This window comes from Silene latifolia, chromosome 10 (assembly GCF_048544455.1).
Source record: "Silene latifolia isolate original U9 population chromosome 10, ASM4854445v1, whole genome shotgun sequence".
Lineage (NCBI taxonomy): Eukaryota > Viridiplantae > Streptophyta > Magnoliopsida > Caryophyllales > Caryophyllaceae > Silene > Silene latifolia.
The window spans coordinates 10,260,069-10,323,218 of record NC_133535.1 but is presented as its reverse complement, the minus strand read 5'-3'; the positions used below and the strand labels follow the sequence as shown (position 1 = coordinate 10,323,218).

The 63,150-nt window shown below is 40.9% G+C and overlaps 2 protein-coding genes and 7 non-coding genes across 10 annotated transcripts; all 9 read left to right on the top strand.

Annotated features, from left to right (window-relative positions):
• Positions 1-31,903: 31,903 nt before the first annotated feature.
• On the top strand, positions 31,904-35,138 carry LOC141605055 (desiccation protectant protein Lea14 homolog). The gene is made up of 2 exons (XM_074423684.1): positions 31,904-32,187; positions 34,585-35,138. The coding sequence occupies exons 1-2, from the start codon at positions 31,982-31,984 to the stop codon at positions 34,871-34,873; spliced, it is 495 nt and encodes a 164-aa protein (XP_074279785.1). The 5' UTR covers positions 31,904-31,981; the 3' UTR covers positions 34,874-35,138.
• Positions 35,139-36,828: 1,690 nt separating this feature from the next.
• LOC141605054 (reticulon-like protein B6) lies at positions 36,829-39,192 on the top strand. 2 transcript variants are annotated; one of them, XM_074423683.1, is made up of 6 exons: positions 36,829-37,267; positions 37,978-38,158; positions 38,401-38,542; positions 38,684-38,753; positions 38,855-39,064; positions 39,133-39,192. In XM_074423683.1, exons 1-5 carry the CDS (start codon positions 36,994-36,996, stop codon positions 39,022-39,024), a joined length of 837 nt encoding a protein of 278 aa, XP_074279784.1. In that variant the 5' UTR covers positions 36,829-36,993; the 3' UTR covers positions 39,025-39,064; positions 39,133-39,192. The 2 variants fall into 2 exon arrangements, with proteins under 2 accessions (XP_074279784.1, XP_074279783.1); XM_074423682.1 differs by having other exon boundaries at positions 38,855-39,155.
• Positions 39,193-56,529: 17,337 nt separating this feature from the next.
• LOC141609907 (small nucleolar RNA R12) lies at positions 56,530-56,600 on the top strand. The gene has a single exon (XR_012527810.1). It is a non-coding gene; the product is annotated as a small nucleolar RNA R12 (small nucleolar RNA).
• An 84-nt stretch (positions 56,601-56,684) lies between these two features.
• On the top strand, positions 56,685-56,775 carry LOC141610137 (small nucleolar RNA SNORD24). The gene has a single exon (XR_012528035.1). It is a non-coding gene; the product is annotated as a small nucleolar RNA SNORD24 (small nucleolar RNA).
• Positions 56,776-56,911: 136 nt separating this feature from the next.
• On the top strand, positions 56,912-57,057 carry LOC141609960 (small nucleolar RNA snoR145). Its single transcript, XR_012527859.1, has one exon. It is a non-coding gene; the product is annotated as a small nucleolar RNA snoR145 (small nucleolar RNA).
• A 26-nt stretch (positions 57,058-57,083) lies between these two features.
• Positions 57,084-57,172, top strand: LOC141609896 (small nucleolar RNA Z223). Its single transcript, XR_012527800.1, has one exon. It is a non-coding gene; the product is annotated as a small nucleolar RNA Z223 (small nucleolar RNA).
• Positions 57,173-57,494: 322 nt separating this feature from the next.
• LOC141609904 (small nucleolar RNA Z278) lies at positions 57,495-57,608 on the top strand. The gene has a single exon (XR_012527807.1). It is a non-coding gene; the product is annotated as a small nucleolar RNA Z278 (small nucleolar RNA).
• Positions 57,609-57,693: 85 nt separating this feature from the next.
• On the top strand, positions 57,694-57,801 carry LOC141609937 (small nucleolar RNA snoR97). The gene has a single exon (XR_012527839.1). It is a non-coding gene; the product is annotated as a small nucleolar RNA snoR97 (small nucleolar RNA).
• An 80-nt stretch (positions 57,802-57,881) lies between these two features.
• On the top strand, positions 57,882-57,988 carry LOC141609938 (small nucleolar RNA snoR97). Its single transcript, XR_012527840.1, has one exon. It is a non-coding gene; the product is annotated as a small nucleolar RNA snoR97 (small nucleolar RNA).
• The last annotated feature ends 5,162 nt before the right edge of the window (positions 57,989-63,150 follow it).

Here is a 63,150-nt window from a genome sequence, read left to right as displayed (position 1 = left end):
CACAGTTTGGCGACTCCGCTGGGGATATACACTTACGTGTAGCTAGGGTGAAACTTGAACAAGGTTAGGGAATAAGTTTGTACAAGACAATTGTCGGTTCTCATGACTCGGTCTTCCTAGATCGTTTATTCGGCCTTCCTAGGCCCAACCCAACCCTTTTGACCAATCGTCCCGTCTAAACGGTCCTAATTCTTATTTGGGCCTAAGGATGGATAGCGATTGACGTCACCCATACCATGATGCTTACTCTTGTTTGTATCAAGGGCCTTCACTACTTGAGGAAATGGACTAGGAATCGGCCTTACTCTTGTTTGGCACGAGCCTCTCCACAGACTTCGAGTTTGATGGTTCGGTATGGCAACCCACCCTTTAAACCAAAACCCTTCTAAATGCACTCAGCATCCCGTTATAATGCTTGTATAAATATGTAAACCTTACGTGATCACCATTTCAAAACAAATCATGACGAATTTTCAAAAATCAAAACCCAATTTCAATCAAAAATTTCGAAATAGGGCCTTTAATTAGCACAAAATCCGGTCAAAACTCTGTCCGTTTGTCAAGTCAAAATTCGGGCCACAAGCCCATTTCAAAACCTCACTTCGAGTCCACTCCTACAACTACACTACAGTTGACTAGGATGCACATTTTCAAAGACCTTGTCTTTCTTCAAAACTCACTCAACACAAGTGGCACACACCCACTTCACGAGTCAAATCTTTTCCTCTTTTAGCTAGTGTGATAGAATGGTCGATCGTGTTTTGATTCGTCGCCGATCTCTTATCCAGTTTCCAAGATGCCTGGGTCAAGTGATGAAACGAACCTCCAGCAAATTCAAGAAAGTAATGATCGAATCCTGGCCGCGATAACCCAAATGCAAATCACTCAAGAACAAACCTATGACCGCCTTGAGCTTATCGAAGGCCGTATCTTCGATGTAGAGGGAAAGCTACCTCCCCCTAAAGGTGGAGAGCTACAATTTTCCGATGACGAGTCTAAAGATGAGAGTCCTGTCCTAGGAACAACTGCAGCTGAGAAAAGACTCCAATACCTAGAGGAGCAATTGATGTACCTTAAGGGGGATGACATTTACAGGGAGAACAATCGTAAGTATGAGGCCGTCAATTCCAAATTGCCCACTAACTTTAGCATGACGGATATCCCTAAGTTTAAAGGACACGAGAACCCTTTGAACCACATCCGCGCCTTCAAGGACTACATGTCTATCAAAGGCATCAAACCCGAGATGTTCTTAAGGATCTTTCCTTCATCTCTTGACACCATCCCGAAGCAATGGTTCTACACTTTAGATCACAAGAAGGTCGCTACTTGGGAAGACGCCGCAATCGAATTCTCTAAACAATATGCGGATAACGCCGAGATCCAAGTCAACATGCGTACTCTAGAGGTTCTTACCCAAAATGACAAAGAAGGATTCACCGACTTCCTAAGTAGGTGGAGGAAGACTAGTACTCAACTAGTTGAACGCCCGGATGAGGCTACTCTTGTGGAAAAGTTTGTGGATAATCTCAAGCCCATATATGCCAACCATTTGAGATATCAAAACATCAAGACCTTCAAGGACTTAACTGACCGGGAACACGAATCGAAGATGACATCCGTAAAGGACTCTTGTCCAAAACGGTAGGTCGAGGATATCAAGGGTCCACGGGTCGTTCATACGGCTCTACTAGCAAGACCGACGAAGTTAACCTTCTCGAGCCATCCAAGAAAACTAGCCCACCAAGGAAATTCACAAACCTTGGGGATACTTACTCCAACGCTCTAAAAAGGCTAATGAAGCAAGGTAAACTCCAACCCATTGGACCTACTCCCGAACCCGAAAGAAAGTCTAAGTTCTGGGATGAAAGTTCATCGTGAATACCATAGAGGCAAGGGGCACGACACGGAAAAATGCTACAAGTTGAAACACGTGCTTCAGGATATGATTGAAGATGGCCGACTCCCAATACCACCGGGAGGTAAACCCAACAACACTCAGAATCCTCTTGGAGTTCTAGTGATTACAAGTGATGAATCTACCTTAGATTGCTCACACCTCATTTCTCCCACCGAAAATGAAATTCATGCAATTGAGAACGAAAGACTCTACTCTACCATCTCCCCTACCATTTCCGACTTCATCGCATGGGCAAGGAGTGTAGATATACAAGTGTGGGAACTAGAAAACATGGTAACAACCTTACGCAATCCCAACACAACGCCTAAAGAACGTGTACCATTGATCTTCTCTCAAAATGCTACTATGCAAGAAGTAGTCGCCGTGGTCGACAAGCTAGTCGATCAAATCATACAACTAGAAAGTGACATCATAAGAATGAGAGAACTAGCTGCAATCAACGGGGTTTGGGCCGATGATGATGAGGACGAGTATCTCATTGAAAACTCCGTAGTCAAGGAGATAGTCCAAAATGGCAAAGACCAAGATGTGGATCACCTAACCCGTTCGGGTCGTCCATACCAAAGCACCACTCAAAACGGTCCAACCAATGTCATCACACCAAATGACAACGAAGACGACCCCACTGATCATTTGCTCAAGCAATTACAGAAAACCAAGGCTGATCTTTCAGTCTGGCAACTAGTGGCAAGCTCATTTCCGCATCGCCAAGCTTTACTGCAAGCTTTGGCCAAACTAAATGTAGCACATAACTCTACTCCCGAAGATGTAGTCAACTTGGTCTTCCAAGAATCACCGAAGCTAAGTAATCCTATTACTTTCTCAGATGAAGACTTGCCACCTTTTGGCGCTAGTCACAATCTTGCTCTATACATCACTGTCATTTGTTTAAAGAAGAATGTGCCAATGACCTTGGTAGATGATGGCTCCGCGGTCAACGTCATACCCCTCAAAACGGTATACAAACTAGGCATGAAAGAGTCGGATTGGACTCCCACCAATCAAGGTGTACGCGCATATGATGGTACACGACGAAAAGTGGTTGGACTTGCTAGCCTAACCATAGCCACGGGACCTATCGAACGAAAAGTCAACTTCCAAATAGTGGACATCGAAGCTTCATTCAACATACTTCTGGGAAGGCCTTGGATTCACGCTTCCAAAGCGGTAACGTCCACCCTTCACCAAAAGATCAAGATCCCACTCAATGGCAAAGTTGTGACGATCACTTCGTCGCCTATCAAGGCAATAATCGAGAAACAATCGAACAATCAAGTCCTTGCGGATCCCATATACGAACTTGGGGGCTTCCAAAGTGTGAACGTCATAGAAAGTGAGTTGGCACCCTTGTACTATAATCCCTACTCCAACTTGGTGGTCAACCACATACTCAAGAACCAAGGATACTTCCCTGGAATGCCTTTAAACCCAGTTCGGAAGAACACCTTCGCACCATACAAGAAAGGCAACTCATCGAGAATACCACTTGGGTTAGGATACAAACCCACAGCTGAAGAAGTTCTCGAAATGCTCGCTCAAGTCCAAAATCGCAAGTATGTAGGAGTCCAAATGAGGCCATATCTCCCCACCTTAAATGGATACTTCGTTCAAGAAGGAAGTTCAGAACTCTTTCACGGGTTTCCCGAACCTTGGCATTACCTTGAGAGGAAGTTAGCCGGAATCGAGATCTTTCACGATTGCTACTTCATCCCTCCAGAAACGGTTCCTACCGTCAAAACCCGTCAAACACCTTGCTTAGACGAGCAAGCCGTTAGCCTATTATTTGGAGAGGAACGATTCATTAGGGCCGCGCAGGATGAGATCATTACTATGATACTTCAGAACGATCGCTTCAACCCCACCGCATTGATCACGTAAATCGACACAAAAAGCGAGAAAGGATGGAGGAAATCCATCAAATGGACCAACAACCAAGGAAGACTCTTCAAGCTCACTACTGGAGAAGGAGAGATGTTCAAAGGAGAACTAGAAGACGACGAATTCGAGTCGGAGTCGGAGTCGGAGTCAGAGTCAGAGTCTAGAAAAGTCATTAGAGAGTCTACTCCTGTTGTCATCCCCACTCCCTTCGTTTCTCCTAGCCTAGCATCGAGTAGTCACAGTAGTTCGGGAAATGCCCCAATTACTGTCCCTTTACCGCCACTGACCATGGATCAGTTGGCCTCTTTGTTTCAACTTTACTCGAATCTTAATATGAATAAATCAGGTTCTGCTTACTCTTTGCGTTATTTTGAGTGCAATTCTGTTTATGATGATACTGAGGATGACCAAGACCCAGACTTGACTGAAATACCTCCCTACGTAGCCAAAGAAATACTACAGGAAGGGGAAGGGGGACCAGTAATTGAGGACACCGAACCCATCAACGTAGGAACTGAATTAGAACCCAAAGAACTTAGGATAGGGACTACCCTGAGCTCTACCGAAAGGGCCGATTTCATAGACCTCCTAAATGAATTCAAAGACGTCTTCGCTTGGTCCTACAAAGACATGCCAGGGATCGATAGGGATATCGCCGAACATAGAATTCCGATTAAGCCGGGTTTCAAGCCTGTGAAACAGAAGCTTCGACGGATGAGAACAGAATGGGCTCTAAAGATTAAAGAGGAAGTTGACAAACAATTCAAAGCCGGGTTCATCAAAGTTTCCGAGTATTCTGACTGGGTAGCTAACATAGTACCCGTACCCAAAAAGGATGGGAGAATCCGAGTTTGTGTTGACTTTAGGGATTTGAACAAAGCGAGTCCAAAAGATGACTTCCCTCTGCCTCACATCGACATATTAGTGGACAATACTGCAGACCACGCATTACTATCCTTCATGGATGGATATGCGGGTTATAACCAAATCAAAATGGCCATGGAAGACATGCATAAGACCGCGTTCGTTACCCAATGGGGAACCTATTGCTATACAGTAATGCCGTTCGGATTGATCAACGCCGGAGCTACATATCAACGCACCGCAACCACGCTCTTACATGACATGATGCACAAAGAAGTTGAGGTATATGTAGATGACATGATCGTCAAATCCAAGGAGAGAGAGGGACATATTGCGAACCTTCGCAAGTTCTTCGCAAGGCTACGGAAGTACAACATGAGACTCAATCCTCAGAAATGCACATTTGGGGTAACATCCGGCAAACTCCTAGGATACGTGGTTAGTCAAAGAGGAATAGAAATAGATCCCTCCAAAATCAAAGCTCTGATCGAAATGCCACAACCCCAAACAGAAAAAAAGAAGTCAGAGGATTCTGGGAAAAGTACAATACATAAGTCGATTCATATCGAAACTTACGATGATTTGCGAGCCTATCTTCAAGAAACTCAAGAAAACAGACCACACCATGTGGGATGATGATTGTCAAAAGGCGTTCGACCGAATCAAGGAGATATTGGCCAAACCACCAGTGCTCATGCCACCACAACAAGATCAACCTCTTGGTTTGTATCTCACGGTAACCGAAACCGCCATGGGTGCCATGCTAGCTCAAACCGTAGGGAGTGAAGAAAGAGCTATTTACTATCTAAGTAAGAAGTTCTTGGAATACGAGTGCAAATACTCACAACTCGAAAGGACATGCCTCGCTCTTGTGTGGGCAACAAAGAAGCTACGTCACTACATGCTTAGCTACTCCGTCAAGATATTCTCCAAAATGGACCCAGTCAAATACCTCTTCGAGAAACCTGTCCTCAACGGACGCCTGGCAAGATGGACCATGATGCTCTCGGAATTTGACCTCAAATACGTACCACTGAAAGTAATAAAGGGTCGCGCCGTCGCCGAATTCTTCGCAGAAAATCCCATCAACGACGCACAAACCATAGATACTTGGTCATTTCCCGACGAAGATATACTTCAAACAGATGTAGACTCCTGGGACCTATACTTTGATGGAGCATCAAACCTAAGAGGATTTGGGATAGGAGTGTTGGTCATTTCTCCTGAAGGCGAGCATACACCGATTGCTGTCAAACTCGACTTCGAGGTGACAAACAACGCTGCAGAATACGAGGCTTGTCTAATTGGACTACAAGCGGCAGTAAGCTTAGGCATCAAAAACCTCCGAGTGCATGGAGATTCGTCACTAATCATCAACCAAGTTACGGGATCCTGGAAAATCCGAAGTGAAAGCCTAGCACCCTATCAGGCTAGGATAGACCAAGTCGCTCAATTCTTTGATCACGTAACCTACTTACACCTACCTCGAGAGGAAAATCAATTTGCAGACGCTCTTGCGAAACTTGCATCTTTGATAAACATGCCAGATCATATGATAGAAATGCCTTTGTGTATTGAACGACGGTCGGAGCCGGCTTACGTCCATCAAATTACCGATGAAGAAGAAATCGCACAGGAACCCTGGTTCCAAGCAATCCTGAACTTCAAGCTTAATGGTACCTATCCACCAGATATGGACAAGAGGGGACAACGAGCTATACGCCTATTGTCTTCACAATACGTTCTCATGCAAGGAGAGTTATACAAAAGAACACCTCTTGGTGTAATCCTACGTTGCCTCGATCATTCACAGGCACGAAAGGTGATGGAAGAAGTCCACGACGGAGAATGCGGTCCTCACATGAGTGGACCTATGATGGCAAAGAAAATCACACGTCTCGGGTACTATTGGACCACAATGGAATCCGATTGCATCAAATATGTGAGACATTGCCACAATTGCCAAATCTTCGGGAATGTACAACATGCCCCTCCTTCGTTGCTCTATACGATGACATCTCCGTGGCCATTCTCCGCATGGGGAATCGACATAATTGGGAAAATAACCCCAGCCGGAACAGGAGGTCACTGTTTCATCCTAGTAGCAATTGACTACTTCACCAAGTGGGTAGAGGCGGCTTCCTACACCGCTCTTACGGCCAAAAATGTAGCCAAATTCATACAAAATAACATAATCTGTCGATATGGTTGCCCACATGAAATCATCAGCGATAATGGGTCCCACTTCCAAGCCGAAACCGAACAATTGCTAGCCAAGTACAAGATCAAGCATCACCACTCTTCGCCCTATAGACCACAGACTAACGGCGCGGTAGAGGCGGCCAACAAGAATGTCGTCACAATCCTCAAGAAAATGACTGACAATTATAGAGATTGGCCAAGCAAAATACCCTTCGCTTTGTGGGGGTATCGAACATCCGTCAGGACGCCCACCGGGGCTACTCCTTTCTATTTGACTTACGGCATGGAAGCCGTGCAACCAATCGAGCTAGAAATACCATCCTTGCGTATTCTACTAGAAAGTCAAATCCGGAGGCCGATTGGAAGAAGGATAGATACGAAGAACTCATCCTCCTGGATGAACGTAGGCTTCGTGCCTTGCATAATGTCCAAACATATCAAGCACGTATCAAACGAGCTTTCAACAAAAGGGTTAGACCAAGAAACATCAAAGAAGGAGACTTAGTACTCAAATCGGTCAGAGCTCTTTTACCTGTTGACCCAAGGGGAAAATTCAAACCTAATTGGGCCGGACCATATCTAGTCAAATCAATACTCCCAGGGGGTGCGGTTAGAATCACAGACCTAGACGGGAATGAGTTCTCAAACCCCACAAATCTCGACCAACTGAAACGATATTATGCCTAGAACAGGAACAAAAACGCGCCTCGCGTAAACCTACGTGTCGCTCTTGTGGCACTAAATAAACGGCCCCTGGCCCTTTTGAATGTCACTATGCTCTTGCATCTTGACAAACTTGTCATCCTCATATCATCAAACAAACTAAATTCGCACCTCCAGAGTAAGCAAAGGCTCATGCTTATTTTCTATGTTCATTACAAGCTCTTGCTTCGAACAATTATTCTTTTACATTTACTCGAACTACGCGCAAGGGTTTGATTTCGCTTTTTAAGTGAATACGTAGGCAATCCTTCACGGGATTCAACCCACCATTATATTTAAAATGTAAATAGAAGGACACTTGCATTGCATTTGAAATTCGACAAGAATAATTAAAGAAAATCACAACGGTTTCATAACCACTTAACCTTTTTATTTCATTCAATTTCTAATAACAATAATACGGCAAATAATAAAAATAGACTAGGCTAGGATTCTAAAAATCCCTCCTTTCTTATTACAACAATAATAATAATAATCAAATAATAAATAAGACTTGGGCTATTCCTCCATCTTTCCCTTGCCCTTGTCGTTCTTGTCATATTTCTTGTCACGACCTCGAGCCGGGCGCTCTTGCACCACTTCAGACCTAATCACCAAAGGTCTTTCTCGAGGCCTGACTCTTCCATTCTTGCCAACCACCATCTCTGCAACAGGAGTAGTTTTCGATTTCTTCGAAGGATGAATGACTTGGAACCCGGCTTCTTCTTCTCCTTCAGTCAGATGCTTCTCCTTCTCTTTCTCTCCCTCGCGCACCTTGTAGTCAACGGGCTCGCGCTTCCTCAGTTTTTCGCGCTCTTCCGAAGTTGCAGCCTTTCTCCACCTCAGATAAGAGTCCGACACCCACAAGGCATTGGCGGAGAAGCCCAAGAACCACATGTTTCTTTGGGCCCACCTCATAGCCCACTCTCTTCGGCTCTCCGTAGTAAGCGCCATAGCGGTCTGCGGAACGGTGTCAAGCCTAGGGATCATCTGCTTCAACCCGACTTGCCTCATCAATCTCTCAGGAAAGATGCATACCATAAACTCCAATCCAGGAATGCGCACGGACCTAGTAGGATCCAAAGAAGACACTTCAGTGACAGACTTGAGGTGCCACCACGGTACAACCCACCTGATCAGCGGGCCATCATCATTCTTCAGCTTGTTCTTCCAATAGTCACAGATCCGGGTGAAGTCCACCATGTACAACCGCGTCCTCATCGCAATCATACGGGAATGATAGGAAAGTGCATGAACTGGGGGCTCGAGCAATCGGAGCCGTTCCATAAGCCAAACCTACCAAAAAACAGGTATTAGACACCCGCACAAAAAAAGACGAAAAAAAAAAACGAAAAAAAAAAAAAGAAAAAAAAAACGAAAAAAAAAAAACGAAAAAAAAAAAGACAAAAAAAAAAAGACGAAAAAAAAAAAAAGAAAAAAAAAAAGAAAGACAAAAGAAAGGTGTCTTTTACCTGTAGGATAACGGGACTCCCCAGAAATGGAAGATCGCGGTTGGATTTCCTATTGTCCAAGCCCAAGATAATCTCCCCTAAGCATAAACAAGCTGGGCTCCTGCGCAGCTCCATTTGCTCAATAAGACCCAATAGACGGGGATCACCTCGCAGTTCTTCATCAACGTGTCCCTGAAAGACATAAACATGAAGCAAACAGAAGCCAAATGCTCTCCTCCTAGCAACATAAGAGACAGTAGGGTCGGCCCTGTTGATGAATCGGTCTACAAAATCCAACATCCTCACGCCCTTCGGAGTAACGAGACGATCTACCTCAAGTCTAGTAAGTCCAAGCAGATCTCTGAATTTGGTCTTATACCCTTGAGCAGTAGAAGGGATGGCAGGTAAATGTTCAAGGTCCCACCCACCAATAGCAGCAATCTCCTCCGGAAAAGGACAAATATCACCTCCTGGGAACGCAAAAACATGATAATTTGGGTCCCAATAATCAAGGCAAGCATCTAAGAACGGTTTTACAACCTTAATGAGTTTCAAACTCAACAAAGACCCAAGGTTATAAGCACCCATATCGTGCTTCTCGATGTTCGAGAATTCATTAGTCCATTCCTTCAAGCGAATCTCCAAGGTATTCATGATGATAATTTTCTCTTGAAAATTTATTGGGAGTTTTTTCGACGAAGAAGAGACGGAAGAATTATATGATTTAAAGCTTCGTCGACGCTCCTATTTATACTAATTGCTGTTTCCAAAAATCCGTCGAACCGGCACGCTTGGGAACAGCGCGGCACCTTTGCGCCTCTTCAAAGGGACGCGGCTCGTCTTTCGCGCCTCTTCCCCACCTCACCTTCTGTGATTTCCGCGTTTGGATCTTTCCTAATCCTAATAAACGAATAATTTCCTATTCCTACGGGATTTTATTTTGGTAAATCCGAGAAATTTACCATGCTTCAGGTTTCCTTAATCCGCGGGCACGCATTTCGAGGCGACATCGACACCTTCGCCATTTTTATCGCACTTAATTCTTCTTTTCATTGTCACAAAAATTTCATTTTAATTAAATTTCATTTCATTGTCTTTTTAGGAAATAATTCTCTTTTGTTTTTTTTTCATTTCAACATTTTCATTTCTACACTTACAGATTTCTATTTTTTTCTTTTTTTAGGGGGTAACCCTCCCTACCGTCCGGTCATTTCCGGCAAAATTTTTGCATTTTTGCGTTTCTCTTGAGTCTCATTTTGCGCTAAGTAAAGGCCTTATGTGAATATAAAATGTATGTATTGCGGATTTTCTATGTAAATTTTGCAAAGCATGACGGTGTAAACCGTTGTCTACCAAAACTGTTCAAAAACTAACCGCAGTACAATCAACACAACCCAAACATCAAAGGCACTCGGCCGTCATATATACACCAAATGAAGCAAAAATCCAAGCAACCGGGGCTTGCGCCCGAGCAAAGTCCAAAATCCAAGTAATCGGGGCTTGCGCCCAAACGAAGTCCAACATATCCGAATCGAAGTCAAAATATACAAGTCTACAAAACTACACAAAACTACTGCTGGGCACCCTCCAACTCAAAGAACCCTCGCCGTGAGAGCGGCAATCTCGGCATCCCGAAACTCGAGCTCCCTCAACAAGCGGGCTGTCTCCTCCCGAGCCACGGGTCAATTCTCGCTCGACTCACGGCCAGCCTGTAAACAACAACAAGTTGGCTCATGTCAATCAATTCAAACAAAATTGGAAATCAAAAAATCAAAAGAAATCAAACGAGGTTCATACCTGACGACCTCGACCACCGACAAGTGCCTCAATGGCAGTAGCTCGCAGCCGGTTGGCCACCCTCCATAGTGCCACGAACCGAGATGGCGCGACCTGCATTTCAAAGAAATTCTCAGCAAATTGAACAAGTTTAATCAAATGTGTTCTTACACGAAAGGTAAATAAGCTGGAGACTCACCCTCCGAATCAGATGCTGCCAGTCGTCTAGGCCAGCGTCCGCCACCGCTACGTCAAAGTCACGCAGCTCGGAGATCGTCGTCCTCCCGGTCGCGTCAGTGTACTCGAGGGTCTCGGGATACACCGGGGGCTCGATGCCCGCCGCCTCAACCTCCTGAAAAGACAAATAACTCTCATTAATCGATGATCTTTCGTCGTAATTCCCGAAGTCAATCAAAGAAAAGTAAAGGATACTCACCACTACCGGCCAATACGCCAACCTCCCGTAAAGGAACGCCGAGTAGTCCTCGCCAGGCAGAAGAAGGTCGTCGCCACTAGCACCAGCCAAGTCCGCCTCCCTCTCAGCCTCAGTAGGCTCCCTGAACATCGTCCTCGGAGGATCAACGGGAACCGTCAACGCGCCCCGAAAGCACTGACGAGCTAGCCGCTCGCCCAGATACCATACAGGACCCATCGACGTCCACAGCAGCAGCCGGCTCGAGCTCCTAGGTCGAAGGTGTAACACCCCGATATTCAGAGGAGCCTTAACTAGGCCTTCCTTAGCATATAAGGGCATTACCATCTCGGTTGCCCGAGGAAAGCAGTTACCAAACGTCAATAAAAGAACTATTAAGTTATATTACAAATGATTCAAGCCAAACTATAATACAACAGTACAACTCAAGACTATCACTATGACCATCATATCTCGTGAAGACTCATCCCTGCCCGGACTCCAGCTATCCACAACATCAACACCTGCTAAGACCGACTGCTCACCATAAGGGATCACGGCAGACACATAACAAACAAACAACCAAACAAGGTCAGTACTGAGACAAGATAAGGCAACGGCAATTACAGACAGCTACACAAACAACGACATTCGTATCAATCACAACCATAACAATCCAACCAAACCTATCACCGACTGTCCACTGGACCAGCCCTGCCAGTGGGGGACCGCAGCCGCTCCCACCTAAGCCCCGCTCATCATACGAGCGATAACCCTGCTCATTAATGTGCACATCCCCTTGCGTGGCGGGTTCCACGAAGGGCGAAACTAGGGCGTGAAGTCACTCCCGCAAGTGACTCCACTCAGCCGAGGACGCACCTCGAGAGCCATCAACAACGATCACAACCACAACCACAATACAATTACAATCATCATAACAATCAACCACAATACTATCACAACGACCGACACACTAGACGATCTACAGCTACTGAGTAGGCGAACCTACCTTTAAGCAACCGCAACCAATCCACGCTGACAGATAACATATCCAGCGACCAAGCAAAGCCTATAACCACCATACAAATATCTATTACTACAAGCAAACCCTAACTGTAGAGACAAAGGCACGGATGATGATTATGACATACCTATTAGGGAGGGACAAGGCAAAAGACCGCTACCCGACTCAAGGGACGCCCTCCTAAGGCATAAGAATCTTCAAGAAGCATCCATGGAGGTTTTGAGGTGAAAGGGAAGGAAAGGGGCGACTGAAGGATAGGAGAAAAGTGGCGGAAGTGATATGCGGATCTAACAAAACGCGATATATATCCCTCGCTGGAAACTGGGCACTCGATCGAGTACCCAACCTACTCGATCGAGTAACCCCCTACTTGATCGAGTACCCTAGATACTCGATCGAGTAGCCTCTACTCTATCGAGTACCACTCTTTCCACTCAACTCCAGATGACCTCGGCACTTAACTCTAAGGCTATTCCCGTTCCCAAGGTCAGTCAACGATGGTCAAAGGGTCCCTAAAAGGACGGGTATTACAATCTTCCCCCCTTAAAAAGAACTTCGTCCCCGAAGTTCACCTCACCTATCTCCCGCTCGAGACACGAAAACTACACGACTTCATCCACCTTCCCGCTCAACCCACTACTCTCTGGAATTATCACTTCCCCCCCCACGTCGTCATCATCACCGTCTCTACATACATCTAAAGACTCTTATTACTATCATGTAAGCTTAATCACAGTCAACCGTTATCTTACACATATGTAAAGCATCCAACTCATAATGCGAACCGTCGCTCACGGTCTCCCAATCATACAATAATTACTATCCAACCATCCATCTAAAACATGTCTCATATAAATTATCATATGGTACAACCAGTGCCACCATGTTAATTGGCAACATGACTCGAGCACGATTTATCACACCATAACTTTACAATAAATGTTTTTTTTTTTTTTTTTTTTTTTTTTATATATATGACCGTCTCCTGAAACATACAGCCCCTTCACTTTAAATGACTAAAGTGATTCATTATATCTCAGAAATTTTGTAACTAAAGCAAAACATAGTATCGACAACACCATAAATAAGCAAAGCATTATTCAAAAACAGCCTTTTTATTTCGCGACATTACTCTTCCCCTCTAAAAAGGAACTTCGTCCCCGAAGTTCACCACCCAAACACCAACGCGTATTACTTATTATTTGGATCTTAATCATTAAAGAGAACCGTATTGTTTATTATGGACATTACTCACTAATTATACACTCGTTAAATTAAAATCATATACACGTCACCGGAATAGCTAGCCACCGATTGATAACATATATTAATATGGTAAGCACGAATGTACGAGAAGCTACCACTCCGATAAATAGATCGTAAAAAGGCGCCTACCAAATAAAAGCAACAAGAAATTATTACCGCCTCATTAATTGTGACAAATATGCTTATAAAACTTCAATCATGACTTGTAACATATGAAATTAACGGTTCAAAGGTGTTACTACGTACTCATAATTACTTTAAACATTAAAATCGTAATTATAAAACAATTGAACATTTTAATTTCCAAAAACCTCCTGTAACAGTGTCACTCGATCGAGTATGTATAGGTACTCGATCGAGTGCCATGCTACTCGATCGAGCGTCTTGGCTACTCGATCGAGTAGCCCGAGATCAGAATGCTTCCTTTCTTTCCTTCCTGCAGCTACTCGATAGAGTGTGGGGTACTCTGTCGAGTACCTGCAGGTCAAGTACTCTACACAATTCGTCCTAATCAACATATATAAACATGATCATCACATAATTTGAGTCGGGCTGATGCCCCGACTCTCCATCATCCTGCCTAAGGTAAAAGTAACAAATCCGGCCTTATGGCCTAACAATACAAGTTCATGAATAAAGTCTCAACTAAAACAACTAAAAATCCAACCACGCTACCAACAACAACTACCGCTAACAATTACGAACGAAGATAAAACAAGGAGTATCACTCCTGCTGCTGCTGCTGCTGCTCGAACATCACCTCATCATCACCACCACCACCTCCAGATGAACCTACTCCCGCATCACCCCCTGCTCCTGCTCCCGGGCCCACGTACCAAGGTGTCAAGCCTCCATAAGGAAAGGACTGAGGTGCTCCCCATGTCGACTGTTCCACCCCGTAGGAATGGAAAACCCCCGAGTAATTCCCAACGCCACTCCACCAGACTGGATGCGGTCCCTCGGTCCCTATCCCCTGAGTGTATGCCACCTCGTGCATGTTCCGGAGTGTCAGGGTGGATGACACTCTCTCCGCCAGGTAAATGGATCGCGTCTCCGGGGTGTCAAGGTATGGGTAGCATGGGAACGGCTGCTGCTGCTGTGGTGGTGCCATCGGCTGTGGCCTAGCCTCCGGGGCCCTCTCCCTCACTCGTCGGGGTCCCCTCACCACTCTGGGTCTCTCCACCCTCTGGACTTCGGTATTCTCGCCCTTCGTCGGCTCCGGCATCTCCTGGAGAATGGTACCATCAATGAGATAGGTCTGCAGCTGGCGGGGTGTGTCCTCATCCTCCTCCTCCTCCTCCTCCTCATCATCCACATCCACAGTCACCACTGCCGGCTCCAAGGGCTCCGTGGCTGGGAGGTGCTCTGGAGCTGGGATCTTCATCCAGCTCATCCCATACACCCTCCATGCCAAGCTACCATCAGCCAATGTCCTCAACCATTTCAGGTCGAGATAGTACTCACGATCCATGGTAGGCACAGGGGTAACTAGAGGCACGTATGCTGAAGAAGCCTCGAAAGAGGTTAGCTTTTCGGCTAACCGAGTGGCAATAGCACCACAGCTCAAGTATCGAGAAGGAGAAGAAGCCATCAAGGCAAGAGCAGCACAAACTATGGAAGGAGCATTAAAGACCACTTTCTTGGCCCGCTCCGGATTGAGGTACGACATCAAAAGCAAGACCTCATGGTTATTCAACTTACTAATATCCTTTCGGTCATAGAGAAGGTTCGAGAGAGAACGGAGAAAGACCCTCAAGGTAATATGCTGAACATCATTAATCAGCATATTGCTCGAGGTGGGAGCTTGCTTCCCAGTCACGTAAGGCATTAGACGGCAGACGCCGCACTCAGCTGGAATGTCGGTAATGGAGTCCTTGGGAGGCTTGGCCAACCCAAGGTGAGAGGCAAACAGGTCCATGGTCAACAAGAAGCTGGTGTTCATCAATCTAAACTCGACAGTCTGACCCGCTGGGTCATAGTTAAAAGAGCTCATGAATTCTAGGGTAAGAAAAGGGTAAGTGTGCTTCCTTAGCCTGTACAAACCCGTAAACCCCAAGGTCTCGAAAATATGACGGACATCCGTCTCTATTTCCAACTCTTCCAACACAGCGGTGTCAATACACTTTGTGGGTCTCATCTTGCGTTTTTGTAAAGCTACAAAACGCTCCCTTTGCTTAAAGTCGACAAAAACAACAGAAGGGTACTCAGCAACAACGGGTACTACCGGTCCACTAGCCTCCCCCCTCTCAAGTGGATCAACCCTTCCCCGTTTACTCTGACGGGTTCCAAGGTTTAGTCTCGGCATCTGCTTTAGATATGAGGTCAAACAACTTGTATAAACATTCAAGCACTTGTTTCATGTAATTTGAATTCACATGCCCAGCTAAGCACACACTTTTCCAACAAATTTTGACATGTGAGGCACATAATTCATGCTATTAACTTTGAATATTAAGACGAGTACCCATGTTTATCAACAGTTTCCAATTTTGACATACAAGTTCAAGCAATTTGTATAAAACATGTAGGCATATGCTTCATACGATTCGAGTCTTATATAATTGGCAACTTCACTAACTCATCAACCAATTCCATATTCGAGGCATATAGTTCATGTCATTAAACTTAGATGTTCCGCTAGGTACTCATATTTCATCAGTAGTTTCCTCAACCTTTAACATATAATCTCAGTTTGTAGCCACTTATAAACCGCAATTACGAAAACTTGGCATGTGGACACATATACTCAGCAATTCGGATATCCTAGCATGTTTCTAACGGTTGTTCCATTTACATTGCTAATTACATGTTACTAATTCAAGAGAATGAATAATTTATGACAAATCAACATCATCCTTCACTTATTATGTAAAAACAACTCAATTAAAATTCTTCAGACGGTCTTTACAGCTGTGAAAATTTCGGCATATATTCATCAATCATTGTTTCTATTAGCATATTGAAGTTCAATTCATACTTATACTGTCAATTACAACATAAATTTTCAGTTATAAATCACGAATTTCCATTTAAGGCACTTTTAAGATGGAGTTTTAAGGCAACTTTCTAAGGTGATAATCATCAAAATTCATTTTCCCACATGATATAGACAGTGTATAGTACTTAATTCCATCATCTAATCAATGTAAAATAATCAAAAATCAATTTCAAATTTGTAACCCTAGAAATTTCGATTTCATCTTTGCAACTTTTCTAATCTAATTTACAGCATATAATCACCAACAAACATGTAAAGAAGGCATGTGAATCAAGTTTCAACCATCAAAACAACAACTTACTCATGTGAATCGAAATTTTCAGATTATCTCATCATTCTAACACATTCAAAGTAACATATCACATAAATTAAGAAGAATAACATACCTTGATTGATTAGTAAGATAAAGAAACGAATTAAACAAGAAAATCAACCCCAAGAATCACTACTAACCCAAGAGAAAGAGAAGCTTTGAGAGAGATTAAGGGATTTGAGAGTGATATAGGATGGTTGTGTCGAAATATGGAAGAATAAGAAGAAGAAAAAATAGAAAGGTGAAGGGTTTTAAGAAAACCCGTAGAAATCACTGTACAGTAACCTACTCGATCGAGTGCCAGGGGTACTCGATCGAGTACCACCCTACTCGATCGAGTAGGAGCTGAATCGTCGAGTAAATGCAGGAATTTTCCCACATTCCGACGTCATAGCTTCCTAATTAGATCGAGTGAGGTCTACTCGGTCAAGTAAGCACTCGCACTCGGTCAAGTATAGTTAAGTACTCGATCGAAAATACGAAGTACTTAAAGATTCCTGCAAAAACAACACCACGTGTCGATTCCAACTAAGTTCGGAATTCGACACTAATTATCGCATCCAATCACGTTTTATAACCATTATCACGCAAAATACCACTCCTCAATGACTAAGAGACATATCACATTTCGTTTTACAAATTACCCAACTCGGTCTACCTGTCACCGAGTTATGTATAAACCTAGCCGTGTCATTATATTACATTTAAACTTACTTTAATGCTATTACTAAGCTCGTGTCCACCTCAAATCAAAACGTATAATTAACATTAATTCATTCCTTAACATATTACATAAATGCATACTTTTCGAAACAACTTAATCTACCATGTTCCACATTCTATCATAAGCAATTCATTTTGCATAAATCAACTATTACGCAGCGGAAAAATTTTCAACTGAATAGCAAAACATAAACACATTACCACATACTTGATTCGGGTCATTACTCATCTACACTGCAATTATCCTTATAGTCATCGCGGTAGTATTCTACAAGTTCACTTGCAACTTTCGTCATGATTAATTTTAATGACAAACACCTACGTGTTCGCTATTCATATTACACATTCGATTTCACACTTTCACGCATCTCCATGACGAGAAATTTCGTCACGCATCACATAGCTATCAGATAGGCTCACTAATCATTCAAAGAACTCCATAACTTCGTCAACAATTACCATATTCGATCCAAGCATTACTATCACGCCGCTATTAATTCTAACAAAACTTAACCGGAGGTAGCTCCGGCACAATTAACATACATAGCACATATAGACACACGGACTCCACATTCCCATCCCATGTGACTGGCTTAAGTATCATGGGGCCAAGATTTTGAAATGAGGGCGCCTACTCACCCAAAATCTAGCATCAGCCGGGGCTCCCATCTTACATACACCAGGTTCATTTTATTAGACTCTCTATGTTCATTATGTTTATTTGTTACAGGTTCCAAAATCGTCGCTCTGATACCACTTTGTAACACCCCGATATTCAGAGGAGCCTTAACTAGGCCTTCCTTAGCATATAAGGGCATTACCATCTCGGTTGCCCGAGGAAAGCAGTTACCAAACGTCAATAAAAGAACTATTAAGTTATATTACAAATGATTCAAGCCAAACTATAATACAACAGTACAACTCAAGACTATCACTATGACCATCATATCTCGTGAAGACTCATCCCTGCCCGGACTCCAGCTATCCACAACATCAACACCTGCTAAGACCGACTGCTCACCATAAGGGATCACGGCAGACACATAACAAACAAACAACCAAACAAGGTCAGTACTGAGACAAGATAAGGCAACGGCAATTACAGACAGCTACACAAACAACGACATTCGTATCAATCACAACCATAACAATCCAACCAAACCTATCACCGACTGTCCACTGGACCAGCCCTGCCAGTGGGGGACCGCAGCCGCTCCCACCTAAGCCCCGCTCATCATACGAGCGATAACCCTGCTCATTAATGTGCACATCCCCTTGCGTGGCGGGTTCCACGAAGGGCGAAACTAGGGCGTGAAGTCACTCCCGCAAGTGACTCCACTCAGCCGAGGACGCACCTCGAGAGCCATCAACAACGATCACAACCACAACCACAATACAATTACAATCATCATAACAATCAACCACAATACTATCACAACGACCGACACACTAGACGATCTACAGCTACTGAGTAGGCGAACCTACCTTTAAGCAACCGCAACCAATCCACGCTGACAGATAACATATCCAGCGACCAAGCAAAGCCTATAACCACCATACAAATATCTATTACTACAAGCAAACCCTAACTGTAGAGACAAAGGCACGGATGATGATTATGACATACCTATTAGGGAGGGACAAGGCAAAAGACCGCTACCCGACTCAAGGGACGCCCTCCTAAGGCATAAGAATCTTCAAGAAGCATCCATGGAGGTTTTGAGGTGAAAGGGAAGGAAAGGGGCGACTGAAGGATAGGAGAAAAGTGGCGGAAGTGATATGCGGATCTAACAAAACGCGATATATATCCCTCGCTGGAAACTGGGCACTCGATCGAGTACCCAACCTACTCGATCGAGTAACCCCCTACTTGATCGAGTACCCTAGATACTCGATCGAGTAGCCTCTACTCTATCGAGTACCACTCTTTCCACTCAACTCCAGATGACCTCGGCACTTAACTCTAAGGCTATTCCCGTTCCCAAGGTCAGTCAACGATGGTCAAAGGGTCCCTAAAAGGACGGGTATTACAGAAGGACCTCAGCAACGAAAGGAGGCGCCTCAGCGTACTCCGCCCAAGGTCTGGGCACCCACTGCGACAAGATATAGCAAAGATCATTCCTATGATCAGATGAAGGAAAAGTATAAGAAATATAAATGAATAATGCAAATGGGATGCTTACGCTGCTCAGCTGAAGGGCGTTCACATCCCGCAGGTAGACATTGTGAGAAGAACGCTTGCTCTTCGTCCGGCACATGACCCAATCCCTCACCACGGGATAGGCCTTCTCCAGTGGCTCCGTCCTCTTCGGCGCGAGACTCGGGAAGTAAGAGTACACCCACGCCTGTAAGCAGAATAATCAAGAACGATCCTTCGTAATCCGATAAAGAAAAGAATTTTGCTATTAAGAGGAAGGTTCATACCTCCAACAGTAATCCAGGTCCGACGGCACCAGGAGAAGTCCCCTTCTCCATCAACTCCGGACGAACCATGGCCCTCATAAAGCGGATGAGGACCGCAAAGCCAGCAGTGACCCAGTCCCAACGCCCTAGGGAACTCAGGTCAGAAAGAAAGGGAAGAAGCTTCGTCGACAGCCTCTCACCCTTGTCTCCGAGGTAAATCGAAGACAAGAACCACCAAAGCCACAGACGAGCCCTCTGCTCAGCTGTACAAGGAGGAGGAGCCGTATCCCTCCCATCGATCATCACCGATGCCGGGGTCTTCCCCGCAAAGTAATCTCGAACGTAAGTACTGGGTACCAAACCCGGCACCACAACAGCCTTCGGCGACAGGTTCCAGCCGATCAACCTCCTCGCCTCGGCCGAATCCGCCCTCATGCCAGTCTCCGGCCACACCATCTCCTCAGTCCCACGCGCGGACGGTAAATCATGCCGTAGTCCTCCAGAGTGACTCCCACCTCACCAAAAGGCAGGTGAAACGTGGAAGTCGTATCTCAAAATCGATCCAAGAAAGCGCGGACCAGGCTAAGGTTGGCCCGCAACTTCCTCTTCACGATATCCCTCCAGACCTGAACCAGAGGACCAAACGCTCCGCGCTCGATCATGGCTCTCTCCTCCGCCGACAGCCGCTCGTAGTGCTCCATCGCCGTCGTGTACCCCGAGAACGACCTGATGTTCCCAGCCTCCTATTATGATTTGAAATAAAGCTATCTTTAGTTTTGAGTAAATTTGAAAGGAAATTTGAACAAAAGAATGAAAGGAATAGGTAATGAGTTAGGGAATTCCTATTTACCAAGCTCTTCACCGTCCTATAGGACAAGTGACCCTCTGCAGCCCACACAAGATGCCTACTCTCCCAGGTCTCAGCCCACGCGGGAGCTCCTCTCAGCTGACGACCCCCTCGTCCGAGGTGGGCCCGTCTCGGAATCTCCTCCTCATCAGCAGCCTCCTCCTCGGGAACCTCGTCTGCAGCAGCCATCGCCGCGTCGGTGAAAGCCTGCTCTAAAGCCTCCTCAACCACACTGGCGTCTACCTCCATGGGAGTCCTCCCAGAAGTAGAAGCGTCGTCACCTGCAACATGGAAGTAAATTTAGGCCGCGTCACATGACGGCGAGCCTTTGTTAAGAAGTTTTCGAGCCTCCGAAGCCCAGAAAACTGTCCTTTCTGGCCATCCTTGGCCATGTTCTCACCAATTCGATCACTCATGTGACAAATTGGATCAAGTCAAGTCCGAGTCAAAGTCTAGTTCCGGGTTCAAGTCGAAAATTCAGCAGCATTTCGCTATAATGGCGGTTATGCCCTAGAAAAGTGTCCTGAAAAAGTTGTCACAAACCGAACTTCCGAGATGACGGGAAGTTTACCCATCACCCAAGGGTCTCAGATAACAAATTTCATCGCCAATAGGCAATCTTAAGGCCATTTTCGAAGCAATTTACGGTCTAGCTGTGAAACCGTCTCAAAATTCGCTCAAGGGTTCAAAACTTGATGAAAATTCAAAGTAAATACATGGTTATGTTCCTAACATTACCTATTATCCATGCCTAGCATCAATTTGGCAAAGCAAATCCATTTGGGGGAAAAGCCCCAAATTTTCGATCAAGTGGGTCGAAAACCCTAGTTCTTGCGGCTCAAAATTCGACAAATACGGATGATTAATGCAAGATTAAGACACATACCTCGATTAGTCATATTTAAAGCAAGCTTTTGAATCCAACCTCGACGGAAATGGTGAAGATTTGAGAGAGAAATTGAAGAAATGTGTTTCGAAAATAATGAAATAAACCTTCTGATTTCGCGTTTTTACGCAGGAATTGCCAAATTGGGGAAAAGACGCAGCAGGTGCTGCGCCTCTTCCAAGAGACGCAGCTCTTGCTGCGCCTCTTCCTTTGTTTCCCTCCATACGGATTTTCAAAAATCCGTTATGAGTTCGTTATTCGTGGGCCCATCTTTGGTGCGCCTCTTCCTCGATGACGTTATATCATTTTGGTCCGTTTCAGCGATTTTCTTTCGTTCCGGCCCACATTTTATCCAGCGCGACAATATTTTGCAGTATCGTCCAAATTCGTTTTATCCCGCGCAGCAGTATTTCGCAGTATTGCTCGAATTTTTATCCAGCGCAGTAGTATTTTGCAGTACTGCTCACTCAAGACTTTCTTTCTACGACGATCAAGATGTTCCTGATCGTCTGTCTCCAGCGCAGTAGTATTTTGCAGTACTGCTCACTCAAGATTTCTCCCCCGACGATCAAGATGTTCCTAGTCGTCAATATATTCCCCAGCAAGAGTTCGCTTGAGACCAACGCAAGCAGATTCAACCTCCAAATTTCGCCAGAGTTCGCTTGAGACCGACGCAAGCAGATTCCCCCAGCAGTTTCTACCGACGTCCTGCTGTTTTCAACATCTCCTGTTTCCCCGCAAAGTTCGATTAAGTCTCAGGTATGGTTTCTTCTTATGGCTGGCGAGCCTCCTTACGTAGTCTAATGGACTTTAAACGACCCTCCCCGATAGTCGACAGACTCTAAAATGTTCCCGACGACAGGTCCTTGGTTCAGACCCCTTGAACCGCCTCGCGTCGCCATAGTCGTCAGGTTGTAATCTTTGATTGACCTGATGGCTATACTTTGACTTTCGCCTTGTCCAAGCCTTAGTCAAAGTGGGGGCTCAGAGACACCTCGTTTCGCACCCTCGCAAAAACCACCGGTGATGATTGGGCCGCATGTTTGATTCGCGGAACGATTTGTGACAGATCGTAAGATTATCGTCAAGTGATTGCTCAAATATTAATGTCAACCTCTTAAATGTCATCTACGTCCCGATACGGTCGTTTTGGCAGTAATTAGAGTACATTCGAGTCCGGTCAAAAACCGTCTCCATTTTTCGATAATTGTTAAATCCCGAGTCGAATGTTGGAATGTTAGGATATTTCTATTCCATATTTCTCAAATTTTATCTTTTGGCAAATAATATCCCGTAATATTCAAAAGATAATCGAATTAATTCCGTCCTACCATAACTTAAACACGGAAATCTTCCTTAGCGGGGAGGAAACCTCCGGGAATAGACGCGGCCAGTCTTTGCGCCTCTTCCAAGAGACGCGGCCGCGCGCCTCTTCCCAGGCCCTTCTTTGCATGATTTACGTATCTTTTTTATATCTTTCCGAGATTCACTTCCAAAGAGTCTCCGAAACCCTATTCCTCCGCGTGATTAGTATAAATAGGAGCCTCCGTTCCTCATATTTCTCACGCGAGTGTCCGCCCTTCTCTTCTCCCTTTGCATTCTAGACTTTGTTCTTACTAATTGGCGCCTACGTGCTTGGACTTCCGACCACGTAAGCTCGGATCTTTCCGGGTACCAGCCTCTCCGTTGCATGACCGACCAATTTGACCACTACACTCAATCAATCTAATTAATCAACTTGTAAAATCGTTTTCCTCTTACGAGGGCACTCTTTCCTTGCGTTCGCGTCGAGCATCACTAATCGATTTTCTTAGTTCATCTCGTTCCGTCAACATGTAAGTCTGAGGGTGTATTAATTCCTTTTATTTATTGTATTTTATTCATATATCATCGTTGTAAGGTTTATGTCGAAAGTACCTCATTAAAACCGATTTCTAAAACCGTCTTTAAAACCTTTTTTGCGGATTTCCAGTAGACAGACGTCGAGAAAAGACGCAGCAACTGCTGCGCCTCTTCGAAGGAGCGCGGCATCTGCTGCGCCTCTTCGTGAGGCTGCCGCAGTTCCTGCTTCTTTTCTTCTTCCTCCGTCCTCTGTAATTCGTATCAAATTTATTTCTTTTGTTTTGTTCGTCTGTTAATTCTTCATCATGATAGTTTAATAATTCACATGTATATTTAACCATCATCATTAACATGTTTTAATCGTCATAAATCCGACTCAAATCCCTTATAATCAATATTCGCGGGTTTTCGTCATTAATATTCAATTCGAGTTTTAGAGATTCAATTCGTTCATATTGAGTTTCTGGGATTCATTGTTGATATATTTTCATCATTCGAGTCATTAATCCGTCGTCATTCATCATGTTTAGTTAATTAATTTGTTTAGTTTGTAATTATTAATCATTTATTAACATCGGCCCTTCACATAATTAATCCGTTTATTTCCGTCTCATCCATGTTTTACTGTTTTATGACCTCAATCATATGTAAATAATCTGCTAATAACTTTCATCCGAGTCAAATATCGCAATCAATCCATTAAAATTACCAATTAACATTAACGGTTTGCGATTCGGCTTCACGCCTGAGAACTCACCCTTGGAACAGACGCGAAAGAATCGCCGCGCCTCTTCCAAAGGGCGCAGTGCTCGCGCTTTGTTCGGATGAGTTCGTCTCGAACTCCTTTTCTGCTTTGACGTAGTTTAATTAGCTTACGTATTAATCAACTAATATTCGTATTATCACCTTCTGATCTGTCGTGTTTTATTCTTTTATTCCTTTTTATCAAATTATCCGTTTTAAAGGTATTTTCGACACAAATCGCCCATTCCAATGTAATTAATGTAATTTCCATTATTGTAATTTATTGTTATTGTATTTCTTTTATTGTTTGTATGTTTTCACATGTAAATCAATATTAACTCCAACTTCGACATTAATTGTATGATAAACTAATTGTTCACCGACTTAGCCTAATTCTCGCATGTTAGGATTAAAACTTGGATGTTGCATTGCATGCATATAACCGATGATATATCAAGTATAAATAACTTCCCTAATCATTAGTAGAGGCCGCTATCGAGGCGGGCGGGATTAGGTGTTCGATCAAAAGAGCTTCCTAATACGTACCCTCACCCCTTACTCCAGATCTCCGTGAGCACCCGTGTTCATTGGCATCCACGAGAGTCATTCTAGACATAGAATGCTAAGGGTAACGATTGCTTAGTGTTCATGTCACTACTTTATGTCTTGACATGACATGAGGTATTCGAACGGTTCCAATTTCCCATAAAAATTGGTGGCGACTCCATACAAAATGCAAACGCTTGTTTTCGAGCCCCTTCACCAAGCGCCCCCGTGGGCGGCCCGCTGTCCACAAGATCCCCTTAAAAGTTACATGAAGAGAGCGATACAAGTCGAACCGAATTGTCATATCATGTTTTGAGACCCCTAGTTTTAGAAGAGGAATTTTTGGTTTGGTTTCTGTTATAATTGTTTTCGATTTTACACATCCTTTGTAAGTGCCGTTTAACGTTTTATTAATGAATTGATCTTTGTTTAAAACAAAAAAAGAATGTGTATAAACTTCTAGCTAGAATAATAGTGATTTTAGATCTTTATCTTTGATGCATGTATAAGGAAAGAGGAGGAAGCCAATTATTAAATGATGACAAGTGAAAACAAATTGAGTGTGAATGATCAAATTGTTCATCAAATTCATTCTTAAAATAGGAAGAATAATAATTGATTAAGATACTCAAAAATGGAATAGGGCAACAAATAACGGGTCAGAGTGAGTATGTGTATATGTGAGTTTCGGTGTGCGAAGTGATGTGTAAATCTCAAACCATAAAAATGCTTGAGAAATACTATCTATCTTCTCTTTTTTACCTTCTCCTCCCAGAGTTGATTGAAATATCGATTATTTTGCTTTATCCACTCGTTTTTTACATATTTACATTACCAGACTTATCTTATACGGAGACCGGAGTATGGGTGTAACCGAGCCGAGCCGAGCTCGAACTTACCTATGATCGAGCTCGGCTCATATTGTAGAAATCGAGTTCGACGAACCCGAGCTCTTGAAATCAAGGCTCGGGATCGGCTCATATAATATTTTACGAGTCCGAACCCGAGCCCGAGCTTTGTTTGCGTACCATTTTTTCCAGCATTATTTTAATTATAACGTAATTTTTTATTTAAAACTTCAAATTCAAACGATAATATTATCTTTTTGTTAGCTTATAATAACAATTATTATGTAATTTTATCTTATAAACTAATATTTTAATTTATTTATTTCAAAATTGATACAATTTAAGTAATTACATTGAAAAACATTAAGTAATTTTAAAAATAACGAGCTCCCGAGCCGAGCCTTAGTGTGCTCGGGCTCGGCTCGGTTTGGGCTCAGCTTAGTTCGAGCCCAAGCTCGAGCTCAGTTTGACCAATCTCGAGCCGAGCTTTGACCGAGCCGATCCCGAGGGCTTGTCGAGCAGGCTCAGTTCATTTACAGCCCTAGACCGGAGTACTCTAATATTTATATTAGACATGCACAAACGGCACCCTATCATATTCTGCAATTGGTACCCTATCATTTTCTGCAACTGGTTTCTGATCTGTTCTTTTTGGAAACAATCATGAGAGAATTCGTCTTGCATTTGAATATTACTTTGATTACTTTGTCATTGAATAACACTTTAAAACATTTTAAGGTACCTGAGCTATTTCAACAGAAATTTTATCTAGCACTATCGCCAGTACACTATACGGTACGAAGTAGTACTCCGATCCGTATCATTTTTTTTACCATTCTGTCTATGGAATTCTTTAATGTAAATCCGAACATCGGGTCCATATATATGAGGTCGAGACTTAACCCCGAACTCCCGTTACTCTTAGTATTAGCCTTATTGATGGATAATATAATTTGGTTTCAATTCAGAGGTAATGCCTTCCAAATAATAGTAACACGCTATTCCCGTCGTTTAATATTCAATCTCGCTAAAATGTTAGTGTAAAATTATTTACGCAAATGTTAGTGTAAAATTAGGCTATATTTAACTCGAACAATCTCGCTAAAATAACTTCCATCAACACCATTTTTCGATAAAATGGACATCAAGGACCTTTACATACAATTTTAAAATATCTTACTATAAAATTGTTTTATAGGAGACTTACTAGTTAATACGGAGTATTTGACCAATTTACACCGTACATGTTAGAGTATAAAATCGATCTTGAGACTTCAACCATCAGCTTAAGCTTTTGGTTGAGATGATTTCTTGACATGGTATCAGAGACATATGACTAAAAAAGGTCACGAGTTCAAATCTCACCGACCCCCAAAGTGGAATATTAAGCGTCAGGTATGCGGAGGCCTGTAGTTGCATCCACAATTCAAGCCAATGGGCGTACGTGGTACATCCACACTTCAAGCCCGCATTTGTTTAAGGGGGCGTATTAGAGTATAAAATCGATCTCAAAACTCCAACTATCAGTTTAAACTTTTGGTTGAGATGATTTTTGAACAATACCATGGTAAAATATTACTCATAATTTTGTATCCATGCAAAAGCTAAATACTTAAAAACACACAAACTATTGGAAGGCCAATATGCTATCAAAATAAATCAATCAATAAAATTTGAGGACCAAGCATATTTGAGAATTTAAAACACACAGTTACACAATAACGAAAATTTCTAACATCGATCTTCCTGTATAAGTTCACAATCATTCATCGCTTCTCTTAGAATTCGAAAACATTTCTAAATCTCCGATAATTTCTTTCGTAAGTGGGAGAAAAAGAAAATGGCAACGGTAGTATTATTTACTCTGCCGCCCTTGATAGTATTGGTATTAGTAGGAATTTTGGTGTGGTGGTGCGTCGAACAAGATAAAAAGGAAAAGGCGAAACAACCATCTCAACCTCAACCTCAACTTCAAGTCGTCCATTCCCAACCCAAACCTCAACCTCCACCTCGACCCCAGGTCGTTCATCATGGCCCTCCCGTGCAACCGCAACCGCAATTCGTCACGCTTCCCCCTCGTCGTCAACCTTACACCCACAGGCCACCTAACGACTAAGTACTATGCTTGAATATTTTTAATTCGACTTTTAAGGGTATGGGTATGGCTTCAACTCGAGTCTGAGTTAGACGTTGTGTGTTGTACGCCGATCATGAAATTTATTTGTGCTTGTGTGCCTGTTTATTAATTCTCTTGCAAGTGATTGGTGTGACATAAATGTTATAAGTTTGTTTGTTGTATGTTGAAGAAAAACAAATAAATAAAAGATACAATTAATTTAATTTTGAGCAAATAGATCCCTTTATATATTAGAGCAAGTCCAATGATAAGCTAGTTGCAACTAGCTCACCATTGTCATATGAGTCTCATATCACTTTTTAAGCTAGTTTAATTTTAGGCTACAAATTTATTTTAATGGTTTAGCTTACATTTTAACTGCCTTGACCTAAATTTTAATAAATCAATTAATTTCTATTGATTGTATTTTAGAGGTAGGGCCAATTAAGCTACTAGCTTAATGAAGCTAATTGCTTGGTTTAAGCTATCCTACAAGGAGTTGTCCAATGGTCTAGCTACTAGCTTGCAATTTCTTAAAATTGCAAGCAAGATCCTAAGACAAACGAGTTAACCCAAAGAAAAGGACCTATACTATCAGTTTTTTTCCAGATAAGGACCTCAACTTTATAACTTTACAGTTAAGGGACTGGCCTAACACGTTAGTTTTTCTGTTGACATTGAACATAAAGGGGAAAAAAAACCTGGAATACCTATATTATTGAACAGTTTGTTTGGTTTGTAAAATCAAAATACACAGTTCTTCTGGTCATCTTTCTCTCTACCTCATTCTCTCCTTTGCTATCTACTATCTAGCAAACTGCAAATTCAGTGGGTTATGACTTCTGAAGCACAAAGTGGACACATCAATGGCAGAAGAGTTTGAAGTTGGCTCTTTTTTGAATTTGTACATTGAAATTTTGGCCGAATTTAAAAGAAAAAAACCGATGACGGATTTCCCATAACACAAATTCTTATTTCAGACCGCCATATCCGTCTGAAATGGTCAGACGGATACCATTTTCTCTCACAAAAAACTCATTTAGGGTGTGAGTGGGAAAGCACATGGGGGTGTCCCACCACCCATGTGCTTCTCACTTGTGAGATGTCTTATTGCAGTCTGAAATAGGGCGGTCTGAAGCAAGACGGACTGTTCCCATAAATTTCTCAAAAAAATTTACATTTTCCCTGTTTAACACACTCGATATTTCCATATCACTTGAGAAAAGCTTTTCGGAAGAAATACATTTGGCCCTCAATCTGGGGCAATCTAGAATTTTTTTACGTTTCATGAGGTTTGGTGTTGTTATCTTCGGAGCACATACAACCATTTTTTTGTACAATAACTTAAGGTATACTAACTTGTCAGTCATCGGTTGATTATGATCTACAAAAGAGAAAACTCCTGCTTCACATAAATTTATACTATTCGTTAAACAGCGGGTGTGCGAATATTAAAACCGTATCTTCGTACCACAATTTGCGGCTTTCAAATTTCAATCAAAAATCTGAAAATTGTTCGTCTACTTCGTTTGACATACCGAACCCAACTCAAAATATTGGTGATAGAATATTTTAGATAACTTTCAATCATGGGGATAGCTTGGTATGCTTTCTCTGTAGTTCTTCAAGTAGAGATGGGAAAGAGAAAATTAATCTTCTTATTTTAGCTTGTTGCTGTTAGTTTCAACAGCAAACATAACGGAAGGAGGGTGAGAGTCCCTTATCTGTAAAATTTCGAAGTACAATCCCTTAAATGTAAAAAATAACAAAGTTTTGGTCCTTATCTCGTGGTTAACTCTAAGACAAACCATTGGACTTGCTCTTAATAAAAATTTTATATGACATTTAGATATAACTCTAGAAATTAGAGAAAATAAAATCTTAGGGGGTGTTTGGTAAGAGCTTTTGGAATGGATTGGAATAGATTTAATTCATTCTATTGTTTGGTTGGAAGATTTTGGAATGGAAATAGATACCCAATGGATTCTAACTCCATTCCGAATCTCATATCCATGTATATACTTTGGAGGGTTCGCTGTTTAGGAATGAGATGGAATAGAATGAGAAACCATAGAAGTATGAGGTTCGCTATTGGAAAAATAAATATAAGGGGTGTTTGGTTGCCTACTTTGGAATGGAATGGAATGGATTGAGTCCATTCAAGTGTTTGGTTGGGTGATTTTGGAATGAAGTTAGATACCCAATGGATTCTAACTCAACCTCAACCCCTTGAATCTCATACTCATCCTCCCCCATTGGATTCAAACTTCATTATCCTCTTCTACAAATTGTGGTGAACCAAACAAGATTAGACAAATATGGATTTAGAACCCCATACCATCAAACTCCATTCCATTTCATTCCGATTTGTTGAACCAAACGACTCCTAAAGGTATGGAGTTGAATCCGTGGGGAGAAGGTGGGTATGTTATTCCAAAGGGTTGTAATGGAGTTAGAATTCAGTGGGTATCTAAGTCAATTCCAAAATGCTCCAACCAAACATTGGAATTCAATAATACCAACCAAACACTTGTGAGCAAGTATGTGGTTCCAACTTTATACCTATATGGCTCTATGATATCGCAATCCATTCTTATACTTTGAATCAAACAACCCCTTATTGAAACAAAGGTCGCTTCGCCTGCGCATTCTTTACTCGAGTACATCGTTGTTTAATTATATAACTTTTTATGAGAGGGTCTTCCAATCTTGCACGGATTTGAAGAAAAATGATAAATAAATAGTGAATCCCATTTCTAATAAATAGAGAAATGTGTTTAGTGAGTCAAATCAACCTACTAGTAAGTTGGTATTTAAAGTTTTAAACTCATGACATAAACAGTGAACCCCATTTCTAATAACTTTATTAATTAAACTAGTTAACATCCGAACAAATAATAAAAGAGTGGTACTAAAGATAATAAAATTGATACAAATCATGATTAAAGATAAAATGAGCACATTTATTATGTAAATAAGTATGAAATTACCCTGTCACAATCAACAACAAAAAGATCACGAAATACAAATAAAAAGTACTGAAAACTGATCTTTCAATAACTTATTAAAAGACCGTCTCTCCTGGTTTTAGGCCATGTTCTTTTGGACTGAAACGAATCTGATCTGAACTGAACTGAACTTATAGGATCTCGAATCGAATCGAATCGAACTTATAGGATTCGAATCGAATCGAACTTATAGGATCTGAACTAAACTTATAGGATCTGAACTGAACTGAACTTATAGGATCTGAACTGAACTGAACTTAACTTATAAAATCTGAACTGAACTGAACTAAACTTATAGGAGCCGAACTTAACTTGATTTTATTTTATTTTATTTAACTTAACTATTATTATTATTATTATTATTACTATTATTATTATTATTATTATTATTATTATTATTATTATTATTATTATTAATACTACTTGCCAAGAGAGAACATTGATAAAAAAAATTTATAGTCTAAAACACAAGGTAAAATAATAACATTTTTCCGCTTTATATGCATTGGTTTGTTCATACATTATACTACGATTACATTACAATAACAAATAAATCACATATTATATCTTTTTTTCTAACCATTTATTTTCATATTATCATAATCCTCATCACTTTCATCTTCTCTATCACTCTCAACAACGGATCCATTGCCTCGCCAAATGTTTTTGACTATGTTGTTTCGTACCTAATACATGACCTTATTCCGCTTTTTATCAAACATGCCCAAATTTATTGTGACGCTGAAATTATTAATGAGAGGAGTGCTTTTTTTTAAAAAAATAATAATGTATGTATCGAATAATTAATGTCAAATGTTTTTTGTATCGGTCTTTAAAAATAATACTCTGTATATAGCTTTTCTGAACTAAATTTATAAGATCTGAATTTTTCTGAACTAAACTTATAGGATCTCGAATCAACTTATAGGATTCGAATCGAATCGAACTTATAAGATCTCGAATCAACTTATTGGATCCGAATCGAATCAACTTATAGGATTCGAATCGAATCAACTTATAGGATCTCGAATCGAATCAACTTATAGGATCTGAAGTAAACTAAAATTAAGTGACTTTAAGTCCAAACGAACAGAGCCTTAGTGTTCAGACGTATAGTCCATCCCTAAATATAAAACTCAACCACTCGGAATTTCCCATTCATTCACCCACCATTTCACGATCTCACAATTTCACATACACAGAAAAAAAAAATGTCGGGATTGATAGACAAAGCGAAGAACTTCGTGGCGGAGAAGATCGCCGAAATGCCGAAACCGGAAGCAAGTATTCAAGATGTAGATTTCAAGAAACTTAGCAGGGCCGGCGTTATGTACCAAGCCAAGGTTGGCGTTATGAATCCTTACTCTCATTCTATTCCTATTTGCGAGATCTCTTACTCTCTCAAAAGCGACTCCCGGTACGTTTTACCCTTTTGATCATATATTTTTCTTACTATTGATCATCAAAAATGTTAAAAAGTTTAAATAAAATACGCTTACAAATAATAAAAAGGATAAACAAATGAATGAAACGGAAGAAGTGCATTTGTTACGGAAATAGTTATTATTGTGATTATTGAATAAGTTTGTATAACGTACGAGATGAAATATATTTGTGGTTGTTTGATTGTATTTTAGAATTTAGAGTGTATTTACGTTTTTTTTTAATAAAATTTCGGTGATCATGAGTTTGATGGGCATGTCCTTCAAGGGTTAGGTGAGATCTGCAATCTGTAACCCTTAGCTATGTGAAATCATGAGTTGAAACCCCTGGAATGTAGTCGTGTTAAAATTCATGAGCGAGAGCTTGACTGCCCTAATGGTCTTATCCGTCTTGAATCCAAATTAATCCGAAAGATATACACACCAAAAAAAACAAAGAAATCTCATTGGAGAGATTTTCAGATATTCTGGTGAAGACGGTAAAATGTCTGAAGTGGGTAGATAAGACAAAAGCAGAATGCCTAGGGAGTAGCATTTTGCTTTTGTCTTATCTACCCACTTGGGTATTACTTGACCCGTCTTCAACTTGTGATGGATATGCATGTCTTTAATGGGAATTTGTGCCAAAAAAAATACAAAAAATAAGTCAGTTTTATATATCATGCTATGGTAAAATGTCCTATCAATTACTTTGTTAATGTGGCTGATCAATTTTAAAACAACCTAGAGTAGTATTTTCTATAATTGACTCGCCGTGTCGTAGGTGAATTAGATCAATTTGTGTGACATGTAGAAAGACGAAAGTGCACTTTTCATTTGCACTTTCTTGACTAGGCTATACTACAGTACTCCTACAGGATGCTAAATTCATTGTATTAGTGCTTGTCATTATCACAATAAAGCAATGTACATTTTAGATCAAGGGTTACAAAAATAGTGTGGATTAGAGGCTTGTGGCGTATGAACATGATATGATCATGTGCATTAAAAACACAAATTCGTATTTCAGATGGACGATATCCGTTTAAGTCTAGGACGGGCCAAATACATACCAAATCACCCTATTTATTACCTACAAAATGCCAAATGTTTTCTCTTTATTACCACCATGTGGTAGTATTTGACCTGTCTGAAACAAGAGTTATTGGTTATAAAAATAGTTAGTGATAGTTTCATGTTAAGCCACCTTCTCTTCTATTTTGTTAATTAAGAAGCTACTACTACTATACCCAATTACCTATGATTACTTAGATCGATGGGTAAGGAGTTGTTCTAACTTATTTAGAAGGTCTCGAGTTCAAATCTAGGGATGTACGTGAGCTTTATCGCCCTAGTGATCATACTCAGCTCATATCCGGACTAAACTGAATGATATACATATGGGAAAAAAAATGGGCAACTACTCCTGCTGAATAGATTCCATTGACCCTTAATCGTGAAGGGTAGACTATTTATCACATATTTTTTTACAAAAGATAGTGAGACAATTTTTATGTTTTAAATTGCCACTAGCACAGCATATATCCATGTCTCATTGTTATGTCTTGGCATCATATGCCTTACTAGTTACTACCATCCCACTTCTCCATCTAAAGATAATATATAGAATACATGCAACTGTCTTTACTCTTTACTTCAAATTGATACCATATATTATTGCACATTTGCACTATGTGACACGATTATCCCAATTGAGACATGGGTTGATGTATGGGGAATTTAAATTAATATCCATTCATTCACAAAAACTTGAATAAGACGATCACTTGGTAAATGATTTGATATTTGACCCTCGGGACTCCGAATATTTACATCATACTCCATCCAAGTCTTAGGAATCTTCCCGTTTTGCGCGTTTTGCTGAAATAGTCCTCATAAATCTAAAAAAACTGGACGATTTCAAAGAATTGGAGGTAGATCAACCAATATCTGTTATATCCAAAATCTGCCTATGTTCTAAATACTAGTCCTTGTGTAAAATGGTTTTAAATATTCGTTATTATCGTGAAATAGTATATTATTTAACCTATATTCTTACTATCTCTATAAATGTTTTGTAGAAGTGCCAAATATTAAATGTACACAAATTCTTGTTTCAGACAGACATTTTTCGTCTTATTTTTCAGACGGACATATGTGACCATTTTATAGTTAAATGTAACCACAATGGTCTAAGCAGTGTTACAGCTTATGGTAACTGGTTTTTCAATAGTGGTCACATCTATCCAACTGTAAAATGATTACAAAATCTCGTCTGATGCAAGACGCACTGTTAAATGTATAGGATGGAGTATTTTTTGCGAGACATTATGTGTTCTTACCAGTTACCTCTATTTACTTCGATGATTAATTAACGGGTGTAATCGTTGTAGGGAGATAGCATCAGGAAAGATACCAGATCCAGGATCAATAAAAGGGAAGGAGACAACAGTACTAGAAGTGCCAATGTTGGTGCCACATGACATCCTAATGAGCTTAGCAAAGGATATATGGAGAGACTGGGACATTGATTATGAACTTGCTATTGGTCTCATTATTGACCTTCCTGTTGTTGGTAACCTTACTTTTCCCCTTACTACCAAAGGTGAGATGAAGCTTCCTACCCTCGGCGAGCTCTTTGGTCGAGGCGGTGCCGCTGCTGATGATGACAAGAAGGAATGAATCAATGAATGAGCCTTTGTTGAGGCCATGTTTGTGCACGGCTATCTTTTTAAAATTTGGTATTAAATTTTTACTTTTCATCAGAAAGTCATTACCTGAGACCGCTCTACACTGAAAGAGTGTGAAATCATAAATTAAGAACATTTATACTCAGATCATTTACGAAGAAGAATTTTTAGGGAGTGCTACGTATAATATTTGTGTGATACCGCCACACATAAACAACTACGGAGTATTTCTGAATTTCGGAATCTTGTTTTACAAATGAATGAAATGATTTTAACGTTGTAGTTGTCTCATCCTACTACAATACAAATGAAGTTTTTGCTTAAATGGGGTTGAAACCGAAACTATTTAACAAAATGGTGTCGGTTTCAAACTATTTAACAAAATGGGTCCACGTCATTATTTCCGCATTTTCTTTTTTTTTTTGATGAGTTCTTAGTTTCTCGCTGTGTGGGACAGCGAGAAGTGTCTTGCTATAACGAGGTGTTTGACAAGCTACTTTGTCCCCGCCATTCTCCTTGCTCCGACCACCAAATAACGAAATACCACCACAGTTCTCTTTTCTAACTTCCCTTATCATACACAAATCTTTGTTTCAGTTATTAGTTCAATGGTTTGTGGCAAAAACGGCCCGCAATATCACCCGTCCACTATCGATTTCGGTTTCGGCAATTCATTTATATTGTCTTAAGCTGATTGTTTGTTCGTATGAACTCATTTTTTATGTAATTCAACTTAACTAAAAAACCGTCCTTCCCATATTAGACCTGTTATAGTACCTCGTCGCCTCATCCAACATTAGCAGGAAGCTTGAGGCAATTGGTAATGCAGTTGTCGCTATATAAATGCACCATTGTTAGAGGAATACTTCTAGGTAGTACGGTTTGTATTTCAAACTTACATTAAGCACATCATTACCAAACTACTAACATGTTTTATCAACTAATGATAATCAACCCAGAATTCAATTACAAAAAAAACGAGTTCATAAGATACAAACAATCAGCTTAAGACAATATAAATGAATTGCCGAAACCGAAATCGTTAGTGGACGGGTGATATTGCGGGCCGTTTTTGCCACAAACCATTGAACTAATAACTCAAACAAAGATTTGTGTATGATAAGGGAAGTTAGGAGAAGAGAACGGTGGTGGTATTTCGTTATTTGGTGGTCGGAGCAAGGAGAACGGCGGGGACAAAGTAGCTTGTCAAACACCTCGTTATAGCAAGACACTTCTCGCTGTCCCACACAGCGAGAAACTAAGAACTCATCAAAAAAAGAAAGAAAATGCGGAAATAATGACGTGGACCCATTTTTGGTAAATAGTTTGAAACCGACACCATTTTGTTAAATAGTTTCGGTTTTAACCCCATTTAAGCAAAAACTTCAATACAAATCTACCATTCGAAGACGTAAATGTGCTTCCCTTAACAATAAGTCACATACACCTGATCAATTGAGCATGGGGGGCTGGCCATGGGCCAAGGAACAACCCGCGTGAGGAGGCAAGCCGAGCTCCCTCAAATCTAGCCTGAGCCAGGCTTAAATAGACAAACTTTGACTTTTTAAACGAGCCTGAACGGCGGAGGGGGGGGATCAGACTGCTTCCTTCTTGCTCAAGAGCTAGACCGGAGACTTGTCAACCCATACCCCAAAACCGGAGAACTGGTCAACTAGGAGGGGGCTCGAGCCAGACCAAAACCCATGAAATATGGTTTTTTTTGGGTTTAGATGGAACTAATTCGTATTTGGGTTTCTTTTTATGTTTGGACCGGATTAGAGAACGGTCACCATGTTTTTGTGAACTAGTAGCCGGTCATGTTCAGTCCAATTAACCGGTTTGGGCCTGAACACATCTAATGACAATTGAGAAAACAGTACGGCTCGATTTGTCACTTTCAAAGATTCTCTTTTTGAAGCAAATCAATCACGTTTCCTTGGGCCTGTCAAATGAAAAAGAGCAGCATAATACAAGCTTGACGTCAGCCTTAATTCTCTCCCTTACTTTCCCTTTCATTTCCAGATTCCCCCCTTTTTCCCTCCCTCACTCCTCTATAACATCTCCTCTCCATTTCACATTTTCACTACTTTCAAGCTTTCATCAACCTCATCAATGGCGGAAAACGGCGATACCATTGCACCAGAGTCATTCATGGAGAAAATCGCTGAGAAACTCCATTTCCACGACACTAGCAACAGTGAGCATCAAAAGGATAAAGCTAAAGAGCAAGAGAAACTTCACCAACACTCTTCCTCCTCCTCCTCTTCGTTAGATGATGAATCTGACAAGCACAAAACGACGTCGTCTCCTTCCGCTATGAAAAATAAGGTATCTCGCCTCTTTGGCCGGGAGAAACCTGTTCACCAAGTCCTCGGCGGCGGCAAACGTGTGCTTCTCTCCCTCTTTCTTCAGTATTTCCAGATTTAAACCGTTTTTTATTTATTATTATTTAACATTTGCTTAATTTTAGTTTTACTTTTTTACTTTATATTTATCCTGCTTTGATTATAGAATAAGACCGTCTCTCACATTGTGACTGTTTAATTTCCCTAATGTAAGACCGTCTTACACTATAATTTCTTCCTCAGTAGACTACCGTCTTAGAGTGTAGCTTGTTGTTGAGAATTCTGTTGAGAATTAAAATTGTAAGACCGTCTTACAGTATAATTTCCTCAATAGACCGCCGTTTAGAGTGTAGCTTTTGCTGACAATTCAGTTGAGTATTAAAAATGTAAGTCTGTCTTACAGTATAATTCATTTAAGAATGTTTAATTTCCCAAATGTAATGTTTTTTCGTGTCCAGTCAATTGTGTACAAGTAAGATTGTCGTGTAATTTCCCCTATGTAATGATTGAAATTGGATTATATAATAAGACCGTCTCACATTGTGACCTTTAATTTCCCCGATCTAAGACCGTCTTACAGTGTAATTTCCTCAATAGACCGCAATCTTAGAGTGTAGCTTGTTGTTGACAATTCAGTTGAGAATGTTTAATTTCGCCAATATAATGTAATGTTCGTTTATGTCGAATCAATTGTGTGTAAGAAAGATTGTGTAAATCCGGAAAATTAAAGAATGTAGTGATCTTGGTGCAGCTGCTGATGTGTTCCTGTGGAGAAACAAGAAGATTTCAGCTGGTGTTTTGGGAACAGCAACTGCAATTTGGATTTTCTTTGAGCTGCTCGAATATCATTTTCTTACTCTCGTTTGCCATGTCCTGATTTTCAGCCTTGCTGGTTTTTTCTTGTGGTCTAATGCCACCACCTTTATCAACAAGTGAGCTTCGAGCATTTCTCTTAATGTAGGATATACGGAGTATATTTTTTGTCGCAGTCTCTGTCCCTGTCAATAATCTAAGTTTGCTTTTGGATCGGCCTTTTGATTTAAACACATACAAGTGGGACGTCCACATTAGTTCTCGACCGAAACATAAACTATTGGCTAGATAGATTAATATGGAACATGTAAACTATCTGATTATAAGAGAATGTTTATTCTAAATTGACTTTAAATTACAGGTCTCCTCCGAACTTTCCAGAGTTGAGTCTACCAGAGAAACCATTCCTTCAGGTTGCTGCTACCTTGAGCTTTGAGTTAAATCGGGCTTTTGCATTGTTGCATGATATTGCCATTGGTAAAAATTTGAAGAAGTTCCTCGCTGTAAGACTCGCTATATCCCTTGTCATCTGGCCCTATTTTAACTGTCTCGCAAGTCGCAAGAGACCAAGTGTATAGTAGGTACTGAGCTTGAAGGATGTTCAAGCAGTTGTTTGCTGAATTGTTTCTTATGCTATATCACAGGTGGTTGCAGGATTGTGGGTGATGTCAATTGTGGGCAAAAGCTGTGACTTTCTAACCCTAATTTATATAAGTAAGCTGCAATAAACCCGACATTGTCTTGCTGAAATGCTATGGTTTATGGTCTCAGCTAGGTGCTAACTGCTAACACGTTTGTTTTTCGATGTGTGATAGACTTTGTATTATTGCACACTGTGCCTGTTCTCTACGAGAAGCATGAAGACAAGGTTGATGCTTTTGGAGTAAAGGCAATGACCGAGGCCAAGAAGCATTATGCTGTGGTTAACGAAAAATACATCAGTAAAATCCCCAGAGCTACTCTGAAGACCAAGAAGGCAGATTAGAGACATTAACTAGCCTATTATAGATGTGTGAGGATTAGTTCCGACTCTATTTACCCCTAAGTGATTTTATTGCGCAGGTCTCGTGAATTTTGCACCTGTCTTTTAGTTATTGAGCTCCTGAAATTGGTATATGATGCGTTCAGCGTGGAGTTGCTAGTTTTTTTGAGTCCTGTTTTGTTTTTAGTTGATGAGAGTTCGATTTAAAGGGGTGAAAATACCGTCTTGGTTGACACTTCACACCTGGAAATTTGGCATGGCTTATAACGCGGCTGAATATGTTGTTAGCTACGTAGCTTTATATCTTACTCGATCCAAACTAATGACTATGATACAGTTGCTCTAAAATGTAAACCGCTAGCTGCTTTTTCATTTGAGGGAAAAAACGATCGTATTAGTCGTGGACTCGTGGTACCCTGATAAGAGTAGTCAATAAGCGAATAGTGAGTCACGGAATAAGCTAGCTTATTATATTGAGTTAAATGAGAGCATAGGATGTTGAAGACATTAGCAGGAGAAATTGAATGTTGAGAGAAGAAGATGTTTTTGATTATATTAATTGTATATTGAAGTACAATAACAGTGTGAAGTATATACACATTCACAACTATAATTCAGACAAGGACCCTTGGACACAACCTTGTACTGGACAAAAGCTATATGACAGCCGACTCTAGCATACACCTAATGACCCATATTTCTTCTTCTTTGGATTATAGGATGTACTTTGTACTGGTTCATTAATTGTTGCTTTGTTTGTTGCATTGATTGCTGATGAGGCTTCTCTACACTCCCCCTCAAGATGTGAGTGGAGGCTTGAAGTAACTCCCATCTTGGACAATAGGTACTTCTGCTGAGAAATAGGACATGATTTGGTGAAGATATCAGCTACTTGCTCCTTGGTGTTGACATAGGATGTAGTCATGAGACCTTGCTGGATCTTTTCTCTGATGAAGTGACAATCCACCTCAATGTGTTTGGTTCTCTCATGATAGACAGGATTGGCTGCAATGGCTAGTGCAGCCTGATTGTCACATTTAAGTTGTGCAGGTCCCAAATGTTTGAGTCCCAAATCCTGTAGCAGTTGGACCAACCATGTGACTTCACAGGTGGTCATGGCCATAGCTCTATATTCAGCTTCAGCTGAGGACCGAGACACTACAGACTGTTTCTTTGATTTCCACGAAATAGGGGAGTTGCCAAGTAGAATGCAATAACCAGTGGTCGACCTTCTGCTGTAGGCACAAGATGCCCAATCTGAGTCATAAGAGGCAGTGAGATGAGCTGCTGAACTTGTGGCAAAGAGGATCCCTTGATTTGGATTAGACTTAAGGTATCTCAACACTCGTCTAGCAGCTTGCATATGATCAGAAGTGGGTGCCTGTAGGAATTGACTCAAGAGTTGAACTGAGAAGGCAATATCAGGTCTTGAAATTGTGAGGTAGATGAGTTTTCCAACAAGTTGTCTATAAGAGTCAGGTTGAGGCAGTGGAGTGCCCTTCCCTGGTTCAAGCTTAATAACTGGATTGAGTGGTAGTTGAATAGATTTGGATTTGTCCACTCCAAATGTCTTAAGTAAGTCCAGAGTGTACTTCTTCTGAGACACAAAAATGCCAGCATCACTTCTTGTTACTTCCAGTCCTAGGAAGTAAGAGAGCTCACCAAGATCTTTCATGTGAAAGGAGGAACTGAGGTGCTGTTTAAGAGCTTGAATGTCAGAGGAAGAGTCCCCAGCAATCACCATGTCATCAACATATATAAGCACGACAGTAGTGTGGCCATCCTGTTGTTTGAGGAAAAGGGAGTGATCAGCATGGGATTGCCTGAAGCCATAGCTGAGTAAGGTTGTAGACAACTTAGAAAACCATTGCCTAGGTGCTTGTTTGAGGCCATAGAGAGACTTTAGCAACTTGCACACAGTCCTGTCTGTAATGAGATTGTTGTACTCCCCCTGTCCTGCATTGTTTAATTGTCCATCAGAGTACCCTGGTGGCAGCTTCATATAGACATCCTCCAAGAGATCCCCATGGAGAAAGGCATTAGCCACATCCATTTGGCAAGTTTCCCACTTGTTGATGGAGATGACAGCCAGGAGGGCTCTGACTGTGGACATTTTTGCCACAGGAGCAAATGTCTCTTCATAATCAATACCATACATTTGTCTGAAACCTTGGACTACCAATCTGGCTTTGTGTCTCTCAATGGTCCCATCAGGATTGTATTTAGTTTTGTAGATCCATTTGCACCCAATGGCTTTCCTATCCTTGGGCAGATCAGTGAGTGTCCATGTCTTGTTATCATGGAGAGCCTGCAGTTCCTGCTCCATAGCTTTGATCCATTTTGGATCCTGAATGGCTTGTTGATAGGTGAGGGGACCAGTTTCTGTATCAGCAAGGCTAGCATGACCAACAAAAGGTGTGGTCAGATGCAGCTGAACAACATTTGCTACAGTGGTTGGAGCCATAGCAGGATTATTTACAACATAATCCTTAGTCCACTCAGGTGGCCTTCTGTCTCTTCTTGGCCTGGTGTAGGTTGCAGGTGGAGATGTAGCTTGAGTAAGAGCCTGAGGTTGTTCCAGTGATGGTGGAGGAGAGGTAACTGATTCAGCTGGTGTAGCAGGATCAACAGTAGGATCAAGAAAGGCAGTAGTGTCATTGGTAGCAGCTGGTGATGAATGAATTGTAGGATGACTGGACTGCAAGGAGGGAATGAACTGATTGAAATTCTTGATCTTACAAGGAAAGACTGCTTCATGGAATTGAACATCTCTGGACACAAAGGTAGTTTTGTTGACTATGTCATAAAATTTATACCCTTTTTGGGATAAGGGATATCCGAGAAATATGCAAGGGAGACCTCTTGGTTGAAATTTGTCTTTGTCTCTGCTAGGATTGTATACCATAGCTAAACACCCAAATACTTTCATTCTAGAATAATCAGGAAGTTTATTGAGTAAGATTTCATGTGGAGTCTTGTTTTTGAGTAAGGGTGTGGGCAGTCTATTAATGATATAAGCAGCAGTGAGCACACAATCACCCCAGAATGACAAGGGTAAGCCAGAGCTAAACCTTATGGCTCTGCTGATTTCAAGAAGATGTCTGTGTTTCCTCTCAGCTACACCATTCTGTTGGGGTCTGTCAATGCAGCTTGTCTGTTGGAGAATTCCCTTGGATAAGATAAATCTCTTGCTGTCCCCTTCAGTTAATTCCAGTGCATTGTCTGATCTTAGCACTTTGATGGCTTTCCCATACTGTTTTTTGATGAATTTGTAAAAGTTTACTAGGAGTTGAGCAGACTCAGACTTGTGTCTCATGAGATAAACCCAAGTGGCCCTAGAGTGGTCATCCACTAGGGTCAAGAAGTATCTATGTTTGCCTCTTGTTTCCTTTCTGTATGGCCCCCAGACATCTGTGTGAACCAGATCAAATAGGCCTGCAGCAGTCTCAGTTCTGAGTGTGAAGGGCAATTTAGTTTGTTTAGCCATTGAACAAGTGATACAGATTCTGTGGTTGTTTAAGGAGGAATTAGGGACAGCATCAATGAATTTTATCTTGTTGTCAGATGCATGACCCATTCTTAAATGCCAAAGATCATTATCATTCATAGTTGGTATTACATTACTTAATGAGTCAGGTGCATTACAAGGATTGAAAATTATGCTCCCTGACTCATTCCCTTGACTGACAGGCATAGAACCTAAGTGGGCATTACATAGTTCAGGATTACGCATCCTGATAGACACATTGGCTAACTTAGGGTGTGGTTGCCCATCTTTATTTAATAAATAGTACACACCCTTGCTTTCTCTTCCAAGTCCCTTAATCTTCCTCGTATGAGAGTCATGTATGACACATAAGTTTGCATAAAACAAAACAAAGCAGAGTCCATCTCTTGTTAGTTTTTGGACTGAAATTAGGTTATGTCTAAAATCAGGAACAAAAAAGACAGATTTCAGGACAATCCCATTTGCAAAGGTATAAGTATCAGTGTGTGATACAGTGACAGTTTTCCCATTAGGTAGGTTAATTTTTAATTTGTGACTCAATTCTACTACCTTGTCCAGGATGCTCAGATCAGACACCATGTGATCTGAGGCTCCAGAGTCTATGATCCATTCATGTGAAGGATTAGTGGCATAATTACAGGTTAAATAGGCCATACCTGCGAAATTCACCTCCATTTCATCATCAGTGTCAGGGTACTCAGTACCCTTTCCTTTGTTCAAAAGTTGTTCAAACTGTTGTTGTAATACCCGTCCTTTTAGGGACCCCTTGACCATCGTTGACTGACCTTGGGAACGGGAATAGCCTTAGAGTTAAGTGCCGAGGTCATCTGGAGTTGAGCTGAAAGAGTGGTACTCGATAGAGTAGAGGCTACTCGATCGAGTAGCTAGGGTACTCGATCGAGTAGGGGGCCACTCGATCGAGTAGGTTGGGTACTCGATCGAGTGCCCGGTTTCCAGCGAGGGTTATATATCGCGTTTTGTTAAATCCGCTTATCACTTCCGCCACTTTTCTCCTATCCTTCAGTCGCCCCTTTCCTTTCCCTTTCACCTCAAAACCTCCATGGATGCCTCTTGAAGATCCTTGTGCCTTAGGAGAGCGTCTCTTGGGTCGGGTAGCGGTCTTTTGCCTTGTCTCCCCCTAATAGGTATGTCATAATCATCATCCGTGCCTTTGTTTCCATAGTTAGGGTTTTGCTTGTAGTAATGGATATTTGCATGGTGGTAATAGGCCTTGCTTGTGCGCTGGATGCTGTGTTTGTTGGCATGGATTGGTTGCGGATGCGTAAAGGTAGGTTCGCCTACTCAGTTGCTGTAGATCGTCTAGTGTGTCGGTCGTTGTGGTAGTATTGTGGTTGATTGTTATGATGATTGTAGTTGTATTGTGGTTGTGGTTGTGATCGTTGTTGATGGTTCTCGAGGTGCGTCCTCGGCTGAGTGGGGTCACTTGCGGGAGTGGCTTCACGCCCTAGTTTCGCCCTTCGTGGAACCCGCCACGGAAGGGGATGTGCACATTAATGGACAGGGTTGTCGCTCGTTTGATGAGCGGGGCTTAGGTGGGAACGGCTGCGGTCCCCCACTGGCAGGACTGGTCCAGTGGACAGTCAGTGACAGGTTTGGTTGTATTATGGTGAGTGCGGTTGGGTCTGATGTCATTGTTTGTGTTGTCGTTTGTAATTGCTGTGTGCCTTGTCTTGTCTCAGTACTGACCTTGTGTGGTTGTTTGTTTGTTATGTGTCTGCCGTGATCCCTTATGGTGAGCAGTCGGTCTTAGCAGGTGCTGGTTTGATGATAGCTGGAGTCCGGGAAGGGATGAGTCCTCACGAGATTTGATGATAGTATCGAGTAGTTTCTGAGTTGTACTTTTGTATTGGTTGTGGTTTGAATCACTGTAATATAACTTAATAGTTCTTTTAATTGACGTTGGATATTTACTTACCTCGGGCAACCGAGATGGTAACGCCCTTATATGCTAAGGAAGGCCTAGTTAAGGCTCCTCTGAATATCGGGGTGTTACAAAGTGGTATCAGAGCGACGATTTTGGAACCTGTAACAAATGAACAGAATGAACTTAGGGAGTCTAATAAAATGAACCTGGTGTATGTGTAATGGGAGCCCCGGCTGATGCTAGATTTTGGGTGAGTAGGCGCCCTCATTTCAAAATCTTGGCCCCATGATACTTAAGCCAGTCACATGGGATGGGGATGTGGAGTCTGTGTGTCTATATGTGCTATGTATGTTAATTGTGCCGGAGCTACCTCCGGTTAAGTTTTGTTAGAATTAATAGCGGCGTGATAGTAATGCTTGGGTCGAATATGGTAATTGTTGACGAAGTTATGGAGTTCTTTGAATGATTAGTGAGCCTATATGATAGCTATGTGATGCATGACGAAATTTCTCGTCATGGAGATGCGTGAAAGTGTGAAATCGAATGTGTAATATGAATAGTGAACACGTGGGTAGTTGCCATAGAATTTAGGAAGACGGAAGTTGTAAGTGAGCTTGTAGATCCTACTGAGATGACTATAGTGATAATTATAGTATGGACGAGTAATAATTCGAATCACGGGATATGGTAATGTGTATATGCTTCGCTATTTAGTTGAAATTTTCCGCTGCGTAATATTTGAGTTAGGCAAAATAAATTGCTTGTGATAGAATGTGAAACATGGGAAATTAGTTTGTTTCGAAAAATATGCATTTATGTAGTACGTGAAAGAATGAACTAATATTGATTTAAATGCCTCAATTTAGTAGTAATATATATATAAAGTAAGCTTAAATGTAGTACGATGATGTGATTATGTTTACGGAAAGTCGGTAGCAGGAAACCGAGTAGGGTAAAGGTTGTAGTGTACGTGGGATAAGCTTCATTTGTTTGGCAATATGGTAGATTTTGTTAATGATGGTAATACGTGAATGAACTTGATAATGAGTGCCGAATTCCGAACTTAGCTGGAATCGACACGTGGTGTTGTTTTTGCAGGAATCTCCAAGTTACTTCGTTCTTTTGATCGAGCACTTAGCTATACTTGACCGAGTGCGAGTGCGTACTAGACCGAGTAGACCTCACTCGATCCAGTTAGGAGGCTATAACGTCGGAATGTGGGAAAATTCCCGCAGTTACTCGATGATTTAGCTCCTACTCGATCGAGTAGGGTGGTACTCGATCGAGTACCCCGGGCACTCGATCGAGTAGGTTACTGTGCAGCATTCCTACGGGTTTTCTTAGAACCCTTTACCTTTCTATTTCTTCTTCTTATTCTTCCATATTTCGACACAACCATCCTATATCACTCTTAAATCCCTTAATCTCTCCCAAATCCTCTCTTTCTCTTGGGTTAGTAGTGATTCTTGGGGTCGATTTTCCTTGTTTAATTCGTTTCTTTGCTCTACTAATCAATCAAGGTAAGTTATTCTTCTTAATTTATGTGATATGTTACTTTGAATGTGTTAAAATAGAGTAATACTCTGAAATTTTCGATTATAGTGATCAAATTGATGCTTTTAATTGTTGAAACATGATTCACATGCCTCCTTTTTCGTGGTTGCTGGTGATTATATGCTGTAAATTAGATTAGAAATTGCAATAGTTGAACCCGAAATTTCTAGGGTTTCCAAATTGAAATCGATTTTTGGTTGTTTTACAATGATTAGATGGACAAATTGAGCCTTAATTATGGTTTATATCATGTTGGAGGATAGATTTTGATGATTTCACCCTTAGAAAGTTGCCTTAAAACTCCGTCTTAAAAGTGCCTCAAATGGAAATTCGTGATTTATAACTGAAAATTTATGTTGCAATTCACATTATAAGTATAAGTTGAACCTCCGTATGATAATAGAAACAATGATTGATGAACACATGCTACAATTTTCACAGCTGTAAAGACCGTCTGAAGACTTTAATTGAGTTGTTTTACATAATAGTGAAGAGTGATATTGATTTGTCATAAATTATTCTTTCTCTTGAATTAATGACATGTAGTTTGCAATGTAAATGGAACGACCTTTAGGAGCATGCTAGGATATTCGAATTGCTGAGTATATGTGTCCATATGCCAAGTTTTCGTAATTGCGGTTTATAAGTGGCTACAAACTGAGATTATATGTTAAAGGTTGAGGAAACTACTGATGAAATATGAGTACCTAGCGGAACATCTAAGTTTAATGACATGAACTATATGCCTCGAATATGGAATTGGTTGATGAGTTAGTGAAGTTGCCAATTATATAAGACTCGAATTGTATGAGGTATATGCCTACATGTTTTATACAAATTGCTTGGACTTGTATGTCAAAAATTGGAAACCGTTGATAAACATGGGTACTTGTCTTAATATTCAAGGTTAATAGCATGAATTATGTGCCTCACATGTCAAAATTTGTTGGAAAAGTGTGTGCTTAGCTGGGCATGTGAATTCAAATTACATGAAACATGTGCTTGAATGTTTATACAAGTTGTTTGACCTCATATCTAAAGCAGATGCCGAGACTAAACCTTGGAACCCGTCAGAGTAAACGGGGAAGGGTTGATCCACTTGAGAGGGGGGAGGCTAGTGGACCGGTAGTACCCGTTGTTGCTGAGTACCCTTCTGTTGTTTTTGTCGACTTTAAGCAAAGGGAGCGTTTTGTAGCTTTACAGAAACGCAAGATGAGACCCACAAAGTGTATTGACACCGCTGTGTTGGAAGAGTTGGAAATAGAGACGGATGTCCGTCATATTTTCGAGACCTTGGGGTTTACGGGTTTGTACAGGCTAAGGAAGCACACTTACCCTTTTCTTACCCTAGAATTCATGAGCTCTTTTAACTATGACCCAGCGGGTCAGACGGTCGAGTTCAGATTGATGAACACCAGCTTCTTGTTGACCATGGACCTGTTTGCCTCTCACCTTGGGTTGGCCAAGCCTCCCAAGGACTCCATTACCGACATTCCAGCTGAGTGCGGCGTGTGCCGCCTAATGCCTTGCGTGACTGGGAAGCAAGCTCCCACCTCGAGCAATATGCTGATTAATGATGTTCAGCATATTACCTTGAGGGTCTTCCTCCGTTCTCTCTCGAACCTTCTCTATGACCGAAAGGATATTAGTAAGTTGAATAACCATGAGGTCTTGCTTTTGATGTCGTACCTCAATCCGGAACGGGCCAAGAAAGTGGTCTTTAATGCTCCTTCCATAGTTTGTGCTGCTCTTGCCTTGATGGCTTCTTCTCCTTCTCGATACTTGAGCTGTGGTGCCATTGCCACACGGTTAGCTGAAAAGCTAACCTCTTTCGAGGCTTCTTCAGCATACGTGCCTCTGGTTACCCCTGTGCCTATCATGGATCGTGAGTACTATCTCGACCTGAAATGGTTGAGGACCTTGGCTGATGGTAGCTTGGCATGGAGGGTGTATGGGATGAGCTGGATGAAGATCCCAGCTCCTGAGCACCTCCCCGCCACGGAGCCCTTGGAGCCGACAGTGGTGACTGTGGACTCGGATGACGAGGAGGAGGAGGATGATGACGGACCCCGCCAGCTGCAGACCTATCTCATTGATGGTACCATTCTCCAGGAGATGCCGGAGCCGACGAAGGGCGAGAATGCGGAAGTCCAGAGGGTGGAGAGACCCAGAGTGGTGAGGGGACCCCGTCGAGTGAGGGAGAGGGCCCCGGAGGCTAGGCCACAGTCGGTGGCACCACCACAGCAGCAGCAGCCGTTCCCATGCTACCCATACCTTGACACCCCGGAGACGCGATCCAGTTACCTGGCAGAGAGAGTGTCATCTACCTTGACACTCCGGAACATGCACGAGGTGGCGTACACTCAGGGGATAGGGACCGAGGGACCGCATCCAGTCTGGTGGAGTGGTGTTGGGAATTACTCAGGGGTTTTCCATTCCTACGGGGTGGAACAGTCGACATGGGGAGCACCTCAGTCCTTTCCTTATGGAGGATTGACCCCATGGTACGCGGGTCCAGGAGCAGGAGGAGGAGTGGATGCGGGGATCGGATCAGCAGGAGCAGGTACTTCGGGTGGTGGCGATGACGAGGTGATGTTTGAGCAGCAGCAGCAGCAGGAGGAGTGATACTCCTTGTACTTATCTTGGTTGGTGGTAGTTGGTTTTAGGTGTCGGTATTGTTGTTAGACTTTGGTAGTTGTCTTCTTTTGTTTTGAGACTTAGTTTGATCTGTATGATTGGCCATAAGGCCGAATTTGATATTCTAACTGCTTGCAGGGTATTAGGAGTCGGGGAGTCGTCCCGACTCGATTTTATATGTCAAGTATGCGCATTGGTGTTAGCTCGTGACAGGTTTATGAGGAGTTGGCCTGTAGGTACTCGATAGAGTACCCCGTACTCTATCGAGTAGCTGCAGCATGACATGAGAAAAAGCATTCTGATCTCGAGCTACTCGATCGAGTAGCCAAGACACTCGATCGAGTAGCATGGCACTCGATCGAGTACCTATACATACTCGATCGAGTGACACTGTTACAGGAGGTTTTTGAAATTAAAAATGTTCAATTGTTTTATAATTACGATTTTAATGTTTAAAGTAGTTGTGAGTGCGTAGTAACACCTTTGAACCGTTAGATTCATATGTTACAAGCCATGATTGAAGTTTTATAAGCATGTTTGTCACAAGTAGTAAGGCGGTAATAATTTCTTGTTACTTTTATTTTGTATGCGCCTTTTTACGATTTATTTATCGGAGTTGTAGCTTCCCGTACATTTGTGCATACCATATTAGTATATGTTATCAATCGGTGGCTAGTTATTCCGGTGACGTGTGTATGATTTTAATTTAACGACTGTATAATTAGTGAGTAATGTCCATAATAAATAATATGGTTTTCTTTAATGATTAAGATACAAGTAGTAAAGAATATACGTGATAATTTGGGTGGTGAACTTCGGGGACGAAGTTCCTTTTTAGAGGGGAAGAGTAATGTCGCGGAATAAAAAGGTTGTTTTCGAATAATGTTTTGCTTGTTTATAATTGTTTTCGAATAGTGTTTTGCTGGTTTATAATATTGTTGGTAGTTGGTTATAAAGGGGTTGATGTCATGTGTAAAAAAAAAAAAAAAAAAAAAAATTTTGTTGTTGAAGTATAACGACTTATTTTCTTTAGTTCCTTAAAGCGAGTGTGATTGTATCTGAATCATGTTGCCAAGTAACAGGGTGGCATTAGTTGTACCACATGAAAGTTAATATGAGATATGTTCTAGGTGGATGGTTGGACAGTAATTAGTGTATGTGGGAAGTTCGTGAGCGGCGATTCGCACTGCGCGTCGGATGCTTTATGTGTATATAAAACAACGGTTGACTGTGATAAAACTTGCGTGATAGTGACAAGGGTCGATAGATTGATATGTGGTCGGTGATGATGATGACATGGGGGGGGGGGATGGTATTTTCAAGAGGTAATGGTTTGACCAGGAAGTTTGGTAAGGTAGTGTGAGTTCCGTGTTGTGGGCAGGAGAGGTGAGTTGAACTTCGGGGACGAAGTTCTTTTTAAGGGGGGAAGACTGTAATACCCGTCCTTTTAGGGACCCCTTGACCATCGTTGACTGACCTTGGGAACGGGAATAGCCTTAGAGTTAAGTGCCGAGGTCATCTGGAGTTGAGCTGAAAGAGTGGTACTCGATAGAGTAGAGGCTACTCGATCGAGTAGCTAGGGTACTCGATCGAGTAGGGGGCCACTCGATCGAGTAGGTTGGGTACTCGATCGAGTGCCCAGTTTCCAGCGAGGGTTATATATCGCGTTTTGTTAAATCCGCTTATCACTTCCGCCACTTTTCTCCTATCCTTCAGTCGCCCCTTTCCTTTCCCTTTCACCTAAAAACCTCCATGGATGCCTCTTGAAGATCCTTGTGCCTTAGGAGAGCGTCTCTTGGGTCGGGTAGCGGTCTTTTGCCTTGTCTCCCCCTAATAGGTATGTCATAATCATCATCCGTGCCTTTGTTTCCATAGTTAGGGTTTTGCTTGTAGTAATGGATATTTGCATGGTGGTAATAGGCCTTGCTTGTGCGCTGGATGCTGTGTTTGTTGGCATGGATTGGTTGCGGATGCGTAAAGGTAGGTTCGCCTACTCAGTTGCTGTAGATCGTCTAGTGTGTCGGTCGTTGTGGTAGTATTGTGGTTGATTGTTATGATGATTGTAGTTGTATTGTGGTTGTGGTTGTGATCGTTGTTGATGGTTCTCGAGGTGCGTCCTCGGCTGAGTGGGGTCACTTGCGGGAGTGGCTTCACGCCCTAGTTTCGCCCTTCGTGGAACCCGCCACGGAAGGGGATGTGCACATTAATGGACAGGGTTGTCGCTCGTTTGATGAGCGGGGCTTAGGTGGGAACGGCTGCGGTCCCCCACTGGCAGGACTGGTCCAGTGGACAGTCAGTGACAGGTTTGGTTGTATTATGGTGAGTGCGGTTGGGTCTGATGTCATTGTTTGTGTTGTCGTTTGTAATTGCTGTGTGCCTTGTCTTGTCTCAGTACTGACCTTGTGTGGTTGTTTGTTTGTTATGTGTCTGCCGTGATCCCTTATGGTGAGCAGTCGGTCTTAGCAGGTGCTGGTTTGATGATAGCTGGAGTCCGGGAAGGGATGAGTCCTCACGAGATTTGATGATAGTATCGAGTAGTTTCTGAGTTGTACTTTTGTATTGGTTGTGGTTTGAATCACTGTAATATAACTTAATAGTTCTTTTAATTGACGTTGGATATTTACTTACCTCGGGCAACCGAGATGGTAACGCCCTTATATGCTAAGGAAGGCCTAGTTAAGGCTCCTCTGAATATCGGGGTGTTACAGTTGTGTAGTGAGAGTGATAGATCCACTTGTATCTCCCTGACCATTTCCCATTGCAGCATTAGCAGTCCTTTTTCCATGCTTTGAATTGGAATTGTACTTGCCCTTATGTGCCCCAGACCTGAATACTTTGGATCCTGAGACTTGTTGACCTTTTCTGAGCTTGTAGGACTGGGATTTTTCTGGGAATCTGATGGAGACAGGATGGTCATCAGGATACCCAATCACTTTCCAGCATTTGTCTTTGGTATGTCCCTTCCTTGAGCACACTGGACATGGTGGTCTAGTATCCTTCTGATCTGTGAGAGTATCAGATCCCTGATTATGGCCAGCATAGAATGCTGCATTTTCAGTTTCTACCTTTTCAAAACACTTATAATTCTTTCTCTGAGCTTCTTCATGCTGAAAAATTGCAGCAGCTTCATCAACAGATGGTAACGGGGACATCATGAGTACATGGCTCCTCATAGTTCCATAGGATGGATTTAGACCATTCAGGAACTGAAATAGTTTCCTTTCATTTTGTTCCTTGAGCTGAGCATCCAACCAAGCATTCACTTCAGGAGTGACCTGTGTGATGGGTGGCCAGTCACACATGATCTCAAGATTTTGCCACAGTATCCTGAGTTCAGTGAAGTACTCATTGATAGACTTGTCTCCTTGAGTTAGGTCATCAAGCTCCTTGTTGAGCCTAAACTTTCTTGCTCCATTGCTCACAGAGAACTAGGTTTGAAGATAATCCCAGATCTCCTTAGCAGTCTTGGAGTACATAACAGATCGTTTGATGGGAAGCTCCACATTGTGTAGGATCCAGGTGATGAGTAAGCAGTTGCAAGTGTCCCAAGCCGCTTCTCTGAGGGGATCATTGGTAGGTCGTTTGACCACACCAGTCAGGAATCCTACTTTTCTTTTGGAACAAATGGCAATCTCCATTTGCCTCTTCCATTCCAGGTAGTTCTCTATACCTGACAGCTTAGTGTCCACCATTAGAGGGTGAGTACTTTCAGCTGGGTGCAGGTAGAGGGGATCAGTTGGATCCATAGTAAAATGAGCAGTGTTGGACATTGTAGTGTTGGTGGTTTCAGTGTTGTGAAAAGGATTTTCAGGAATCATGTTGTTTGCCATTGGATTGAGGTTATTCTGTGTAATGAAAGTTTGTTGAGTTTGTTGTGTTTGTCAAGCAGAGAACTCCACTACTTAAATAGAAAGATTGAAGTACAAAGTTAGTTGAGTTTGCATAAATGCACTCCGCATATCTGTCTCCTCATCCATATGGCTCTGATACCATATTGAGTTAAATGAGAGCATAGGATGTTGAAGACATTAGCAGGAGAAATTGAATGTTGAGAGAAGAAGATGTTTTTGATTATATTAATTGTATATTGAAGTACAATAACAGTGTGAAGTATATACACATTCACAACTATAATTCAGACAAGGACCCTTGGACACAACCTTGTACTGGACAAAAGCTATATGACAGCCGACTCTAGCATACACCTAATGACCCCTATTTCTTCTTCTTTGGATTATAGGATGTACTTTGTACTGGTTCATTAATTGTTGCTTTGTTTGTTGCATTGATTGCTGATGAGGCTTCTCTACATATTACCGCTCCTTATAACCAAAAAAACAAATAAACTCGAGAGTAGTAGCAACCTTGAAGATCTCATGGACGACATTACAAACATAAGAAGCTATGTTTTTGCTTGCTTGTAGCATTAGAGGACATTGTAGCGAATCAGTCTCGAGGATCATCGAGCGAATACCCATTTGCCAAGCCATATTCAGCCCAAGATAAGAGCATGGGTGTCGGCCTCCCCAGTCCCCCAACACCTGCACCAAGTGGGGTGCATACCCGGACTTAACTCAATACGCTATAGTCGGTGACCAAATGGATCCCATATCGGTATATCTTCGTGCTCCATACACCATCTTATGAATTATGATTTGCATACTCGGACTTAACTCGGTACCCGTCATCTTTTGCGTAGCGCCATATGAAGCTAGCATAATCCATTTGCTTCTCTCCATTTTATTTTATTTCATTCACAAAACATTTAAACTCATCGACTCAACTAGCTAATTTTGGTTAAATACGAAGTCAAAAATTATTAAGGTCGTAAACAATAATGTGCTGTAACTATGGCCTTCATATCGAATTTATATTGAAAGACCTAAATTCAAACTAAACCCAAAAAAATTCCAAGGTCAAGTTCGTATCAACTCGTTTACTTAAATGGACTAAAACTTCGTTAGCTTTACATTTTACATTAACTTATTCACCAATTCTTATATAAGACCGTCTTAATTTAAACACGCTCCTGATTAATATAGGAGTGAAAATAAAAGAATGTTATAAGAGATTTAAGTTAAGACAGTCTTAAACAGACACGGGTTGCGTTTTCGAATCGGGTCAATATTCACTCACTCCCCCATCATGTGGTGTGATAACGTAACTAGTGAAGATCTCGTGCTAAAGCACGGTATTTTTTAGGTTATCTATTTAAATAAATACGTCTCCAATTGGATACATTTTTATAAACTAATTGTACTTTTAGTTTGTTGTTATAAGAGGTAGAAAACGAAAAATGACTATAATTATAAGACATTAAATTAATGTTATCTCAATTAATGCTACCCCTCCGTCCTACTGAATAGTTTACACTTACTTTATTTTGGGGGTTATAAAATGTCGTCGACGTTTTGTAACGAATCGTCGACGTTTTTTAGAAAAAAGACTAAAACTACCCTTGCACTTTCTTTCTCTACCCTATTCTCTCCCAAATTCTCCCAAACTGACTTAAACTAACCAATTTAAAAAATAAAAAAGACAACATTTTCAAGATCGAAATCAATGTCGAACGTTTAATCACCGTTAAATTAACTAACTTATTTAATTTAACTTTCAAGATCGAAATCAATCCCGCAAATTTGAACACAATTCATGAATACGCATTTAACTACAAAAATCACGACAAAACTAAATTAAAAGTCCGAACCACAAATAGAAATTGAAAAGTCTGTTGTTGTTGGATAGCAAATTAGCAACGTTGGAGATGGTAAGCAACGTAGGCTTTCAACGTTGAAGAGGGCGGAGGACGTCGAGTGCAACTGTCTGGGCAGGTGCTAGACGTTGACACTCAACGTCTGGGCTGGTGATGGACGTTGAATGTCGACGTCTGGGATGGCGCTGGACGTTGACATTCAACGTTGGTCGTGGGCTGGACGACGACTACCAACGTCCTACCCATGTGAGACGTTGACAATCAACGTTGGTACCACATCTAATGTCGAATCCCAACGTCCCTTCCACAATCCGACGTTGAAGATCAACGTTCATGCCAACTTCAAACGTTGATCTTCAACGTTCCAACTACCCACAACAACAACTTACAATAGCAATGGCTAACACCAAAGACACCGCCATCGACAATCAAACCCGATACTTTTATGGTCTGACAGGCCAACAATTGCAGCGAACACGAGCCCAACTCGGAACCGAATTTCGAGTCCAGAACTCACCTCCATTGTCGCACCTCATCAGTTCACACCAGCACCATTTAAGTCGCCAAGGTTGTGCCGAAATCGATTCCGATCCAACAACTTCGTAACAACTACTATTAATTGAATTGTCCGTTGTGAATATGAACTGCCCAGATGGAATTCTTTATGAAACTCATTAGCTGAATTGCTGGTTGATTAATTGGATTAATTGGATTTTTTTTAATTTTTTTTGAAGAGATTAATTGGATTTTGGTTAAAGGGAGACGTTGATGCTGGGTTTCAAGGGGAAGAGTGGTAGAGAGATTAGAGGGAGAGAGGGGTTAAGGGTAAGTTCGTCTTTTTTTTTTTAAATGTCGACGATTCGTTATAAAACGTCGACGACGTTTTACAACCCGGATTTTATGATATTAATAGAACTGTAATAAGTTTATTTCGATGGAGTTTAATAAGTTATACCAGTATATAATTTTGTAGTATATAATCCTTATTTTTTGTTTTTATTTATATTTTAAAATATGAAACTATAATAAGATATTATTGTAAAATATTTTAGGGAGATGCTTAATCTTTTTGACATATCAGTATGTTATCTTTTGATTTTATCTTGTATATTCTTTTCGTATTTTACATTAATATATTTTTTTTATTTTTTTCATATTTTTTTCTTGAAGATTGACAGTGTGAATGCTTTATTAAATATGCATTTGACTGAAAGGTTTATTTAGTATGGCCACCTTGTGTAAATCAATTGTGTATGAAAGATTTTATTTCGCATTTGACAGAATTGTGTGAATCAATCAATTAAAAAATTTCTTTCAATAGGGGCCCACTTTTTTGGCAATCAACTGAGCGAGAAAAAGTTGGGAGATTTCTTATTCTTTTAATTTATTGGGGATGAACAGTTGAACACAACAACAATCAGTTGAACCCTCCTCGGAGAGTTTTTAGCATCGTAATTCCTACCTCATGGGTTATGGGCCTATTCAACAGGCCCGTATTCTTCGTTCAGCCACATAAACCTACACAACTCCTCTTCAACCCTACACTATAAAACCAAATCCAATTCACCTTCCTCAATCATCCCATCTTCCTCCAAAACCCTTTCCTCCCCCTAAATCCCAAATTTCTAGGGTTCATACCTCCGCCGCCAAATCCCCTTCCCCCCTCCCTATTTCCAGAGAGATGCGGTGAAGATAAAAGAGAAACACAATTGTTGATAATTCATTACATGATTCATCTTATTCTCTTATGGTTCGTATTCCCTGAGCATCTCTCTTTTTCCTTTCTTAAAAACCATCTTCTTACAATGTAAAACCGTCTTATTCTTTCTGCTTTAATTAAAACGAAGGACCTATGGAGGGTGTGCAAATCAATGCACTCATCATTCAAGTTTGCTTTCGGAAATCAAACCCGATTTGAAAACAGATTGCCGGCTCCGATTTCTCTTTTCGGATCCGTCTCATTTTTTTCACACATTCTTAATTACTTTAATTTGATTAATTTGCCTAATTTGCAGTTTCTGATTAATCAAATTAATGATTACAGGAATCTATCCTTCGGCTAAATTAAATCAAAACAGTATATATTAACCTCTATATACTGTTCTTCCTTTTAGCTCCGATTTTTCTTCTTTTTCTTAGAAATATTCGGTGACAAGGTTGATACAATTTCTTTAATTCAAATTTTATTTTCAATAATAATCTAACTTTCGATGTAAAATGATGAAAGAAATCATTCGGATTCCCACTGAATTTATGATTATTCAACCCCTTTCCTGATTACATCTTTTTTTTTTTTTTATAATTTTCCGTCTCAATCATTTATTTATCTTTAATTAAAATCCTTCTTTAAAAACTACTCCTATATTGGCCAGTGATGTATAAAAAATATTTGCTACTCTTGATGGAAAATTAATTTTTTCCATTTGATGATGGTTTACCACCAAGATCTCTGAGGTCTAATCTCAAATTTTACTTTGTATTTTTATTTTATTAAATTTGTTTGTTTTATTAATTCAGGTTGTCTAATTTGGGCTATAATGGCCTACATTAATAAACTTAATACAATAAATATTTTGATATTAATTTAAATTAGTAGCGAAGGTCCCAGCAGGGAGGTAAAATACTCTGAATTGAGACCTCTCTAACACAATTTTATACCTTCGAAGAAGAATTGCCGTATCATTCGATGTTCTTTAAACCCTAATTTTAGATCATCTTTGAACCCTCGGCGATATTCTTAACTTAAGATGCTTTTTCAACAAATTATTTGGCAGTGATGAATTAACCTCAGCTTTAAATGCCAGTTCTGCTACTGAAAATTCTTGATTGAGAAAGCTGTATTTCTGAGCTAATTATTTTATTCAATTTTACAAGTAATTTTTGTTTTAAATTAATAAGGTTGATGATGATTAGTTATTTCACTTACTTGATGGTGTAGTTACAAATCCGAGATTCCCACCTTGGAGTAACTACATTTGAATGATATTAACGGATCGACTGTCTGAAACCTTACATTTATCCTTTTGTTTTTTTAATTAACAGTAGGTCTCTCTTGTGACGGGTATGTGCTCCTTTTCTCACCCTTATGGGTTTTTTGTGAGACAATATGGTACCCGTCACAAGTTTGTGTTTAATTAATTATCGTTTTTTGACCTGTTTTAAGTTTAAGACGTAATGTTGATGATGATATAATCCAAAGAAATGAGGTATAGTGGAGTTGAGACCCTGTTTACAGGGAGAACCCCTCAGCAAAGCTATATTCAGAGGATATTACTGGATTTAACTGAGGCTTTACTGTCTTTTTCTCAAATTAAATTTGTTTTTTTTTTGTTTATTTGTTATTTAATTTTTTGAGTTTAACTATACTTATATCCGAAATTCTATTCGGTATAGAGTCTGAAAAAACTCGTAAATTTTTGTGTTGTCATCAGCTTTTTCCCTCAATTTTTTACGGGATTTGAGTTAAATAACAGCACTAAATTTTATTAAATATCTCTAATTTCCCGTATTATAATTTTTTGGTTGGTTATATTATAATTTCGAGTTTAACTATACTTGTATCTGAAATCTGATTCGGTATAGAGTCTGAAAAACCCGAAAATGTTTGTGTTGTCATCAGCTTCTTCCCTTGATTTCTACAGGACTTGAGTTAAATAACAACACTATATATTGAATTGATGGTCTCGCATAAATTCCAGATTTTATAATTGTTGATATTCAGCTCAAGGTCTCAATTAAAATTGATAAACTGTAGAATGCAATTGTACACATGACCGAGAGCTGACAGGCTTATGTTTACGAGTTTGATCATTTTCCGCTTGGCTTATTGTATTCATGTCTCTTTCAAGGTTGGATGGGTTGGACTAATAGAGCAGTTTAATAAACTTTTGGATACTCTCATTCGAGTTCCTTGATTATGAAGTTCTCAACTTTGAAATTCATTTGCCACTTTGAGATCTTCAAATGGGTTATTGTAGGGGAAGAACGCGCAAAATGAAATGGAGGAGTTTTGTATTGTGATAACGAATTTTGTATTGTGATAATCCAGTTGCTCTTTCTGTGGCAAAGAGTCATCCAGTTGTATTGAAATTGTTCATTTAGTTGAATTTTTATACTAATATATAATACTCCCTCCTATTAAAGTTTTATACTTAATTTAATTACCTTACCCCACAACAATACCCCACAATACTTATATTTTATCTTAATTTAATCATCTTATCCCACAATAATACCTCCCCTCTTTCCAATTACCTTACACTACCACAATACTTTACAATAACATAATTCTCCCCTTAATTTGCGTCTTTTTGAAAGAGAGACTCTTTCTTGCTTAAATATTTGAAAGATGTAAAAAATTTAGTAGAATTTTTGTACTATAATACTCCCTCCAATTTCATTTTGGCACAAAACTATATCCTACATATAATTACATTTGGACCACACAAATTGATACGATTTGGGCAGCGGAAACTTAAACGAATGGACAGAAATATGAACTGTTCGTACTAGGTACGCGCAATCCTCAAATGTTCGATTTAGACAACGAAAGCTTTTAAATTAACGGACTGTTTTTGGTGAACTAAACGTACTAGGTACGACCAGTTTTGATTTTTGTGTATAAGGGGATAGTATTTGAACAAGCAAGACCTATTACTTGATCAAGGTGATCGAGATCAGGACCTATTGATCATCAACTCGGGAATTTAATCGAAATCGCGTTTCAATCAAATCAGTTTTGTTTCTAAGCAAGAAACGATTTTTAACACAAGTGTTTATGCAAATTTCTGGATTGGTAATTTAGGAAGCAACAAAGGCTATATATGGCCTAGCAAAACAGCTGTTTTAGGCGTTACATAATCCCGTAAAGACCATCCCCAAGCAAGGTCAATTGCTTGGTCGTGACCTTGCTTGGTCACGGTTAATCAAGTAATTAGTATTGTTAATGTGTGACCAAGGGTGGCTAATTTGTGACCAAAAGCAAGAAATGGTCAATTTGTGACCAAGGTTTGTCAATTTGTGACCAAGGTTGATCAAAAGAGGGGTCTTATTGACCTTCTACGTGTCAATTTCTTATTGGTTGAACAATTATAAAACAATAAAAAACAATGATTGAGAATGTTGTAAAGTGGATAATGATTGGGTTGATGACCTAGGTCGCGACCTTCTGCTTGGGAGGGTGAAAATGAGTCAAGGTTAATAAGTTAGGATTAAGAGTAAAATCGGGTCGCGACCGAGTTAGCGCGACCACTGCTTGGGGATGGTCTAATGAATGATAAAAACTAGCTAATTAAGGACAATAAAGCTAGGTAATTATGGCTAAAATAATAACTAAATAGGACTTAATCCCTTTATTAACTAGCTAAATAATTAAGCTGCAAAAGTGAGCAACTTAACGGACCCATGTAACCATGGACACGCAACGACTCCTCTAACACAAATAATTCTCGACTCCCGGGTTATTAAGAGCCAACTGATCATGGTAGAGAATGGAGTCCGTATCATCTCCTCCCTCTTGAAAAGGAATTGACCTCAATTCTAGTAGCTCGAATTCACCGGGACCAAAAATGGAAGAAATAGCAAAAGAAAAGATATATCTAAACAGCGAGCTCGAACCATCTTTGTGGCATGGCTGCACCTTGATCTTTCCCTTCGATTTCAGAGCGCCCTTGTGCCGACCTTCCCACCTCCCTCCGTGCACAAGCATAGACACAACCTCCCTAACCATGTCGTCGATTAAGTTTATTAAACAAACCAAAATTTTCATAAATGCAGCAGCCCTTCGTACCTGAAATTTAAGCAAATCACAAAATCTAGGAACCAGGAACTTGTTAGCATCGATGGTTAGCATTGTGAGACTCGACTTTTTCTTACAACCAGAATGCATAACACTCGCGGCCCTTGACGACATTGACATCAAAACGACCTGCTTATTATTCAAAGATAGGACATATTCATTACCCAAAAAGCAATCCGAACATAACGATCTTCTCACTGTTGCAACACTCCTTTTCGACTGAAATTCAGCCAAATAACAACCCAATGGATCTTTACCTTTGACACCCAAATGACAGCAAACATCTAAATAATAAGCAATGGCAGCCCTTTGTTTCCTGCTACTGTCCAATTGCATTACAACGGTCATTCTTGGCTTTCATTGAGTACAACCACCTTTAATCCCACAATTAGAATATGAAATTACCACTCCATTATCATGACAATTTTTAAAGAAGTCTACTTCAACATTATTTCCCAAAATCAGAATGCAAAAATTAAAACAGGAAGAAATAACTTGATTCATCTCTAATCCACAATCCACTCAGTAGTTTAGGGGAACTCCAGTTAGCAATTTAGGACTTATTAGTAACAAGCTTAACTTATCAAACCTCAAATACATAAGTCCCAAGCATCCCACAATCCTAAAATATAACCAATTCAACTCATTGAACAACTTATACATGTTAAACCCCAACACGTAATCCCTCCAAATACACCAATAAAAACCACCATCTAAACTCTTCATTAACCGTAATAACATGTAGTAGTGAAAGTGCGGGGTAAAAAGGTCATAGCTTTTACCTGCCGCGGAGTCCGTTTCATGGCTAGGGTAAGGAACACAATAGAAGGCCACATTCTGAAATTCGAAACATGGAATAATATAAGAACCATCTTCTTCATCACCATAATCGTCGAATTTCGGAGACCGATTGAAAACAGCGGAAGAACCAACATTATAAACAACACGTTCTTCACCCTTAGACAATAACGGTTCATCATACTCATCAAAGAACGGAGGTAAAATCATGTTTAAGAAGTAATTACTTTCCACCAAAATTTCTTCAGAAAAGAATATGCCGTTAGAGCATCCCATCTTGTTTGTACCCATACTGGATCGTTTAGATTTAGGGAAATCAAGAGCCGAAGCTCTGATACCACTTATGATACGATTTGGGCAGCGGAAACTTAAACGAATGGACAGAAATATGAACTGTTCGTACTAGGTACGCGCAATCCTCAAACTGGTCGATTTAGACAACGAAAGCTTTTAAATTAAGGGACTGTTTTTGGTGAACTAAACGTACTAGGTACGACCAGTTCTGATTTTTGTGTATAAGGGGATAGTATTTGAACAAGCAAGACCTATTACTTGATCAAGGTGAGTGAGATCAAGACCTATTGATCATCAACTCGGGAATTTAATCGAAATCGCGTTTCAATCAAATCAGTTTTGTTTCTAAGCAAGAAACGATTTTTAACACAAGTGTTTATGCAAATTTCTGGATTGGTAATTTAGCAAGCAACAAAGGCTATATATGGCCAAGGAAAACAGCCGTTTTAGGCTTTACATAATCCCCTAATGAATGATAAAAACTAGCTAATTAAGGACAATAAAGCTAGGTAATTATGGCTAAAATAATAACTAAATAGGACATAATCCCTTTATTAACTAGCTAAATAATTAAGCTGCAAAAGTGAGCAACTCAACGGACCCATGTAACCAGGGACACGCAACGACTCCTCGAACACAAATAATTCTCGACTCCCGGGTTATTAAGAGCCAACTGATCATGGTAGAGAATGGAGTCCGTATCACAAATACACTATTCCACCATACAATTAAATTTGGACCACACAAACAACTACCAAAAAAGGAAATAGGGAAGTTATTGTGAATAACCGAAAAAGGAAATAGGGAGTTTTATTGTGAATTGGAGGGAGTATATTGTTTATTTCTGTAAGTAAAACAAGCAACAACACAATGAAACAACCCTACGGGAACAACCCTACCCCACCACCTGACCACCACCATCACTGTCCTAGCAAAAACCAGACCAACCACCCCAGCTAAAAATTTGAGCCGTTCGGGAGGTCGTACCTGATCCGGTTTTTTTTTCTCCCGGTTTTTCAATCACGCGTCCGAGGTCATTTCAGGAGTTAACCTATTCGATTCAGCCTTAAATAACGAGTATTAAACGAGCATTAATCCATTTTCCACGATTATCCGAGGTTCGACGAATGCTGGTTTATGGCATACCGACACCACCAAATGTCTTCCGATGCTACTCAAATTTTGCGTGGCTGCTTAATCTGACCCGAGGAACTTTCTATGTGATTTCCGTAGAATTTTGTTCCAGGACCCTGAAATCCCGAAAAACCGTGTATTATACACTTCAATTTGAACCGTTCAGTAGGTCGTACCGGGCCCGTTTTCTTTTTCTCCCGGTTTTTCAATCACGCGTCCGAGGTCATTTCAGGAGTTAACCTATTCGATCCAGCCTCAAATAACGAGCATTAAACGAGCATTAATCAATTTTTCACGATTATCCGAGCTTCGACGAATGTTGGTTTATGGCATACCGACAGCCCCAAATGTCTTCCGTTGCTACTCAAATTTTGCGTGGCCGCTTTATCTGACCCGAGTAACTTTCTATGTGATTTCCGGAGAATTTTGTTCCGGGACCCGGGAATCCCGAAAAACCGTGTATTATAATACACTTCAATTTGAGCCGTTCGGGAGGTTTTACCGGACCCGGTTTCTTTTTCTCCCGGTTTCTCAATCACGCGTCCGAGGTCATTTCATGAGTTAACCTATTCGATTCAGCCTCAAATAACGAGCATTAAACAAGCATTAATCCATTTTTCACGATTATCCGAGTTTCGACAAATGCTGGTTTATAGCATACCGGCGCCCCTAAATGTCTTCGGTTGCTACTAAAATTTTGCGTGGCCGTTTTATCTGACCCGAGGAACTTTCTATGTGATTTACGGAGAATTTTGTTCCGGGACCCTGGAATCCCGAAAAACCGTGTATTATACACTTCAATTTGAGAC

Excerpts from the sequence above, each read along its gene's own strand:
- LOC141605054 (XM_074423683.1), top strand. The coding sequence starts at position 36,994 with ATGGCGGAAAACGGCGATACCATTGCACCAGAGTCATTCATGGAGAAA. Across the intron at positions 38,159-38,400 it reads GCCACCACCTTTATCAACAA|GTCTCCTCCGAACTTTCCAG; the intron begins GTGAGCTTCGAG and ends TTTAAATTACAG. Across the intron at positions 38,754-38,854 it reads TCTAACCCTAATTTATATAA|ACTTTGTATTATTGCACACT; the intron begins GTAAGCTGCAAT and ends GATGTGTGATAG.
- LOC141605055 (XM_074423684.1), top strand. The coding sequence starts at position 31,982 with ATGTCGGGATTGATAGACAAAGCGAAGAACTTCGTGGCGGAGAAGATC. Across the intron at positions 32,188-34,584 it reads TCTCTCAAAAGCGACTCCCG|GGAGATAGCATCAGGAAAGA; the intron begins GTACGTTTTACC and ends TAATCGTTGTAG.